This window comes from Triticum urartu, chromosome 6A (genome assembly GCF_056163025.1).
Source record: "Triticum urartu cultivar PI428250 chromosome 6A, HENAU_Tu73, whole genome shotgun sequence".
NCBI classification, from domain to species: Eukaryota; Viridiplantae; Streptophyta; class Magnoliopsida; order Poales; family Poaceae; genus Triticum; species Triticum urartu.
This window is the reverse complement of record NC_141878.1, coordinates 599,944,217-600,016,305: the sequence shown is the minus strand read 5'-3', so window position 1 is coordinate 600,016,305 and position 72,089 is coordinate 599,944,217. Positions and strand designations below refer to the sequence as shown.

The 72,089-nt window shown below is 45.8% G+C and overlaps 3 protein-coding genes and 1 pseudogene across 3 annotated transcripts; 3 read left to right on the top strand and 1 right to left on the bottom strand.

The window, feature by feature from the left end:
* The first annotated feature begins 9,392 nt into the window (after positions 1-9,392).
* LOC147967083 (wall-associated receptor kinase 4-like) lies at positions 9,393-15,096 on the top strand. The gene is made up of 4 exons (XM_087529250.1): positions 9,393-9,847; positions 10,052-10,802; positions 10,880-11,044; positions 13,882-15,096. Exons 1-4 carry the CDS (start codon positions 9,515-9,517, stop codon positions 14,889-14,891), a joined length of 2,259 nt encoding a protein of 752 aa, XP_087385376.1. The 5' UTR covers positions 9,393-9,514; the 3' UTR covers positions 14,892-15,096.
* Positions 15,097-36,921: 21,825 nt separating this feature from the next.
* LOC147967082 (uncharacterized) lies at positions 36,922-37,552 on the top strand. Its single transcript, XM_087531038.1, has 2 exons — positions 36,922-37,374; positions 37,406-37,552. Exons 1-2 carry the CDS (start codon positions 36,922-36,924, stop codon positions 37,550-37,552), a joined length of 600 nt encoding a protein of 199 aa, XP_087387164.1.
* Positions 37,553-48,328: 10,776 nt separating this feature from the next.
* Positions 48,329-58,538, top strand: LOC147967081 (uncharacterized). The gene is made up of 4 exons (XM_087527454.1): positions 48,329-48,821; positions 55,022-55,297; positions 57,138-57,691; positions 57,792-58,538. Exons 1-4 carry the CDS (start codon positions 48,389-48,391, stop codon positions 58,536-58,538), a joined length of 2,010 nt encoding a protein of 669 aa, XP_087383580.1. The 5' UTR covers positions 48,329-48,388.
* Positions 58,539-59,286: 748 nt separating this feature from the next.
* LOC147967080 (uncharacterized) lies at positions 59,287-62,465 on the bottom strand (annotated as a pseudogene).
* Positions 62,466-72,089: the final 9,624 nt, after the last annotated feature.

Below are 72,089 nucleotides of genomic sequence, written 5' to 3'. Positions count from 1 at the left end.
AAGGCCGAACAGGATACGCTCAAGGACAAATGGACTAAAGTCCTAACCGCTGAAGAAGGATATGGCTACAAACGCCAAATAAGAAGTTATCCTAAACGCAAGCTGCTGCCTCAATTCAACGTTGAGGCCCTTGCGTCAATACCGCCAAAATATAACCAGGCCGATCAACCCGACCGACCACCTCGTGGACGGGACAGGACGGCCAATAACGCCAAACACCAGCCACATTTTTTTTGAAAGAAAGTTCGATCTTTATTCATTAGAAATAATCATTACATCGTTTATGAGGATTGGTACAATTGCATTATGTGGTTCCTCAAACCAATCAGAAATGAATGAAAATCTAGCCAACTTGGCAAGTTCATGAGCAACTTTATTTGCTTCTCTATTACAATGCTCGAATCTAGAAATAGGAAAATCGCAAGCTAAGTGAAAACAGTCATCAAAAATTGCAGCCGCTGCCCCGACGATCGTCCTCCTTCGTTCATGGTCTCAATCACCTCCATATTATCCGAGTTAATAATTATGCAATAACAACCCGTCCTTTGCGCAAACAATAGGCCAAATTTTAACGCCAAAGCTTCAGCCATCAATACATCTGCACACCAGTCAACACCAGCCGCACTTGTTTTCACTCGTCTCCTGTTTTCATGCTCGGCTTGGGGTTGGTGGCGTTCTCACCGCCCGCTCGGTTGTCGTTTTTTGTTGGCCGTATGCCTGTTTGGTGAGAACACACGTATATATTGGTGTCTAGTTTTTTTTTCCTTGGCCTTTCCATACGGGAGTCAAAGGCTTTTTGGGTTTGGATTAGAGTGGGTTAAAGCCCAACATGACAGTATTTTTGGTGGACGCTAGTTTTTATTCGATTAGAGATGCCCTTAGTCTAAGGGCCTTAGACTATGCACGTCCGTGAAAAAATGAGATGAATACATAAATGTAAAGGCGAATGATGAATTTCATTGACTGTTGTGCTCTTTACCGTGGGTTTGGGAAAACTATGCATGGTACGGTGGTTTAATGTAAGAGCATCTCCAGCCGTTGTGCCCCAAGGAGGCGTTCTTTCGGCCTCCTGGGGTTGTCCCGATGGAATATTTGCACTGGGGAGGAAAAAAAATCCAGTCGTCCCCCCACCCAGACGGCACCATTGCGACCTGGTTGGCGAGCACGGGCGGCGAGGAGGCATGACGAGGGCGCACGACGAGCGCGGGCAGCCAGGAGGCATGGCAGGCAGCAATGAGACGGCCCGGGTCAAGCCATAGGGCGTCGTGGAGCCCCGTCGTGTCCTCGATGGGCGAGATGGCGTGGTGCGTCCACTCTGACGGTAGCCACCATGCGAGCCCGAAGTCGGAAATCTGCGTGCGTGCGTGCTAGTGCTACGTCTGTCGGCCATCGCTGCCGTCGAACAGAGGAAGCAGGAGCAGTGTGTTGATGGACGGCGACGGCGAGCATGGGTGTACCTGTGGCTGGTAGTCGGCGTAGAGAAGGATGTTGGAGGCCTTGATGTCCGGCGCGCGCAGCCCTTGTGGAGGTAGCGGAGCTGCCACCCCCATGCCCACCGCCACGCCGTGCCGCTGGCTCCATGTCATCACCTTCCTCCTTGGGACGAGCATGTGATGTGGAGGGAGAGGGAGTCGCCGTGGAGGCTGGCGGAGACGGAGGCGCGGGTGGAGAACTCGAAGACGAGGTGGAGGCCGCGGTCGCCACAGCAGCCGAGGAGGGAGGAGAGATTGGGGTCACGAAAACAGTCCTTCTCCTTCTTCTCGTCCTCCGCCGCCAGCCGCCAGCCGCTTCACGGCCAAGGCGCGCCCGTCCGCTCACCGAAGCCGCCCTCGCCAGTCGCCTCCTAGAGCTGCGGGAGCGCCAGCGAGAGCCCCGCGCACTCGCCGAGAATGACGACCAGGTGTCGGACGGCTTCTTCTCCGGCTCCCTCCTGGGCAACATCCTGAAGGCCGTCCTGGTGGCGAGGAGGCGGGGAGGAAGCAGAGCGCGCGCTGCCATCCGGGCGACGAGGAGATGGGGAGGAAGCATGCGCGGCCGGAGCGAGGAAGCAGGGTGCCATGATAACCCACAAGTATAGGGGATCGCAACAGTTTTCGAGGGTAGAGTATTCAACCCAAATTTGTTGATTCGACACAAGGGGAGCCAAAGAATATTCTCAAGTATTAGCAGCTGAGTTGTCAATTCAACCACACCTGGAAACTTAATATCTGCAGCAAAGTGTTTAGTAGCAAAGTAATATGATAGTGGTGGTAACGGTAATAAAAGTAAAGACAGCAAAAGTAATGTATTTGGTATTTTTGTAGTGATTGTAACAGTAGCAACGGAAAAGTAAATAAGCGTAAACTAGTATATGGAAAACTCGTAGGCACCGGATTAGCGATGGATAATTATGCCGGATGTGGTTCATCATGTAACAGTCATAACATAGGATGACACAGAACTAGCTCCAGTTCATCAATATAATGTAGGCATGTATTCCGTATATAGTCATACGTGCTTATGGAAAAGAACTTGCATGACATCTTTTGTCCTACCCTCCCGTGGCAGCGGGGTCCTATTGGAAACTAAGGGATATTAAGGCCACCTTTTAATAGAGAATCGGAACAAAGCATTAGCACATAATGAATACATGAACTCCTCAAACTATGGTCATCACCGGGAGTGGTCCCAATTATTGTCACTTCGGGGTTGCCGGATCATAACACATAGTAGGTGACTATAGACTTGCAAGATAGGATCAAGAACTCACATATATTCATGAAAACATAATAGGTTCAGATCTGAAATCATGGCACTCGGACCTTAGTGACAAGCATTAAGCATAGCAAAGTCATAGCAACATCAATCTCAGAACATAATGGATACTAGGGATCAAACCCTAACAAAACTAACTCGATTACATGATAAATCTCATCCAACCCATCACCGTCCAGCAAGCCTACGATGCAATTACTCACGCACGGCGGTGAGCATCATGAAATTGGTGATGGAGGATGGTTGATGATGACGACGGCGACAAATCCCCCTCTCCGGAGCCCCGAACGGACTCCAGATCAGCCCTCCCGAGAGAGATTAGGGCTTGGCGGCGGCTCCGTATCGTAAAACGCGATGAAACTTTCTCTCTGGTTTTTTCTCCCCGAAAGCCAATATATGGAGTTGGAGTTGGCGTTGGAGGGCCACCAGGGGGCCCACGAGGTAGGGGGCGCGCCCAGGGGGAGGGGCGCGCCCCCCACCCTCATGGACAGGGTGTGGACCCCCTGGTCTTCATCTTTGGCGAGGATTTTTTATTATTTATTCTAAGATATTCCGTGGAGTTTCAGGTCATTCCGAGAACTTTTGTTTTCTGCACATAAAACAACACCATGGCAATTCTGCTGAAAACAGCGTCAGTCCGGGTTAGTTCCATTCAAATCATACAAGTTAGAGTCCAAAACAAGGGCCAAAGTGTTTGGAAAAGTAGATACGACGGAGACGTATCAACTCCCCCAAGCTTAAACCCTTGTTTGTCCTCAAGAAATTCAGTTGACAAATTGAAAGAGAAAAGAAAAACTTTTACAAACTCTGTTTGCCCTTGTTGTTGTAAACATGAAAAGCCAGCATTCAAGTTTCAACAATTATTATGCACTAACCATACTCACAATAACACATAGGTCTCATAATTACTCATATCAATAGCATAATCAGCTAGCGAGCCATAATAATAGAACTCGGATGAGGAATGACAACACTTTCTCAAAATAATCATAACATGATATAACGAAATGGTATCTCTACTGGACGGGGTGAAGATACCCCGAACAAGCCCCTTAGAGAATCACTTTCCATAGTAACAAGTGACAGAAAATTTCAGCACACTATATAAATTTTTCCTTACCAAATTCCACTTACCAAAGGCGCTACACTCCCCGGCAACGGCTCCAGAAAAGAGTCTTGATGACCCACAAGTATAGGGGATCTATCATAGTCCTTTCGATAAGTAAGAGTGTCGAACCCAACGAGGAGCAGAAGGAAATGATAAGTAGTTTTCAGCAAGGTATTCTCTGCAAGTACTGAAATAAGTGGTAACAGATAGTTTTGTGATAAGGTAAATTGTAACGAGCAACAAGTAACAAAAGTAAATAAGGTGCAGCAAGGTGGCCCAATCCTTTTTATTGCAAAGGACAAGCCAGAACAAACTCTTATAATAGGAAAAGCGCTCCCGAGGACACATGGGAATATCGTCAAGCTAGTTTTCATCACGTTCATATGATTCGCGTTTGGTACATTGATAATTTAATATGTGGGTGGACCGGTGCTTGGGTGCTGTTCTTACTTGAACAAGCATCCCACTTATGATTAACATCTATTGCAAGCATCCGCAACTACAACAAAAGTATTAAGGTAAACCTAACCATAGCATGAAACATATGGATCCAAATCAGCCCCTTACGAAGCAACGTATAAACTAGGGTTTAAGCTTCTGTCACTCTAGCAACCCATCATCTACTTATTACTTCCCAATGCCTTCCTCTAGGCCCAAATAATGGTGAAGTGTTATGTAGTCGACGTTCACATAACACCACTAGAGGTTAGACAACATACATCTCATCAAAATATCGAACGAATACCAAATTCACATGACTACTAATAGCAAGACTTCTCCCTTGTCCTCAGGAACAAACGTAACTACTCACAAAGCATATTCATGTTCATAATCAGAGGGGTAATAATATGCATAAAGGATCTGAACATATGATCTTCCACCAAGTAAACCAACTCGCATCAATTACAAGGAGTAATCAACACTACTAGCAACCTACTACCACCAATCCCGGACTTGGAGACAAGAATTGGATACAAGAGATGAACTAGGGTTTGGAGATGAGATGGTGCTGGTGAAGATGTTGATGGAGATTGTCCTCTCTCGATGAGAGGAGCGTTGGTGATGATGATGACGATGATTTCCCCCTCCCAGAGCGAAGTGTCCCCGGCAGAACAGCTCTGCCGGAGCCCTAGATTGGTTCCGCCAAGGTTCCGCCTCGTGGCAGCGGAGTCTCGTCCCGAAAGGTTGCCTATGATTTTTTTTTCTCATCGAAAGAGCTCATATAGGAGAAGATGGGCATCGGAGAGCCACCAGGGGGCCCACGAGGTAGGGGGCGCGCCCAGGGGGGGAGGGCGCGCCCCCCACCCTCATGAGCAGGGTGTGGGCCCCCTGGCCTTCATCTTTGGCGATGATTTTTCTTTATTTATTTAAGGTATTCCGTGGAGTTTCAGGACTTTTGGAGTTGCGCAGAATAGGCCTTCAATATTTGCTCCTTTTCCAGCCCAGAATTCCAGCTGCCGGCATTCTCCCTCTTCATGTAAACCTTGTAAAATAAGAGAGAATAGCCATAAGTATTGTGACATAACGTGAAATAACAGCCCATAATGCGATAAATATCGATATGAAAGCATGATGCAAAATGGGCGTATCAAAGCGCAAGGAGGAACCTGGCCCAGTAGCGATGTACAGTCTCCTGGGGCTCTTGCCTAATGCGGGAGAGACGGTTTAAGTCCAGGTGGGTGTTGTTAGCTGAATCCGGATTCTGATCCGATCTAACACCCAGGGGCATGGGAGGTTCCGAGCCTGACAGCTCGGGATCCGGAGTGCCGCCCAATTTCTTCGGCCCAATACCCGATTCTAAGTCCGGGACCTGGGTCATGTCTTCCTTTGAGCAGGTATTCGGCTCAAGAAGTTCAGTGATCCGAACATAATTCGTCCTCAAAGTTGAGTGGCAATCCGCGTGTGGTTCCTCCACTACCGCTATCTCATGGGTGCCCGACGGGGATCTGATGTCCCTTTGGTCGGGTTTAAGCCCGATCCGGTCATAGTCTGTAGCGACTCCCAGAGCGGCGATGCGATCCAAGAGCTCATTAAGGGAGGAGAGCTCCATCAGATCCATCTGTTCGGCGAGTTCCGAACTGACGCGAAGGTTATGCTTGATGGCCCGAGAGGCCATCGTCGGCGCAACCGCCGATGGGGCAGCCATGGTAAAGCCACCAAGTCGGAGAGTTTGGCCTACAGCCAGAGCTCCCCCCGAGGTAATGTTGTCCTTGACGACGAGATGAGCCATCGAGCCTTGCGGTGACGACACAGAGGAACTCTCAATGAAAGCACCAATGTCGGTGTCAAAACCGGTGGATCTCGGGTAGGGGGTCCCGATCTGTGCGTCTAGGCTGATGGTAACAGGAAGCAAGGGACACAATGTTTACCCAGGTTCAGGCCCTCTCGATGGAGGTAAAACCCACTTCCTGCTTGATTAATATTGAAGATATGAGTAGTACAAGAGTAGATCTACCACAAGATCGTAGAGGCTAAACCCTAAGAGCTAGCCTATGATGGTATGATTGTAATTGTGATCGGCCTTCTAAGGATCAACCTCTCCGGTTTATATAGACACCGGAGAGGGCTAGGGTTTACATGGAGTCGGTTACAAGGAAGGAAACACAATATCCGGATCGCCAAGCTTGTCTTCCACGCAAAGGAGAGTCCCATCCGGACACAGGCCGAAGTCTTGAGTCTTATATCTTCACGCTTCAATAGTTCGGACGATGTATATAGTCCGGCTATCCGGATACCCCCTAATCCAGGACTCCCTCAGCCACATCGAAGCTTCCCTGACGTCTACTCCAAGTCTCCTGGATTGCTTCCGTTCCAAAAATAACCTTCCCAAACGTTTCATTCCGTTTGGACTCCGTTTGATATTCCTTTTCGTCGAAACACTGAAATAGGCAAGAAAACAGCAATTTGGGCTGGGCCTCCGGTTAATAGGTTAGTCCCAAAAATAATCTAAAAGTGCTTAGTAAAGCCCATAAACATCCGAAACAGATAATATAATAGCATGAATACTTCATAAATTATAGATATGTTGGAGACGTATCAAGACCCGATGTGGCAGGTGAAGCTCAACCGCCCGGTTGCATATGAGTGGGCACCGCATATGCTAGAGACCCCTATCCCTAGTGCACATCGGATTCAGCCTGAACTCTATAGGGTTACGAAAACTCTCCCCTCTTCCATACGGCTCCCGTTCCACCTGCAAAATAGTATAGAATGCAAAATTGATTTCGAGTTACGATAGAAGCATGATAATCACTTATGCAATGTCGAGTCACCTGCTCAGCTGTGATCGTGTCCAGCTCGCTCTTGTACAACTTGTACATGACCGAGGGATCATCCGTCGTCTCATTTAACACATCCCACTTGTAAGCCAAGTGGGGAGCCGTAGTGGGTCATCTTTGTCGTCCCAATCCTCGTACTTCACGATCTTCGGTCGTCCAACCGGAAAACGCTCCCAGCTCCATACGGAAAGTGCGAGCATACAACCACCAATACCTCCAGATGGCCTACAACAGGCTTTGTCCAACTGCACATAAAAGAGAACATGGTTGAATTAACAGGAAGATCGCATTGATAGTAGCAATGAAGTGAAAAAGAAACAACTTCATACCTGTCTATACAAGTAAGCCAGTGTCGCCGAACCCCAACTCCATTTGCTATCGAAGACAGTCAACGCATTCAGCCACATCCATGGAGTATTCTTGCCTGTTCCATCAGCAAACATAGTCCTGGATATCACGTACCACATGTAGACACCAGCATATGTCTTGACCTCGTCCTCATTAGCTTCCTCAGGGCAAGTACCAAAGTGCCATGTAATCCACGTGAAAGGAGCACCAGCTGCGACTCTTTCCTTCTTCTTGTCTTCTGCTTCTGGTTCCTGAGGCTCCGGAGGAACCATACCGATAAGGGCATGCATCTTCGCGCGCCACCCATCAGAATCGGTGTTCATACATAGAGGATTCCCATCGATAGGAAGGCCGATGATCATAGCAATATCCTGGAGCGTCACGGTCATCTCCCCGGCCCGAAGATGGAAATTGTGTGTCTCCGGCCTCCAACGATCAATAAGCGCGGTGATTGCTGCAGCAATGTTGGGTGGCGTCGACCGGCTGACCAACTGAATGAAAGGGAGAAGTCATGTCTCCCTTACATACGGTGTGTATCACTCATCATAGCGCATCCCCCCAAGGTTGACCCCGTGAGACCGAAGCTTCAGAGGTGCAAGCTCCTACAAACAAACAAATCATAAAATTACATATGGGGCATTTGTGTTTGAAATAAACATGAAATTCATAACACCGGCCACTTTCATTATTATTTGCTACTCCACCGACATAGCGTACGACCGGTGTTGATGGTCCCAGTGATCATCGAGAAGCCGAACCATCCTAAGAATTTCAAAGAAAGCTTTCTTGTCAACAAGATTATATTTTGAATACAAATAAACTAAAGTATGCCTACTATATGCAAAATGCAAAGCATATGTATCCAAAGCATTCTTGTCAATACGAATATAATTTCAACACAAATAAACTAAACTAGGCCTACTTCATGCAAGATTAAATACACATCTCTTTTCCATATAAAATAACATGTCAACCTATGTATTCAAACCATATCTTTTCAATAAAATCAACTAAACTAGGGTTGCAAAATTAGGTACATGCAAGATTCTAATACATGCAACATTCTAATTTAATCAAATCGAACAAGGGTTCCCCAAAATCTTCAAAATAGCATACATTATATAGATAGAAAGAAGAGGATCGGAGGAGGGTGCCTTCTAGAATGGATTGGTGAAGGAATCCATGGACCAAATCATCAGATCTGAAGGATTCGGGAGAAGGGATTGAGAGGGTGAGAGGAGAGGGCCGCCGCCGCCCTTTCTAATCTGTTTCTGTAACTGGTGGTGGGTGGGGGAGGAGAGGGCCGCCGCAGCTGGATAAGTCACAGTGCAGCGCCCGAGCGCTAGGCGCTGCACGTTACATGTGTGGCGCCTAGCTCTGTGACACTGCATTGCTCGGTGCGGGGCCCAGGTCTGCCACGGTGGACAGAGGTGCAACGCCCCAGAGCTAGGCGCTGCACTGTAGGATGTGGCGCCTGCGTGTCGGGCGCCACACAAAAAGGTCAGCGACGTGAAATAGTTTCATGGACAGTTCATTCTGTGATTTGATTTCGTCCTAAGATCAAAATTGTCAAATTTGACGATACAGACTGTAGTCACGTCACCAAGTAAAGAAAATGTGGCCTTACTTGCGGCCATTGGCGCAGCAGCTCGCACTGCTTCCGATGCCCACGGCTCAGTCAGGTGATGATTAAAGAAAGAGAGAAAGATGGATTGCAGTCCACTATTTCCCTTGTTTACTGCCACGCTCAGTCAAGCGATGATTAAAGAAGTAGAGAAAAGATTGATTGCAGTCCACTGTATCGCTGTTGCTGTCAGGTACGGCTGTCTAGTGATGATTAAAGAAAGAGAGAGAAGATGAAAGATGCTGGAGTAGCAAAGAATGACAGCCAAACGGTGCCCACTAGTCCACTGTATATAGTAGACCGCCGACGCTACCCAATAAGTTTAGCCAACTCAGTAAGCCTGGACGGAGCTTAGCTTTGCATCCACAGCATAGATCGAGTTTGCTTGCAAGAGAGCGCACCATGGCCATGGCCATGGCCATGACCACGACCACGCCCTCGCAATCCCATTCCCAGCCGCTGTCAGTAATCCTACTCCTCTTCCTACTCCTTTCAGCGGCGATTCCTCACTTGATCCTGGAGGCTGCTGCTGCTGAACAAGATGAGCAGCAGCCGATCACACTTGCGGATTGCCCCAACAAGTGCGGCAACATGAGCATCCCCTACCCGTTCGGCATGAAGCCTGGCTGCTTCCGCGAGGGTTTCCAGGTCACCTGCAACTACTCCTTCGATCACCCTCGCGCCTACCTTGCCAACAGCGAGCAGCGGACACAACAGTTCTACGACAGCGTGAAGGTAAGCTGTTTTAGTATACTTAGCTAAAACAGAGGTAGGATCGATGGAGCATGCTAGCTACGAATCCTTATATAAGAGTACCATTGGAGCACTAGTAGGAGTAGTTCTTATGGGTTTACTATGTGGTAATTAAATAGTACAGTTTTTACACGGTGCTGTAATTAATTAATGTTACGTCTGGTATTGGATTGCAAATTAATGCAGGTAGAGTGGTACCGTCAAGATTGGGATAGAAATATAACACTGGATAGCACGGCCTTGGAGCTCATCGATATATCAGTTGAAAAGGGTGAGGCGCGCGTATACAGCGCGGTCTCATCTGTGTGCAATTCAAATTCTACCGACTACATATCCAAGTGTCATCAAGTGTGGTTGGGTGAGGAGATGGGCCCGTTCCTCCTGTCGGCGACGCGCAATGTTCTCATCGGCGTCGGCTGGAGAGTCCATCCTATGATCAATAGCAACCGGTGGTTATTGCCTAACGTGTCAAATGACTTTACTATCTCCTGCCTTTCTGAAGTCAGAGGCTTGCCGGAGTTCCTCAAGTTCGCGACCAACGGATCGTGCTCGGGGCAGGGTTGCTGTCAGGCCACCTTCCCGGAACCGGTTCCGCTCGGCCAGTTTGCAATGTGGTTCAAATTTGAGACGAAAAATACCATGGTTGAGACCAATCCGTGCTCTTACGCCATGGTGGTGGAGAAGTCATGGTACAACTTCTCCACACCGGACATGTACGGCTATGAGGTGCTACTCGAGAGATTCCCGAGGGGCGTCCCCTTGGTGATCGATTTTGCCATCCGGAACGGTTCATGTCCGGCGAAAGGCAAGCAGCCACCTCCGGACTACGCCTGCAGCGGCAACAGCTCCTGTGCCAACGCAACCAGTGGCCATGGCTATGTCTGCAAGTGCTGGGACCATTACGAGGGCAACCCTTACATCACCAATGGATGCCAAGGTACACATTAATTAATTAATTAATTAAAGTTTTCTAATTTTCATATCCAGACTCTCCCTTTTAATTACTATTTTCAGACATCGACGAGTGCAAGCTCCGCGATTCTTATCCTTGCTCCAGTGATGGGGTCTGCAAGAACAAGTTGGGGGGCTATGACTGTCCATGTAAGCCCGGAATGAAAGGCGACGGCAAAACCGGAAACTGCACGGATAAAGTCCCCCTAGCAGAACGGGTGATTTTGGGTAAGCATGCACCACATAGATTAATTACAGCCATGCATCTCCTGTTGTTGTCTGATACTGCACGATCTCGATCTAGCTTTTAATTCATCTGTTTTTAGTTCATACATAATTGTTTTGTTATCTACTTAATATTGCTTAATCAAGATGTGTCCCGTTAGCCATTTTACCTAGTATAACACGCGCTACTACAAGAGACTGCCACTACTATTTTTAATTCAATACGCGCTACTACAAAAAAAAAATACTGGACGTCACAATCACACGCGAGACCATTTTTGTTACTGTTCATGCTCAGAGCCCTATGTTTTTTTTTTAATAAAAGGGATGCCTTCCCCATTTTCATTAACGAAAATAGTATCCAAGCTACAACCAGAACACGCCACCACCGCTCGAGCACCACCCCCCATCCTGGGAGGGTAAGCAGAAAGGAAACGAAGAAAACACGGAACTGGACCTAAAAGAGCCAACTAGCTCAGCTCATAGCGAGCAACACCCACCAAGCAAACACTACAAAGTTTACATCAGCCGAATTTGCTACTCCCTCCGTTCCGAATTACTTGTCGCACATATGGATGTATCTATATGTATTTTAGTTCTACATACGTCCATTTCAGCGACGAGTAATTTGGAACGGAGGGAGTACTTATTACAGACCCAAAACATCCCTAAGCAGAAATCAACTGGCAACTCCAAGACTTCCAGCAAAGCCAAGAAGTAGCAGAACCGCATGTTCATCCCCCTTCTAGCCTTGGAAACCACGACGCCCAGCTTCGCCTAGCTCGAAATATCTTAGTGATGACTCGCTCCATAAGTTTTGCGCAGCGTTGTAGCCCCAGAGTTGCATCCTTCGACCCCTGCAATACACTCCAGTCATTAATCCAGTAGGAAACTTTGAATAAAACTGCACCTGGGTTCAGAAGGCCACTTTTTTTTGAAAGCAAGTGATATTGCGTGCCTTCCAAATGATCCAGATGACAACAGCGACACCCATGGAAAATAGTTTCTTTTTCGTAGGGCCCCATTCTTTTAGCCTAACATTGAAGCAAGTATTGGTGTCATAGAAATCACAACGTATTCCTAAGCTACAACTCACTATATTCCAAATATATCTGGCCAAGGGACACTGGAAAAAGAGATGGTCAATTGATTCATTTTTCCCACAAGAAAGGCATCCGGCTTCACATTTCCCCCCTCAATGAAGGAGCGCATCTCTCGTCGGAATACTCTGTCTGAGAACCAACCAGAGGAACCGTATATGATATGACGAATATCACACATGATTGTTTTCTTTTTTACAGGGAATCACACATGATTCTTGACTCAAAACGAGTTGTGCTTCAGTACACCCCTTTAAAAAAATTATCGACCTTGATGCATATCAAATTATCAATGGTGAGGATTTGAAGTTGCCTCTTAAGTGAAAAAGGGCATTGTCTAACCCCGCAGAAAAAAAGGCATTGTCTAGCTTGAGATCTACTCTCTCCATTCCTGTTTAGATGGCATAAAATTTGCTCCCCTAAAATCTAAATTACGTGGCGCATTTACTAAATACGGGGTGATTTTCCCGTTTTACCCCTCTTGTCATAAACCCCTCTAACCCCTCATACTACAGCGGCATTAACTCCTCAACCACCTCTCCCCAAATCTCGTGTGCACGATACCCCTTCCCTTCCCGTACTCATTCCTCTTGTCCTTTGAGAAAAATATTGTCATCGTACTCGAGAGTTGGCCCCGGGGTGGCACGCGGATGGGCTCTTGTCGTCATACCCCTTGTTGGCCATGAGGTAACAGGTGTGTGCATGCTCGTCACCGTCACAGGTAATATCTGTCCATCACTCCTCCGTCGACTTAGCGTACTCTAATGTCTCGAACTCGTGTTGCGTTTACTGTGAGTAAGAGGAATCACCACGTTGCAAAATATGCATTGATAAAGAGAGGGTGTATCATATAATTTATTGTGTTGATTTGGGCCAAAGCTGAGACTCTCTCAATATATGTGTATGCAATTTGTGATGTCGAATTGATGCCTGGGATAGACTTTGGTAGATTGAAAGGTAGATCAGGAAGTTTAAACTAAAAATTGGGATTTAACCATGCATAATTTCGTGATAACACCAACATGAAAGTTGTAGGTATCGTCGGGTGCTTTCCAACAACACCGATTTTGCTCAATTCGAATTGGCAGTGTAAAATATATTGCCAAAATATGGGGATTTCTTGTGATTTCTAATAGTGCGGCCAAAAATGTCCAAAAATGGCCGAAATAGCTACCGTGGCAGGAATACGATATAATTTTAAATTTTACTTTATATATTCTCGAAACTGCTACTCCCTACTAAGCCTGACCAGCGATTCACATGTGTAAGCTGAGTTGATTCCCTTGCTTTCGAAGCCAACACATGTGTTGCACTGATTGACATGTGTTGACTCCGAAAGCAAGGGAATCAGCTCGCTCACACATGTGCACCTATACATTGATAAATTGTAAAAAAATAGTACCGTTTGAATGGGAATAATCAGATTTATTTTTTTATCAGTAGACAACTCATCTTTATGGTCACCAATAGCTGGACCTCATGTGTCCAATAGTGTCAGTTAATTATTTTGCTAACCGTCACTCCACATGGGGACTCTCTGTAAATCCCTATGTACCTTTGGATGGTGGATATTTGGGGGATAGCTACAAAGGGAAATAGCCTGCTACCCACAGGGATAGTTGTCTGGTGAAAAATTCAAAGTAAATTATCAAAAAAAAATCTTTTTATATTTTCTTTTGCAGACAGATTAATTATTGGAAATTAAGTGATAGTTAATCATTTTATTTCTTGTCCATGTAGGTGGAATAGGTGGTATTTTTTTCATGGCAGTCCTATCATTCCTTATTCTTCTTCGCAAAGAGAAAAGGAAAACAAGAGAGTTTTATGAGAAAAATGGTGGGCGTACATTAGAGGAAGCAAAATTCATAAAACTTTTCAAAAAGGAGAAGCTCAAGCCAATTTTGAAGAGCAGCAATTTTATTGGAAAAGGTGGCTTCGGTGAAGTTTACAAGGGCATTCTTGATAATGAACAAGTCGCTGTGAAGAAGCCGATTAGTGGTAGTGTGCTAGAGAATGAACAATTTGCAAATGAAGTCATCATTCAATCTCAAGTCATCCACAAGAACATCGTTAGGCTCATAGGTTGTTGCCTAGAAGTTGATCTCCCAATTCTAGTCTATGAGTTCCTCTGCAATGGTAGCCTCGATGACATTCTTCACGGAAACAACAAGGTGCCTCTCAACTTGGGTGTACGTTTAAGTATTGCTGCAGAATCAGCAGATGGTCTGGTTTATATGCACTCAAAAACCAATACCAAGATCCTACATGGTGATGTTAAACCAGCAAATATACTCTTGGATGATAAGTTTGTGCCAAAGATCTCAGACTTTGGCATATCAAGGTTGATTGCGAGAGACAAACAGCACACGGGATCTATCATTGGTGACATGAGTTATGTGGATCCAGTATATCTACAAACAGGCCTACTAACCGAAAAAAGTGATGTCTACAGTTTTGGAGTTGTCATCTTAGAACTTATTAGTAGGAAGAAAGCCACACATTCCGACAGCAGTAGCTTAGTAAACAATTTCCTTGAAGCTTACAAAAAAGAGAAGGAAGCAACTCAGTTGTTTGACAAGGAAATTGCAGTAACCGAAGATTTGGAGATTCTTGGTAGTTTGGCAGGGATCGCTGTGGAATGTCTTAACCTTGATGTGGATCAAAGACCATGGATGACAGACGTAGCAGAGCGTCTTCTCAAAATGGATCGATCCCGTAAGTCGCAATTTGCCCTGCATAATCCAGTTTGAACATGTGTATATTATGTCCTGTCGAATAAGATAGGCAACTATGGATGGGGCAACGTCTATCTTACATTGTTGTTCCTTCAAGTAGAAGCAGGCGACGTCTCCCTTGGTTCCAAGAAAATTTGTAACATAACTCCTTGAGTAACAGCGTGTTTTAAGTTACCTAATGTATGCGATTTAATTAAATTCCTCTGTCATATTCCTGAAGAATGGTCATTATTTAGTACATAGTGCATGCACCTACATTATGGCTAGTAAAAAAAATATTAGTTGATGTATTTTACCAACAAGAAACTAGTATTAGTACATTAAACAATTCTCCGTCATGTAAATATATGCATGCATCAAAATAAGCAACTGAATACATCCCGTACATCGACTGCATCCTAACTTCCTGGTGTAGATGGTCTCGAGTGAACCAGCCTGACTGTAAACATCCTGGAACACTTCTCGGGTGCACTTAGCAAGGAGATCAAAAAGGACTCTCTCCCATGCCACTCCCCACAGCGGAACGGGAGAAACCCTAAATCGCAGCCGCCGCCACCCTCCAACCCTAAATCGCAGCCGCCGCCGCCCTCCAACCCTGGAGCGAGGACTGCGCGTCACCCAGCATGCTGTGTGGTAAATAGGAGGTCCCGATGGCATACTCCTGCTTTTGCTTTCCTTCATCTTCTTGCTGTCTTGATGCTATTTAGGGTTCTAAACTGAAGTTTGTGAAAATACTTCGAATATTGATTTGTCTACACTATTTGTAAATAAACGCAATATATTGGCAATAACGGAGCAACACACCAGTACGAATGTCATCGCTCTTTCCCATACTCGGTGCTGTGGTCGCTTGGTAGTTTTCCTGAAGGGATCATTTTTGGTAAGAGACCAGTTCAAGAATCACCAGGTGCCGTGTTGCCGACGATGATTATGCCGTGTAGGAAACAGTACTGGCAGTCGAAGGTCGCCCAACCTGGAGTCCATGACGATCAATGGCAGTGTCATCACAGTAGCTGCCCTTCAAGGGGAAGGGAAACCCTTGAAAGTTGAAATCAGTCCGCCAGTGAGAATCAGGTTGGTTTCTTGGTAATAGAGGAGCAATGCTCTAAATAAACCCATCTAAATTACTAAATGGACAATCCAACTGTTGTTACATTCTCAAAAAAATTAAGCTACAATCCTCTAGCGATCATGCATGATTTATGAAGCTCTTTAACGATTATGTATCGTACTTAAAGAAACACCATCCAACTATTGCTTACAACTACTCCCTCCGTTCCAAAATAGATGACCCAACTTTGTACTAACTTTAGTACAAAGTTAGCATAAAGTTGGGTCATCTATTTTATAACGGAGGGAGTACTTCACAAGTCAATCAGCTTGTTGTCTCTGCTTGATTGCTGTCTTTGGTGTTTCTCTTCCGCTTCCTAACCCTCTTTCTCTTCGCCTCGCCATCGCCCTTCGGGCCCTGAAGGAAACAAGTTCTCATCGGTGCTTGTTGCCATGAGATACAGTGTGCAAGTGATTCACATGCTAAGTACCAATCTATGATTTAAGATTGCAATGGATGGCAGCACAGTGAACATAGACATGGGAGAGGATCCCCGCTCCTGTGAGCTCGGGTAGGGTTCCTCCCCGCTTCCCCCCCCCACCCCCCACCCCCCGCCGCCGGCCGCCCTCCCCTCCCACCGCTGCAGGCCGCCGGCGCGCGCGCCCGTCCCCCCCCCCCCCCCCCCGCGTTCCGGTCTGCTCACTCGGTCCCCCGCGGGCGACGGGCCGACCCCCTGCCGCTCCCTCTCCTCCGGGCCTCCTCCCCGTCCCTCCCCCCCCCCCCCCCCCGCCGGCTTGGTCCGCCAGGCCCTGCCCACGCGGTGCTGGCGGCGGCGGGCCATTTCTTCCCCGCTGGCGGCGGCGGGTCATGAGGGCCTCCCGATGGCAGTGGTATAGCTCGGCCGGCTGTGGTGTCGCTCGGCGGTGGGCTTCGGGACCTTGGTGCGGCGGCGCAGCTGTTGGTCGCGGTGCGGCGTAGCGGTGTTGGTGGCCGGCGGCGCCCGCGCGGCCCAGATCTGGGCCCTTTCAGGCTCCATCTGGGCTAGGGTGGGCCGACGACTCGGTGCGTGGCGACGCCGCTCCCTGGTTGGTGGCGGGGAGGCGGTGGTTTGCTGGCGGTAGTGGCTTCATCGGCCGGCGAGCTGCAGCTTGACAGGAGGGGTTGTCCGGACCCTTTTGGGTCCGGCCGGGCCTCGGCGCCTTGTGAAGGAAATATGCCCTAGAGGTAATAATAAAGTTATTATTTATTTCCTTATTTCATGATAAATGTTTGTTATTCATGCTAGAATTGTATTAACCGGAAACATGATACATGTGTGAATACATAAACAAACATAACGTCACTAGTATGCCTCTACTTGACTAGCTCATTAATCAAAGATGGTTACGTTTCCTAACCATAGACATGTGTTGTCATTTGATTAATGGGATCACATCATTAGGAGAATGATGTGATTGACATGACCCATTCCGTTAGCCTAGCACTTGATCGTTTAGTATATTGCTATTGCTTTCTTCATGACTTATACATGTTCCTGTAACTATGAGATTATGCAACTCCCGTTTAGCGGAGGAACACTTTGGGTGCTACCAAACGTCACAATGTAACTGGGTGATTATAAAGGAGTACTACAGGTGTCTCCAAAGGTACATGTTGGGTTGGCATATTTCGAGATTAGGTTTTGTCACTCTGATTGTCGGAGAGGTATCTCTGGGCCCTCTCGGTAATGCACATCACTATAAGCCTTGCAAGCAATGTGACTAATGAGTTAGTTGCGGGATGATGCATTACATAACGAGTAAAGAGACTTGCCGGTAACAAGATTGAACTAGGTATTGGATACCGACGATCGAATCTCGGGCAAGTAATATACCGATGACAAAGGGAACAACGTATGTTGTTATGCGGTTTGACCGATAAAGATCTTCGTATAATATGTAGGAGCCAATATGGGCATCCAGGCTCCGCTATTGGTTATTGACCGAGAATAGTTCTAAGTCATGTCTACATAGTTCTCGAACCCGTAGGGTCCGCACGCTTAACGTTACGATGACAGTTTTATTATGAGTTTATAAGTTTTGATGTACCGAAGTTTTTTCGGAGTCCCGGATGTGATCACGGACATGACGAGGAGTCTCGAAATGGTCGAGACATAAATATTGATATATTGGAAGCCTATGTTTGGACATCGGAAGTGTTCCGGGTGAAATCGGCATTTTACCGGAGTACCGGGAGGTTACCGGAACCCCCCCGGTGACCTAATGGGCCTTAGTGGGCCTAGTGGAGGAAGAGGAGAAGGGGCCAAGGGGCAGCCGCGCGCCCCTCCCCCCCCCCCAAGTCCGAATAGTACAAGGAGGGGGGGCGGCGCCCCCCCTTTCCTTTCCCCCCTCTCCTCCTTCCCCCCAAGTCCTAGTCCAACTAGGGAAGGGGGGAGTCCTACTCGCGTTGGGAGTAGGACTCCTCCGGCGCGCCTCCTCCTAGGGCCGGCCGCACCGCCCCCCCTTGCTCCTTTATATACGGGGGCAAGGGGGCACCCTAGAAACACACAAGTTGATCTACGGATCGTTCCTTAGCCGTGTGCGGTGCCCCCCTCCACCATATTCCACCTCGGTCATATCGTAGCGGTGCTTAGGCGAAGCCCTGCGTCGGTAGTACATCAAGATCGTCACCACGCCATTGTGCTGACGGAACTCATCCCCGACACTTTGCTGGATCGGAGTCCGGGGATTGTCATCGAGCTGAACGTGTGCTCAACTCGGAGGTGCCGTACGTTCGGTACTTGGATCGGTTGGATCGTGAAGACGTACGACTACATCAACCGCGTTGTCATAACGCTTCCGCTTATGGTCTACGAGGGTACGTGGACATCACTCTCCCCTCTCGTTGCTATGCATCACCATAATCTTGCGTGTGCGTAGGAATTTTTTTGAAATTACTACGTTCCCCAACAGTGGCATCCGAGCCTAGGTTTTATGCGTTGATGTTATATGCATGAGTAGAACACAAGTGAGTTGTGGGCAATACAAGTCATATTGCTTACCAGCATGTCATACTTTGGTTCGGCGGTATTGTTGGATGAAGCGGCCCGGACCGACATTACGCGTACGCTTACGCGAGACTGGTTCTACCGACGTGCTTTGCACACAAGTGGCTGGCGGGTGTCAGTTTCTCCAACTTTAGTTGAACCGAGTGTGGCTACGCCCGGTCCTTGAGAAGGTTAAAACAGCACTAACTTGACGAACTATCGTTGTGGTTTTGATGCGTAGGTAAGAACGGTTCTTGCTCAGCCCGTAGCAGCCACATAAAACTTGCAACAACAAAGTAGAGGACGTCTAACTTGTTTTTGCAGGGCATGTTGTGATGTGATATGGTCAAGACGTGATGAGATATAAGTCGTTGTATGAGATGATCATGTTTTGTTGAAGTTATTGGCAACTGGCAGAAGCCTTATGGTGGTCTCTTTATTGCATAAGATGCAAGCGCCAAATAATTGCTTTACTTTATCGCTATGCGATAGCAATAGTTGCAAGAGCAATAGTTGGTGAGACAACCATGTGACGACACATTGATATAGATCAAGATGATGGAGATCATGGTGTCGTGCTGGTGACGATAGAGATCATACTTTGGAGATGGGGATCAAAGGCGCAAGATGATCATGGCCATATCATGTCACATATTTTGATTGCATATGATGTTTATCTTTTATACATCTTATTTTGCTTTGATTGACGGTAGCATTTTAAGATGATCTCTCACTAATTATCAAGAAGTGTTCTCCCTGAGTATGCACCGTTGCCAAAGTTCTTCGTGCCCAGACACCACGTGATGATCGGGTGTGATAAGCTCTACGTCCATCTACAAGGGGGCAAGCCAGTTTTGCACACGCGGAATACTCAGGTTAAACTTGACGAGCCTAGCATATGCAGATATGGCCTCGGAACACGGAAACCGAAAGGTCGAACGTGAATCATATAGTAGATATGATCAACATAGTGATGTTCACCATTGAAGACTACTCCATCTCACGTGATGATCGGTTTTGGTTTAGTTGATATGGATCACGTAATCACTTACAGGACTAGAGGGATGTCTATCTAAGTGGGAGTTCTTAAGTAATATGATTAATTGAACTTAAATTTATCATGAACTTAGTCCTGGTAGTATTTTGCAAATTATGTTGTAGAACAATAGCTCGCGTTGTTACTTTCATATGTTTATTTTGATCTGTTCCTAGAGAAAATTGTGTTGAAAAATGTTAGTAGCAATGATGCGGATTGGATCCGTGATCTGAGGTTTATCCTCATTGCTGCACAGAAGAATTATGTCCTTAATGCACTGCTAGGTGACAGACCTATTGCAGGAGCAGATGCAGACGTTATGAACGTTTGGCTAGCTCAATATGATGACTACTTGATAGTTTAGTGCACCATGCTTAACGGCTTAGAATCGGGACTTCAAAGACGTTTTGAACGTCATGGACCATATGAGATGTTCCAGGAATTGAAGTTAATATTTTAAGCAAATACCCGAGTTGAGAGATAGGAAATCTCCAACAAGTTCTATAGCTAAAAGATGGAGGAGAATCGCTCAACTAGTGAGCATGTGCTCAGATTGTCTAGGTACTACAATCGCTTGAGTCAAGTGGGAGTTAATCTTGCAGATAAGATAGTGATTGACAGAGTTCTCTAGTCACCATCACCAAGTTAGTAGAACTTTGTGATGAACTATAGTATGCAAGGGATGACGAAAACGATTCCCGAGCTCTTCATGACTTTGAAATCGACGAAGGTAGAAATCAAGAAAGAGCATCAAGTGTTGATGATTGACAAGACCACTAGTTTCAAGAAAAGGGCAAAGGGAGGGAACTTCAAGTAGAATGGCAAGCAAGTTGTCACTCCCGCGAAGAAGCCCAAAGCTGGACCAAAGCCTGAAACTGAGTGCTTACACTGCAAAGGAAATGGTCACTGGAAGCGGAGATGCCCTGAATATTTGGTGGATAAGTAGGATGGCAAAGTGAACAAGGGTATATTTGATATACAGGTTATCGATGTGTGCCTTACTAGTGTTTATAATAGCCCCTGAGTATTTGATGCTTGTTTGGTTGCTAAGATTAGTAACTCGAAACAGGAGTTACAGAATAAACAGAGACTAGTTGAAGGGGAAGTGACGATGAGTGTTGGAAGTAGTTCCAAGATTGATATGATCATCATCGCACACTCTTTATACTTTCGGGATTAGTGTTAAACCTAAATAAATGTTATTTGGCGTTTGCGTTAAGCATGAATATGATTTGATCATGTTTATTGCGATATGGTTATTCATTTAAAGTTAGAGAATAATTGTTATTCTGTTTACATGAATAAGACCTTCGACGGTCATACACCCAATGAAAATAGTTTGTTGGATCTCGATCGTAGTGATACACATATTCATAATATTGATGCCAAAAGATGCAAAGTTAATAATGATAGTGCAACTTATTTATGGCACTGCCCTTTGGATCATATCGGTGTAAAGTGCATGAAGAAACTCCATAAAGATGGATTTTCGGAATCACTTGGTTATGAATCATTTGATGCTTGCGAACCGTGCCTTTGGGCGAGATGACTAAAACTCCGTTCTTCGGAACAATGGAACGAGCAACAAACTTGTTGGAAATAATACATACTGATGTATGCAGACCAATGAGTATTAAGGCTCGCAGCGGGTATCGTTATTTTCTGACCTTCACAGATGATTTGAGCAGATATGGGTATATCTACTTGATGAAACATAAGTCTGAAATAGTTGAAAGGTTCAAAGAATTTTAGAGTGAAGTGGAAAAATCATCGTAACAAGAAAATAAAATTTCTGCGATCTGATCGCGGAGACGAATATTTGAGTTACGAGTTTGGTCTTCAATTAAAACAATGTGGAATAGTTTCACAGCTCACGCCACCTGGAACACCACAACATTATGGTGTGTCCGAACGTCGTAACCGCACTTTATTGGATATGGTGCGATCTATGATGTCTCTTACTGATTTACCATTATCGTTTTGGGGTTATGCATTAGAGACAGCTGCATTCACGTTAAATAGGGCACCATCAAAATCCGTTGAGACGACGCCTCATGAACTGTGGTTTGGCAAGAAACCAAAGTTGTCATTTCTTAAAGTTTGGGTTGTGATGCTTATGTGAAAAAGTTTCAACATGATAAGCTTGAACCCAAATCGGAAAAGTGCGTCTTCATAGGATACCCAAAATGTTGGGTACACCTTCTATCACATATACGAAAGGCAAGACATTCATTGCCAAAAATGGATCCTTTCTAGAGAAGGAGTTTCTCTCGAAAGAAGTGAGTGGGAGGAAAGTAGAGCTTGATAAGGTAATTTGTACCTTCTCCCAAATTGGAAAGTAGTTCATCACCAGAAATCAGTTCCAGTGATTCCTACACCAATTAGTGAGGAAGCTAATGATGATGATCATGAAAACTTCAGATCAAGTTACTACAGAACCTCGTAGGTTTTCCAGAATACGGTCCGCACCAGAGTGGTACGGTAATCCTATTCTGGAGGTCATGTTACTTGACCATGATGAACCTACGAACTATGAGAAAGCGATGATGGGCCCAGATTCCGCGAAATGGTTTGAGGCCATGAAATCTAAGATGTGATCCATGTATGAGAACAAAGTATGGACTTTGATTGACTTGCCCAAATGATCGGCGAGCCATTGAGATTAAATAGATCTTTAAGAGGAAGACGGACGCTTATAGTAGTGTTACTATCTACAAAGCTAGAATTGTCGCAAAAGGTTTTCGACAAGTTCAAGGTGTTGGCTACAGTGAGATTTTCTCAACTGTAGTGATGCTTAAGTCTGTCTGAATCATGTTAGCAATTGCCACATTTTTATGAAATCTGGCAAATGGATGTCAAAACTGCATTCCTTAATGGTTTTCTTAAAGAAGAGTTGTATATGATGCAACCAGAAGGTTTTGTCAATCCTAAAGGTACTAACAAAATGTGCAAGCTCCAGCGATCCATCTATGGACTGGTGCAAGCATCTCAGAGTTGGAATATACGCTTTGATAAGTTGATCAAAGCATATAGTTTTGTACAGACTTACGGTGAAACCTGTATTTACAAGAAAGTGAGTGGGAGCACTACAGCATTTCTAATAATTATATGTGAATGACATATTATTGATCAGAAATAATGTAGAATTATTCTGCAAAGCATAAAGAAGTGTTTGAAAGGAGTTTTTCAAAGAAAGACCTCAGTGAAGCTGCTTACATATTAAGCATCAAGATCTATAAATATAGATCAAGGCGCTTGATAAGTTTTTTCAATGAGTACATACCTTGACAAGATTTTGAAGTAGTTCAAAATGGAACAGTCAAAGAAAGAGTTCTTACCTGTGTTACAAGGTGTGAAATTGAGTAAGACTCAAAGCCCGACCACAGCAGAAGATAGAAAGGAAATGAAAGTCATTCCCTATGCCTCAGCCATAGGTTCTATAAAGTATGCCATGCTGTGTACCAGATCTATTGTATACCCTATACTGATTTTGGCAAGGGAATACAATAATGATCTAGGAGTAGATCACTGGACAGCGGTCAAAATTATCCTTAATGGAATAAGGATATGTTTCTCGATTATGGGCATGACAAAAGGTTCGTCATAAAGGGTTACGTCGATACAAGTTTTGGCACTGATCTAGATGACTCTAAGTCTCAGTCTAGATACATATTGAAAGTGGGAGCAATTAGCTAGAGTAGCTCCTTGTAGAGCATTGTAGACATAGAATATTTGCAAAATACTTACGGATCTGAATGTGACAGACCCGTTGACTAAAATTATCTCACAAGCAAAACATGATCACACCGTAGTACTCTTTGGGTGTTAATCACATAGCGACGTGAACTAGATTATTGACTCTAGTAAACCCTTTGGGTGTTGGTCACATGACGATGTGAACTATGGATGTTAATCATATACAGATATGAGTATTGGTGTTAAATCACATGGCGATGTGAACTAGATTATTGACTCTAGTGCAAGTGGGAGACTGAAGGAAATATGCCCTAGAGGCAATAATAAAGTTATTATTTATTTCCTTATTTCATGATAAATGTTTATTATTCATGCTAGAATTGTATTAACCGGAAACATGATACATGTGTGAATACATAAACAAACATAACGTCACTAGTATGCCTCTACTTGACTAGCTCATTAATCAAAGATGGTTATGTTTCCTAACCATAGACATGTGTTGTCATTAGATTAATGGGATCACATCATTAGGAGAATGATGTGATTGACATGACCCATTCCGTTAGCCTAGCACTTGATCGTTTAGTATATTGCTATTGCTTTCTTCATGACTTATACATGTTCCTGTAACTATGAGATTATGCAACTCCAGTTTACCGGAGGAACACTTTGGGTGCTACCAAACGTCACAACGTAACTGGGTGATTATAAAGGAGTACTACAGGTGTCTCCAAAGGTACATGTTGGGTTGGCATATTTCGAGATTAGGTTTTGTCACTCCGATTGTCGGAGAGGTATCTTTGGGCCCTCTCGGTAATGCACATCACTATAAGCCTTGCAAGCAATGTGACTAATGAGTTAGTTGCGGGATGATGCATTACATAACGAGTAAAGAGACTTGCCGGTAACGAGATTGAACTAGGTATTGGATACCGACGATCGAATCTCGGGCAAGTAACATACCGATGACAAAGGGAACAACGTATGTTGTTATGCGGTTTGACCGATAAAGATCTTCGTAGAATATGTAGGAGCCAATATGGGCATCCAGGTTCCGCTATTGGTTATTGACCGAGAATAGTTCTAGGTCATGTCTACATAGTTCTCGAACCCGTAGGGTCCGCACGCTTAATGTTACGATGACAGTTTTATTATGAGTTTATAAGTTTTGATGTACCGAAGTTTGTTCGGAGTCCCGGATGTGATCACGGACATGACGAAGAGTCTCGAAATGGTCGAGACATAAAGATTGATATATTGAAAGCCTATGTTTGGACATCGGAAGTGTTCCGGGTGAAATCGGCATTTTACCGGAGTACCGGGAGGTTACCGGAACCCCCTGGTGACCTAATGGGCCTTAGTGGGCCTAGTGGAGGAAGAGGAGAAGGGGCCAAGGGGCAGCCGCGCGCCCCTCCCCCCCCCCCCCAAGTCCGAATAGGACAAGGAGGGGGGGGCGGCGCCCCCCTTTCCTTTCCCCCCTCTCCTCCTTCCCCCCAAGTCCTAGTCCAACTAGGGAAGGGGGGTAGTCCTGCTCCCCCGGTGGGAGTAGGACTCCTCCGGCGCGCCTCCTCCTAGGGCCGGCCACACCCCCCCATGCTCCTTTATATACGGGGGCAAGGGGGCACCCTAGAAACACACAAGTTGATCTACGGATCGTTCCTTAGCCGTGTGCGGTGCCCCCCTCCACCGTATTCCATCTCGGTCATATCGTAGCGGTGCTTAGGCGAAGCCCTGCGTCGGTAGTACATCAAGATCGTCACCACGCCGTCGTGCTGACGGAACTCATCCCCAACACTTTGCTAGATCGGAGTCCGGGGATTGTCATCGAGCTGAACGTGTGCTGAACTCGGAGGTGCCGTACGTTCGGTACTTGGATCGGTCGGATCGTGAAGACGTACGACTACATCAACCGCATTGTCATAAGGCTTCCGCTTACGGTCTACGAGGGTATGTGGACATCACTCTCCCCTCTCGTTGCTATGCATCACCATGATCTTGCGTGTGCGTAGAAATTTTTTTGAAATTACTACGTTCCCCAACACCTTGTCCGTTCGTCCAGTCGGCTCCGCGGCGGCGGTGGTGGCTGTCCCCTCACCTCGGCTCTGTTGCGGATGCCCCCAAGCCCACTATCTCTTCTCCATCCTCCAGGTCTCGTGTCGGTGACCTTAGGAAGACGGTGAAGTTGATTCGGTGACCGTGGTGGCACATGTTGGTGGGCGGCGTGATTGGCGGTGCACTGTGGATTGTCTCGGGTGGTGGTGGGGATTTGGGTCGGGAGAACTCTCTAGCGGCTCGTCCGGCCCCGATGCGGCGATGCCTGCGGGTGCCGCCGGACCTTCCTGAAGGGCGTCAGGTACACCCTCCCCCACTGTCCCCCGCGTACCGGGAGAAACCCTAGGACTAGTTCGGGCAACAGCGGCGTCGTCGTTGCCTCCTTGAAGGTGTTGCTTGGTACGCGGCGCTTCGGAGTGCTAGGTGCATGGTGGTACTTCTCCGGATGGTGCAGTAGTTGTCGGCCATCTTCGTTTCGTTGATCTGCCGTTGTTGGCATCTGGTTCTCTTTCTTTTTTTTTCTCTTTTTCCTTTGGGCTTGTTTGTGTTGCGCCCCAGCAATCTGGTTGTATTGGATGTTGCTTATTTATAAAGCGGGGGGAAACCCTTTATCGGATATTGCAATGGATTATTTCTTATTTGCCTTGCTCTTAGTTAGTTAATCAGGCAAGTCCAGACTTACTTTTACAGCATTAATTGCAACATATATTTATAGTGTGCGTGCTCCAAGTATTGCATACAGCTTACGGTTGCAAAGCAATAATGCCCAAAATGTTGATTACACCGCTACATCGTAAGTATGGAGTGCCGTGAAAAACAGTAGTTGTAAATATAACCTTTGCTATGCGAATATTCGCCACTCCAGGTGTGTTTCCGTCGACAGATGTCTGTCCTTCGGATGACACCCTCGGTAGCTTCTTAAATTCTGATTTTCCATTTGTATATGCTTCTCATCCAACTGAGGAAACTTACGTTAATGAACAGAGGGTTGCTCAATAAGAAGGGATTTCTTCAGACCATATATCACGGGAACACAAAGAACTCTAGAACCAAGGAAAACATACATGTGCACATTGCAGCAGCAGAAGTTTTTAAGATGTCATAGTACATTCTGCTATGTCATTTCTATTTAGTAGATACTATATTACAGTACTTGTCAGTTGTATTATTGTCCCTGAGCAGATTCTTTCGCAAACAAAATTCAGAATATAAAATGGTAAAATTAGAATGCTAGGTAAGTGTAGCGAATCTTCATACCTCCCGTAGCTTTGCCCGGAGATCAGAATCCTGGATGACGACAAACTAGTGTTCCGGATTGTTATAACCTACTAGTGACAGAATACAATCAACTGCACTGACCACTTTTATGCTCGCAACTGAAGACACAAACAAGTTCATAAAGCATATAATCATTAGTCCCATGAGCTCAACTGTGTTAATGTCATCGGGTAGACCCATCTAGGGATCAGAGGCCCATTTTCTGCACGTTTTCTGTCGTTATGTTCTGGCCTTTTCTCCATTATTTCTGTTATCAACTCAACTCCGATTCTTCTATAGTTTCAGTTTTTCTCATGTGGTTCTTCCTTTTCCTTTTTTTCTTTCTATTTTTCTGTTTTCTTCCATTTACTTCGATTGTTTTGGCGTCTTTTTCTCTTCGGTTGTTTTCTATACTATTTCATTCGGTTTCATTTTTACATTTTTTGTTTTTTTATTAAAAAGTCTCACAATCTTTAAAATTTGTTAACAGAAATAAGTCCTTGTAATTTTTCAAATTTTTTTAAAAAATTATCCTTTTCCTATATTTTCTTACAATCACACCGACTTTTCAGGAGTATTATAAAATGTTCACAAATTTCACATAGTGAGGATGAACGTATAGCAACAGCTGTGTGCATGATGTCGACAATACAACAAATAGAACATCATATATGGATCCCACTCTCTTGCCTCTTGCTTTCATCTGTCTTCCTCCTCCCGACGCTCAGCAGTAAGGATGGATGTAGCATCTGGGGGTGCTGGTGTGTAGAGTCAAGTTGAGAGGACGTAAATAACAGAAAGTTCCTCATGGAAACTGAAATGGGAACATAACAACATTTTCTAGTGTAACACTAACATAAGCAAACTTTCCATATACGCATGACGACAAGAGGAAATCAGGGATAGAGCTAGGATTTGAGCATAGGGGAGCAGCTAAGAAGACAATAACTAAACATGACAAACCTCCAATGTAACATAAAACACGTATATACCATATGGTGTGCTTTTGGTTTTAGTTTCTTTGAAGTTTTTACCCGTCTCACGCGATGGGATATCCTTTGCCGACCAAAAGACTAGGGGGGTCTCAGTATTGAGAACTAAGAAATTAAGAATAAATGCCTTATGAGCAAATAGCTCTACAGGTTAGAGACAGAGTCGGAGGGCATGTGGGCACAAATTTTGCGCAGTAAGTATTTACAGTCGAAAACGCTCGCCCAGGTTACCATGAGGCCAACTGACTCGCCATTCTGGAAGGGGCTTATGAGAACAAAGGACTTGTTCGTTCATAGGGTCAAATTCTTGGCTGGCAATGGGATGTCAACAAGATTTTGGGAGGATACATGGTTAGGAGAGACTCCCCTGGCCGTACAATATCCCACCCTTTATAACATTGTGCAACGTAAGGAGGATTATGTTGGCACAGTTTTCCAAACGGTTTTCTTGAATATTCATTTCAGACGCTCTTTAGTTCGTGAGCGATTGGCTGCCTGGATGCACTTGGTTCGGAGATTGATAAATGTTCAACTCTCCGACCAGCCGGATTCGACGCAATGGAAATTAGCTAAAACTGGGGTTTACGGTGAAATATTTCTATATGGATTTGATTACTTCTAGCCCAATCTCAAGATCATTGCATATTTGGAGGGTTAAGGTTCCCTTGCGTATTAAAATTTTTATGTGGTTCGTTCACAAGCAAGTAATACTCACTAAGGACAACTTAATCAAGAGGCGATGGGTAGGTAGTTTACGTTGTTGTTTTTGTGATCATGATGAAACAATACAACATTTATTCCTTGAATGCCCACTCGCCAAATTGCCTTGGAGAACGATACATATAGCCTTCAACATTAATCCTCCAGTTGACATTGAGTCGTTGTTTGGAACGTGGTTAGCTGGGGTTGAGCATACTACTGCGGCTCGCATTCGGATTGGAATATGTGCGCTTCTGTGGGTTATATGGAACTGTAGGAATGATTTGATTTTTAACAGACAATACATTTTAACTTTCTTGCAGGTCATCTTCAGAGCTGCCGCATGGATCCGTACGTGGTCCTTACTCACTTCTATGGACTCCAGGGAGCCTTTGGTTACTGGGTGCAACCAGTGGGAGATGGTAGCACGGGCTATATTCAACCGGTTCGGATGGCGGTCGCATAATAGGATAGGACTCTAGGGAGCTTATCCTTCATATTGCCGTACCAGTTGTGATTGTCAGCATGTACTTTTCTTTTTCCTATTGTTTCGCTCCGCTTGCGTGCTGTAATATCTTTATGACTTTGTGCTACTTCGTGGATTTTTTAATAAGATGCCTGCATGCATCATTATGATGCAGAGGCCGGGGGTACGCCTCCATTTCCAAAAAAAATGATCTGGAGCATGTCAGCTGAAATCAAATGGTCTCCTTTTTTATATTTCCTTTTTCAAAGGTTGAGGGGTACTTAATTATTTCTTCTTCATTCTTGATGCATGATGAACTTCAGAAAAATAACAAGACTTCCAATTAATATTTGAGCTTTTACCTTGTCCTATTCTATGTTAGTATATGGGGACTATACAAAAAGCTCCTAACAAATAGTTTGGATCTATATATCAGCAATACTAACGAGCATCTAATCTATAATTGATCTAACAAAAGTATATTAGTCGGTAATTGTAGAAATAATGATAATACTCCTCAGTGTACTACTTATGACTCTCTCCTTGGTGCCAGGAGACGTATCGGATGCACTTGTCGTCTTCCTTTTCTTTTTAGTTTGTTCTCCCTTTTTGGTCGTTGGATTTTTTGTTATGTTTGGTTCTTACATCACATAAATGTATGCTGGCCAATAATGTGGAATGTTAGGAGCCTAGTGTTGTAACACCTTTGAGCAATATTTTGAGCTGGGTAACAAATATGCCTTGTGTGAGACGTTAGTCACGCCAACGGGTTTCAAAGTATGAGGACTAAGGGCATCTCCAGCCGTTCGGCCCCCCAGGGCGCCTAAATAGAGCGGCCTCGGGGCGTGCCGGCGCTAGTTCGGCCCCTGGGGGCGAGCTAGCTCCCAGTCACGCCCCCACGCGCCGGCCCCAGGATGCGGGAAATTCAAACTTGGTAGTTCCCGCTCTCAAAAGACGCCGCAAATCCGGTGATCGGACGTAGTCTGGCGTTACAAAAAACAGAGCGCCGCCGCCTCGGCGGGGTCGATTCACTCGGCGGGGTTGGTTCCAGGCGTTGGCGGAGTCGGCGTGCGTGAGCTCGGCGGTGTCGGAGCTGCTTCGGTGCTGGGCTGCGTCGGCGCGGCTTCGACACTGCTGGGCGGCGATGCAGAGGCGTCGTTCGGGCTTGGCGTCCGTGTGGTCGTGGGCGTCGTCGGCGTTGCCGTCGGCAGCTCGTTCAGGATGAGGCCGCGCTGCACCAGGTACCACGCCTTGAGCTTCTCGTCGTTGCTCTGGAGCATGTCCGCCCCGCCCATCAGAAAAGCCATGTCGGTGTTCCTCTTCTTCGCGGCGACGTTCGTCCGGAGCAGGTCGAGCTTGATGGCGTTGTTCTTCATTAGCGACGCCCACCGCGCCTCGATCTTCTCTTCGCGTAGGACGGCCCGGGCCTGGGCGTCGGCGAGGCAATGCTCGATGGACTCCTGCACTCGCGCGGTTGCCGCGTCGGCGTTTTTCCCCTTCTTTGCCAATTTGTGGCCGTCCGGCCGCCCCTCTGACGCGCCCGGAGTTGTCGCGTCTGGCTTGTATGTCTCCTTGGCCTTGTCGAGGGCACGTCGGACTTCCACCCACATCTCGCACTTGTTAATGCGCTTGTAGACGTGGAGGTGCTTGAAGTCGACGTCTTGGTTGTCGCCCCGATACATGGCGAACATACGCAGCAGCTGCGCGGAGGGACGAACAGTTGGCGGGCAGCGGGCGTAGGGGACGAAGATATGCGGGCGAACGACGCCAGTCGCGGTTGCCGCCGCGCGCGGCATCGCGTACTTCTTTGGCGGCATGGCGGCGACTGGAAGGCGAGCGGGAGGGGGTTTGGCGGGAGAAAGGGAGAGAATGGCGGGAGGAAGGCGAGCGAGCGGAGAGAAGCGAGAAAAGCGTCAAGAAACGGCGGGAAAAGGCCCTCGGGTCACCTCCAGTGCGGGCCCACGCGCCTTTTTCGCTTCCGCCGGCTTCCCAAGCGCCCCCAGGGCGCCGGGTTCGGCCTGAGTCCGCCGGCACCAGTTTTGGCCCGAGCCGGCGAAAAACGGGCTTCTGGGGACGCGACTGGAGCCTTTTTTTGGCGCCGGCGCGGCAAAATCGCCTGGGAAGGGCTTGTTGGGGACGCGGCTGGAGATGCCCTAAGGTGCCATGGATAGTGACCACAATGTCACAATCATATTATTGTGGTGACCAATGCTCGATGGTGTAGCCACAGCTCCTATAGGCAGTAGGTGCCCACACTTAGGTCGACCATGTCAATCAAGTCAAAATGAAACACGATAAAGCAATTGATTGAGAAATCATATTTTATGACTTAAGTGTAGGATAGGATCGCGAATCGTATCAGGTGGCGGTGGGGCAAATGGATCAGCTGATTTGCGGGTGCTAGTGGTACGTTTTTTTGTTTCTCCCTGTTTCATGCTAGTTTTTTTTGTTTCTTTTGATTTTGGTTTCTCCTTCTAGTTTTCTGCTCATTTTGATCCATTTCGGTTTTTTTTTCATATTCCATGCATGAACATTTAAAACCCCAAAAATAATCCAGCTAAGTGGAAAAAATTATCTTTTCTGGTATCTTGCTTTTTTATATTTAACAATTTTTTTAACAAAATATTTTCCTGATTAAATAGACAAAATATAAATATAGTGAGGCAGGGTTGTCTAAAAAACCTTATAGTTTGGCTGTGGGGCGCCCCTGTTTCTCGCGTTATGGGAGACGAGAGGTTCCCATAAAAAATGTTAGACAGTCATTTGAAGAAATGTTGATCATGTATATACAAATGTTAAACAAGTATCTGAAAAATGTTGAACAAGTATTTGAAAAAATGTTGATGATGTAGTAAAGAAGTATAATGAGAACGAAAAGAAACAAATAAAAAAAACCAAAAAACCAAAAAAATGAAAACATCGGAGAAGAAAAAAATAAAAGAAAACGAAAAAACTAAGAAAAACGGAGAAACCCGGCTTCGAGCGCCTCTAGTAAGTCGCGATCCTATCACTAACCAGTACTAGTAAATTCTACGTGCTTTCCATGTCATTTAAATATATAAAAGCATGGAAAAAATACACTTCCTACAATCATATTGGACAAGATCCAACTTGGTTCTTGCCTCTCTAGAATCCAGATTATTCTAGTCTGTTTTTATTAGAGTATCAGATAAGCATGTGGAATGATGATTCTAGAAAGCATGAGATGGTAGAGTTAGGGGTTCGATTAGAAGGCCGCGTGGCAGAATCCTATGAGTTGAAAACTTTATCCAATGAATGATAATGTTCGGATTTGCCATCTCTCGACTGTTGGATGGAGCATATCCAACGGCTAACATTTGAATGTATTGGCACACTGTTTAGTGTTATAGAAGTTCAAGTAGGCGCAGTGGTTAACTGCGCTGGAGTTTGCCCTCGTGGCCAGGGTTCAATTCCTGGACATCGCTCCATTTCTGCCCACTCGCTTAAGGCAAGAAATAGTCACGTACATAGGTGTTTGCACTAATTTTTGCTTGTTTTCCCAAAATCTTATATGTTGTATAAAAATGTTTGCGAAATTGAAAAAATATGATATATTTTAAAAAATATTCACCCATTCCAGAAAAGATATTCGTGACATTCTAAAGAAATATTTATACAATGTAGAAAAATTTCACGCAGTTAAAAAACTTTGCCTATATTTGTAAAATGTTTAACATATATTTGAAAAAAAATTCAAAACATGGATCTGAAGAAAGTACATCATGTAATTGCAAAATTGTTCAAGATGCATGATTTTTTTTTACATGTGTACTGGCAAAAGCAGACATCGGTTGAAAAAGAAAAAAATATTGAAAAAAAGTAAGAAAACCAAAGAAAAACCCCAAGAAAACCACTACTGAAAACACAGGAAACTGAAGAAAGAACGCAATAAAAAGTGATAAAAACGAAGACAAGGAACACACAGAAAAAATCTATGCCCAAAAAACCAATCCCCCCTAGAACCCGAATTGGGCCAGCCCATAACACACTCATCTATTGCGAGATAAAGTACCGTCTCGCAATAGTTGGCACATGATCTTTTCATTAAGCTATCAGTTACCCTTTGGGCAATATGGGCAGCACGGCGAAAGGCTATTCATGAGGGAGTTTTTCAAAGCCCACATAGCACCCGTGGGTTCATCAACTGGTATATCGAGGAACTCGAAATGATTAAGAGACCATCCTCGGTTCAGGTACAGGGGCAGGGTGCTCAAACTAATGTCATTACGCAGAGACCTAAAGCCCCGCCAATGGGGCACACAAATATTCGTGTCCACGCTGCATGTCGTCAAGGTCGGGGTGGCTCCGTCACGGCTGTGTGCAGAGACTCAAATGAAGTTTTTTCTGGGTAGTTCTAGGATAATCCCGCTATCTTAGAGACAATTGCTTACAGAGAGGCCCTTGCATCAGGCCCGTTGAGAAGGGTGTGCGAACGGTGCAATTGCAGAGGGCCCCCAAAATCAGGGGTCCCCCGATCAGGCCTCGTTTGGTTCCGCGGGATCCCGTTATTTCCCTGGATGGGAGAACCATGGGCTGAGTTGGCCTGGGGGAGTGGATGGCGCCATTTGGTGACACACGGAGGGGAAAGACCCCTGGCCTTTCCGCGGCCCATTCCGGGGATAGATCGCCCGGTGTCGATAGGTCAGGGAGAAAACCCTCGACTCGGCTCGCTCTCTCGCGACCGACAAGCGCCGTCGACCAAGATCCTCCTCCGCATCCGAGCTTTTCCGCCGGCGACCGAAGTGACGTCCCTCGACCTCCTCCGCCCGGTGCTCAGCATCCACGCTCCGCTCCTCCAGTGTCGGCGGCGGCGATGGGCCGCGGCCGTCATCCTCCTCCTTCCCCGTATCACCCTCCGCCTCGAAGCTCCTGACCCATCTGGCAACGGCGACGGCGGCGGCGGCGGCAGCGGCAGACACCTACTTCGACCAAGGTTACCCCCTCCTCTTCCACATCATATTTTGTTCTCCAATCCATGCACTCACTGTCCATGAACTGATGCTTGAACTTGTTGGTTCCAGATCCAAGAACATGAGCACCGGCCATCTTAATGCCCACCATCAACAATCTCGAGTGAGCACAAACCGCCTACTTTTAATTGGTAGTAGATCTGTATACTACTTCTGCTTCAGAATCAGGCTTTATCTCTTTTTTTCTAGCTGCTATTTATTTAGTTTAAGCCATGCATTGTTTCTGATGGATTAGTGAAAAATCCTCCTCCCTTGTTTGTGCTCTGAGGCTTGGTCCTACTGCGAGTATTCTAGCATTTGGATATGGGGCGTAATTTAACTTGGACTACAACTGATTGATGTAGATTGGTGCATTGTAGGGGATCAGTTTGTAGTAATGGGTATCATCAATGTTTCCTTGTGCCAATTGGTTTCTGAAATTAAATCTGAAGTATGGGCATCAGTATACGGACGACGGGTTCTTGGCCTGAGTCAAGTTTGTACAAAAAAACAGGATGCGTGTGCAGCAGCTCCATCCAAGACACATATGTGCCATCCAGGGGAAATACCTTCATACCATGTTCGGTTTAAATCCCTGTCAATTGATATTTGATAGTACACTAGAAATTCCTCATCCAATTCCCATGCTATTCTAATGTTACTTTATGTTAAGACCAGATGTGAATAATCTGTTAAGTGATTCTTGTTTTGGTATATGCAGGTGGACGGTGTTTGGTTTGTTCTTTCAACTCTTGATTCCTAAGCTACTACTGGATCTTGCATCTGTGTTTAGCTAGTAGAGTATAAAATGCAAATGCTTATGACCCGAACTATGAATGATTGTTTTAATGTTGCTCATCTATTGCAATGATTGTCTAAGCTCAAAATAGTAATCATTACTGTCTCTTGCTTTAGTATATACATATGGAATTTGTTGCACTGACATTATAGTTTCAACTCAAACTATACATGATATACATAATTTAATTTCTGTTGGCAAATATGGAATGACTGTCCAGATTAAAATGCTCGATAATGGTTTGTGGTTTGTCTGAAATCTGATAAGTGACAATATGTCATTCTTCATGTTGCGAGATAGTATTATCTTTGCAAAGAAACAAACTGCTTCTAGACTATGTTATCCTGTTTGGTGGAGTGAAGGGTTTTTCCTTAACTACAGTTAGCACAAGTGAACCTTCATGATTTAATCTTCCAAGGCTCGTTTTCTAGCCCATGTGTTTTTTAAGGTTGTTGCAGCCAATGTTATTGCTGCACGTATTACACATACTATTTTTCTTTGTCTTTATTTTTGTACAATATATACCTTTTACTTCTGCAATGAAGAAAAACTACCTTGCCTATAGTCTGAAAATGTCTGCCCAATAATGCTTTATTTGTTAACTTACATCAATCTATTCGCAGTTCTTTTCTGAAAAGGACAAGCGAGCTAGTAGGTGGATCAGTGATAGGATAAACCAATTGCATTTTTCTATGCTCGATAAACAGTTGTATGTGTGCCTTTCTTTCCATCCAGTAGAGAAGGGGTCAGATAGCATAAACCATGGTCATGTACTGTTCTCAAATGAAACATAGAATCAACGTATTGATCGAGTACTACTCAGAATGGTGAGCCTTTTCACTAGTCTTGCCATTTCTTGCTGATCTATTTATGCTTGAAAACAGTAATGATACTGAGTTGTAGTATTGAATGATTTACTAAACTGTTGTATTCTGAAACAGTTGCTGACTTCCAAAAAAATACTTATAATTCAGTCGGCGTCGAGCTGCGGTTCTCAGCTGACGTGGAGTAGAGGAAGACGAGATATCCTGAACATTCCCTTACAACTTGCATCTTCAGAAGTGTGGTTGTCCTGAACATGGATTTTGATAATTTAGCACTGTTGGTACTGGGGTAAAGGTCCAGGAGAAGCCCGCAACTATCGTGTTTCTAGTAGCTGAAATCTATTTGTTCTTATTGGTGTTGGCCTCATTGTTCTAAAACTCGGAACCTGTGGAATAATGATGTTCTTATTTGTAATGACAACATGAGAGGAGGAAGATCAGGTTTCTGGTTCTGTATTAACTTCCTAAGCAATGCACCTCTAGATAATTTTCTCAAAAGTGTGTCGAGATGATATTCTCAATATATTATTATTTAATCAGTTTGCAAGTTCATTGATTTCCTCTGATTATATTCAAATCCTAGAATTATTTGTAATGTCCTGGACATTCCTATGCATTTTGCAGAATTATTTTGTGGTTTTTGTTTAGACTTTTTTGGGAATTACATGTGGAATTGGCATGTTTTCTAATGTTTATTAGTATTAAAAATATATCTGCTATGTGATTCAGACGCTAGAACGATTCGTTTTTCCCCATTCACCTGTTACCAAATGGCAAAGGAAATCCCCCTGTTGGGGTTTTGCTGCCCTGGGAATGCTGACGCTGCAACCAAACGAGGCCTCAGGGTAATCCAGCACACCATCCTGTAAAAAAATCAGTTGGAACCAGCCCGGTTCATAAGCCTGATCTATGCTGCGAGTCGTCTTAGAGCATCTCCAACAGCCGCACCAAAAGACCCGCGCGCGAGGTAAACTGGCATTTTAGCGCGCGCGGGACGTTTTCACGCGCTCCAGTGGAGGCGGGAAACTAGCGCGCGAGGAAAAGCGGTAGCTCGCGCGGTAGATTTGGCGCACCGCATCCGGCGCGCCTATAAAATTACGACGCCCTCTGCCGCTTCTCATCACTCCTTCCGTAGCTTTCTTTCCTTTCTGCCGACACGCCACCACCGCGCCACCATGCCGCCGCGCCGCCGGGGAGCTTCGGACTACCGCGGCGTCCGCGTGCGTCCGTCCGGCGCCTACTCCGCAGAGATTCGGTCGGGCGACGTGCGCATCGGCCTTGGAACCTTCGACTCCGCCCAGGATGGCGCCCGCGCGTACGATGCTGTGGTGTGGCGCCTCCGGCGGTCCCGTTGGGACATGAACTTCGAGAATGTGGCGACGCAGGAGCGGGCGCAAGAGTTGGCGCCTCCCTCGCGGCTTCTCACCGACGAGGATCGTCGTGAGAATCGGAGGCGGGAGCACCGTCTCAGCCTGTCCAAGATGGACGAGGAAGCCATGGCGCTGTGGCGCCAACGCTTCCCGCAATACATCATCAACGAGGAACAGTTCTTCACGGAGAGGAGGGCGGAGAGGGAGAAAAGGAGGCAGGAGCAAGCCGTCTATCGCGAGGGCAAGCGAACGCGGAAGGCGGTCGCCAAATTGAACATTGCGCTAGGAGATGCGTCGTCCTGGGACTCCAGCGACAAGCGGTTCCTTGACGCCTACACTCATACGTCGGAGGAGGACATCACCGAGGCAGAGTCCGAGTCGGAGAATGACGAGTAGTAGTAGTTTTTCTATCTATGTGCACTATTTTGTATTGTAGAAGCAGTCTATGTGTGCACATTTATACCGTTGGAGCTAAATGTGTGTCGAATCGCAGTTAAAAAAATGCAATATAACGTGCCTGCTGGAGCGACTCGGGCGCGCTTTATTTTGCGGTGACCGCTGAAGCCAGTGCACCGTGGCGCGCAAAAGCTGACGATTCCAACGCTGCAAACTGATTTTCAGCGTGCCGGACGTTGGGCGCATATTGGAGATGCTCTTAGGTCCCACTCCCCGAGAAATCGATAACCTGATTCTGTGCGGCGCCTTCGCTCCTCAAGTCTTGATCGTGCGCCGCCTCCTCTCCTCTCCCGAAAGTACCTCACGTACGATACTCCTGCCCACGGGCCACGGTAATGGCGGATGGCAGCGGACCAACGTCCAACAGTGAAGGCGGATTGATTCTGGCCATAGCAGCATGGCTTTGTTATTCCTTCTCCAACAGCGAAGGCGGGTTGAGGCAATTCTTACACCAATGGCAACAGCGACAGTAGCCGTGTTGGCGTGTTCATCCTCAATATATTTTTCAATTGCGCGTCATCCTGATCTTTTAGTATCTAGTCCGTCCTCCTTTTATTCCCCATTCTCTGTTCAGATAAAAATGTCGCAGTAGTTTTGCTGCTGGGGACAGGATGTCATGGCGTGGTGTGTGAGTTTTGATTTCTCTCTCCAGGCTGCGGGCTCGGAGGCACAATGGAGGACGTACACCGCAGCATCGCCGGACTGGTGCAGCTCGTCATGGTGGCATGGTGAGGTGAGTGGGTTTTGTACTTTTTGAAGTGCTTAGTCAAAGACTCTGTGCGTAGAGCATCTTTAGCCGCGCCGTCACCACGGTCCCTCAGGAGATTTTTTTTGCATCGGCGTCGAAAAACGGTTCAGTCGCGTCCTCAGGAATTCATTTTTTCGCCGAATTGGGTTGAAATTAGCGCCGGCGGATCCAGGCCGAACCCGGCGCGCTGGGGGACGTCCGGGGGCGCCGGGGCGAGCGGTTTTGACGCGATAGAGCCACGGGCCCGCCGAGTCAGCGAACGCGCACCTCGTCGTCCTCGGAACACCTCGGTTTCCCGCGTGGAATCAATGGCAAGGTTGGCGGCGCATCACGCGCGTCGCGGCGACGCCTCCCCTCCCGCCACACGTACACACTGCACGGGGCTTTAAAAGCCAGTGCCTCCCCTCGCCTCTGGCCCAACCAGCCCACAGCCGCACGCCGACCGCCGCCGAGCTCTGCCTCTCTCCCCGTGCGCAGCCTCCCAACGACGTTTCTTCCCTCCCCTCTCCGATGGCAGCACGATTGCCCGGCGACGCGGCGGAGGCCAACGGCTTCGGCCGCCGCTCGCTCCACGAGTGGGAGGCCTGGCTGCTCTACGAGGCGAACATCCCAGCGCCCCCAGTCATGCGCGCCGGGCCGACGGGGTGGAGGCTCAGCAACGGGGGCGTCCCCATTCCCCCGTTGCCCAACGTCGAGGCGCGCCCCGCCATCTTCGCCGCCGAGGTCGACCGCGTGCGAGCGTCCCTGATGGAGGAGCAGCGCACCCTCCCCCAGTACGCCGCCGACAACCACGCGTCGTGGGCGGCGTACTTCCAGCACCGCCAGGCGCAAAGGCCGGCGTCCATCAACGGGGCGCCGGTGGTGTGGGTGTCAAGAACAGCGAGGGGCGCCGCATATGGTGGGGCGCCCCCAGCCGCACGCTCCACAATGTGCTGGAGTACCTCGAGGGCGGCAATGACCCGCCGCTGGCATACCCTACCGCGGCGGCCACCCCGGTTCCCCGCCGGAGCGCCGGGCAATGGATGCCCAGGAGGTTCGGCTCCTCGACTTTCTCCTCTCACTCCTCCTCCCGCTCCTCTTCCCATTCTTCTGGCTCGTCGGCGGCGTTCGGCGTCAAGGCCGAGCCCACAGCGGAGACGCCGCTCGGCCGGCACTCCCGCAACGGCCGGCATCGTCATCAATGAGGGCGGCCGGCGCGCCTTCTCCTCGGCTCCTCCGCGCTACGTCAAACCGAAGATGGAGCGGGGCTCGCCCCGTGAAAATGGAGCCGAGCTCGACGACGCGGCGGCCTTGAAATGGGCGCGCGAGGACTGGGTGCACATCGAGATAGAGCGCCAGTGCCGCGCCCTAGAGCACTTCGAAGCTCGGCGCCGGGGCCGCGACGAGGGAGACGTCGTCGTCCTCGACGACAATGACGATGACGCGCCGCCGCTGCCACCGGTCCGCCAAGGCGACACCGGGCAGGGGTCCGGCAGGGGCAGCTGCGTGAAGGAGGAGAAGGCCGACGACGACGTCGGCGAGGATGGCGGCGGCGACGACGTCGGCGACTTCGCCGCGCTCAGCGACTTATTCTTCGGCCCTTAAGTTGTAGTTGCGACCTTTTTTATAATAAGTTTGCTATGTAATAGGTCGAACATGTCGAGTATATGCCCAGTTTGCCGAATTTTAGCCGAATAATTTGTCCAATTTGCCGAATACCATTTTTTCAAAAACATAAACGGCGTCTGGGGAGGGGGGGGGGGCTGGGGTCAACGGCTGGGAACCCACTCGCTCCCATGCCGATTTTTAGCGCCGGCTCATCCCCAAGCGGTGATTTTACGTGCCCTCTGGGGCCAACGTCTGGAGATGCTCTTAGTTTCATGAAATACTACCGCAGGGTACCAAATTTATATATGTTTTCTTTTGTGATTAGTTGATTGCGCTTAAAACTCACACCTCAAGCAAACTGGATTTTGCGACCCCATACCTTTAATCTTTTAGCACTGATATTGTATATGTTCATTATACGAAATAATAGAGTACGCTTTAGTTGTGTCATAGTTCGTTAGCATAAGAAATTTTCAAAATTTAGGTGTCTCATTTTGCGTTTTGCACCAGGCCCCAATTTTGTGGAGACGGCCCTGCCTTGCATTAGCACAATATCTCAACCTCCACAACCTTGTGATTGCTTCGGATGCGAAGGAAGTGGTGGCAGCTATCAACTCCAAAGTCAAGCAGACAACAGGGCCATTATCAGCGAGATAAATAGTTTAGCTAGCTCTTTCAACTGTATTTTTAATTTTGACAGTCGTGTCGTCAATGCTAAGGCACATAGTTTAGCCAAGTTCACACTCCAGCTGGGTCTGGGACGTCATGTTTGGTTTGACTAATCCCATACCAGACTTGTATCCCACGTCCAATAAACTTTGATGAATAAAACTTTGTTTCATCGTCCAAAAAAAAATCCCACGCCTGTGCTACGCTTCTGGCATAGAATAGCAGCAGTCCAATCGATCATAACCTTCCACTAATTCTTATCATGGCATGCCATAGTGTGGGTTGTACTCTTGCGCTTGGCCAATTACCCATTCAGCCAGCTTAGTACTATGCAGTACCGCTAATCCTAGTTGGAATTCTGAGTTATAATGAACTTTCGCTCCATATCTGTGTCCAGCTTGTGTTCGCTGTGTATTCATTTTCGATGGCATCCATCTGCTTCTGCTTCCACATTCGTTTTCAGAATTTCCATATTAGTGGCCAGGCTGCCGAGCTGATGGACTTAGGAGTAAGTAGTTGGATGAGACAGGGTCCTTTTTTACAAAACAAACAGTACTTGAAGGGGGGAGTGTTATATTAGTCCTTGGAGTTCATTTTAGAAATTTAAAATTTGCGGTAAGTAATGCATTTACACGTGATACATCCCCGCTAGAGGATAAATAAATGTCTTATGGGCGTAGACAGAGTGTAGTTGGACTTACCTAGGGGACGAACGTATGTATAGTGTTAAGATATGTTAAAGTTGCTCCGAAAAGGTTAGATAAAGCAAAATATGATGCGTTGGAATCTTTTAAGAGGGATATAATAAAGTAACCTACGATATAAGAGGATACATCAGGTTGAGGTAAACCCTTCTAGCCCACCATTCCCCCCCCCCCCCCCCCCCCCCCCCCCGCTAACCCTACCCCTCTAGTGCGCCGCCACCCGCGAGCCGACCGAGGAGGGCTTCAAGACCACTGCCGCAGGCCTCCCCTCCCTCGCCGCCGTCAGGGGCGCGGCCGAGCGAAGCCTGACCGGCGCCAGCGGCGGTGGGGCGGCGCAGGCTTTCCCGTCGCGTACGGGCGCGGTGCGGGCGCGGGGCATCGCGACGTGGTGGCGCGCAACCTCCCGGCTGGCGTGGCGACGCGTGGACGGCCGCGGGCGGTGGTGCACGCCTCGACGTGGCGCTGATTCGGGCCGACAGGCAACGCGGGCTGCGGCGGCGTTGGCCGGCGGCTCTGCGCCCCTTCCGATGGCAGTGGACGCGGGCGGTGGTGGTGCGCTGCCTCGTGTGCGTGCTCGTCCTGGGCGGCACCTGGGCAGGGTGGCGGAGCGCGCTTGGGGAGGTTGTGGTGGCGCGAACGCCAGGTTTCTGCAGGCGGCGCGGGGCGGCGATGTCGGCCTCTTCTCCTGGATCTGGTCAGACGGTGCGTTGGAATGCACGGGTGCCAGTGGTGCCGACCGCACGCGTTTCGCTAGGGTTTAGGCTCGGGTGGGTCAGAGCGGGGCTGGTGCGGATCGGAGCACTTGCTTCGGGTAGGAGAGGTTGGGAGAGGCCCGGGGTGTGCTCGGGCATCCGCCCGAGCTCCCTTCGTGGGTACGTTGCTCGATGGTGGTGGTTGTGTTACCGGTGTATCGGGGCATGGATCGGCGCCAGTGACCTCGGATATGGCGCGGGGCTGGCTTGCCGGCGGCCGTCGGCAGTCTCAGAGTCGTGTCGCCCCACCAATCCACTGGGTATTGGCGAGGGACGCCCCTGTGGGTGCCTCCTACGGTGGAGGCGCCTATCCAGACTCAGGAACTGATGTCAGGCTAGGAGTTGACGGATTGACGTCGCTCTTCTTACCGTGGTTGTCTGCGGCATGAGGTGCGCGACCGACGGTATCTCACGACAGGGATGCCAGGGCGGCGGCCCCGGTTGGCGGTTCACATGCTTGCTCTTCGGCGGGCAGCATTGCATTGATGGTGGCACCCTTCCCGGGTTGCGGAGACAACGGGAAGTGGTGCGGCGGGTAGCCCGGGCGTGCTCTCTCTCCCGGAGGGCGACGTCCTGATCTGGATATGGGGAGCTGACAACGTCGTGCTCCTCCTGGCGGCCTCATAGTGACACGGTGGAGTTGCCAAATGAAAGCTCCGTGCTTTGGCGCCAACGATGTTGACACCCATGGGTGCCGTGTTCTTCCCGAAGACATTGTTGTGGTTCTTCTCTTCGTGCCAGGGCTCCGGGTGAAGACCTTTCTCCGGTGGACTCGACGGCGGCGGCGCTCAAAGTCGTTTTCCCTCTTGAGGGCATTGTTGTGGAACCCTGGTGTGCCAAGTTGTAGCATGGGGATGTTTAGCCCGCCCGTTGCGTGTTGTCGGTAGCGTTGTCACGTGTGTTCTATGTGTGCTGGGTATCTCAGGATCGACTTTGTAAGAGGATCATCATTGTGTATCGTTCAACGTGTACTCTCTTCAGTTGTTGCTTTATTTATAAAGTAGGGCGAAAGCCTGTTTCGAAAGGATACATGATGTTGACACGATACTTTTGGATAATCATGAATGTGTTGGTTTATCGAGGACGAGCGTCATGTGCTGCATGGAATTTTCGTCTGATGAGCATCACATGCATGCAAATATTTTATTAGCCATACAATCCTGTTGAGATTCACATAGGCCCTGTTTGGATACTCTAACTTAGTTAGAGGTTAGAGTTAAATTCTAACTCTGAACTAACCTTAAACTAACTCTAACTAAAGAGGTGTTTGGATGACATGGTTAGATTGACAATAAATGCTCTTTCTCAATCATTTGGCCGAGAGCTGCGATGTTCGAGGCCAGTGGCGGAGCTTGACGAAGTTCGTTGGGGGGCTAAGTAGAATATATGAGCTAATGGGGGGGCCAAACACATAAATATCCATCATCTAATGTCTTCTTGAAAAATTTATGCCTGCATGTGCAAATTCTTGGGGGGCCACAGCCCCCCAGCCATGCACTAAGCTCCGCCGTTGTTCGAGGTAGACGGGGACGCACCCGACAAGGAGCCGCGCTGGCCTCTCGCGCAGCCCGCCGGCCGAATCCGTCATCCCTGTGCAAGGAGCCGCGCTGGCCGATGCCGACGGGGATGGGCCGCGCAAGGAGCCGCGACTGCTCACCGGCGGGCGGACGGGCCACGGGGAGACGATGGTGTTGGAACGGGAGGATAGGGTGGGGCTGTTGCGGGGAGAGCGAGAGAAAAGTGTGTTTTTTAATGGTCTCGAGGAGAACTAACCCAAATAAGCATATTTTGGATAGGTTAGTTTTTTTAAATGGGTTAGATGCATCTAACCTAAACTAGCCCTTTCTATTTGAATATTTTTGAATTAGTTGAGTCTAAACTAACCCAAATTAGCTCTAACCTATGGATTCAAACAAGGCAATAGAGGGGCCTTTTTCCACCGAAGAATCTCTTTACGAATCTGCATGTACTACTAGATACCGAGGTAGAACATGCCAAAAAGGTTAATAAACGTTGAAGTAGGAACTTGCATCGAATGTCGCTCTCGAGGAGCTCTAGTACAGCCTAGAGAAAATAAAGAGAACTTTAAAAGTAGGAACTTGCACCGAATGTAAAGATTTTTTTAAGTTAACGTAGGAACTTGCCTGGAATATCACTGAAGGAGCTATAGTACTGAGCATGCCTAGAAAAATAATTAAAATTTCAAATACAAAACGTGTATCGAATGTCATCAAAAGAAGCCGCGGTACTGCACAGTCCCATGAAAAAAGAGAGTTAAAAGTAGGAAGTAGCATCGAATGTCACCTAAGGAGCTTTATAGTGCCTCGAAATAAAATGTTAATGTTGGAGCTTCCATGGAAATGTCACCCAATGAGCTATGTCTTCAATTTCAAAATATGGTGCATGTTAGCTTGTCCTAAGTCAAACTTCACAAACTTCTATCAACTTGATAAAGAAATATTTACAACACGAAATAGTATCATTGGGTCTATCATAAATATAAATTGATATTGTTGATTTTAGATAAATAGTCAATGAAAGTTAAATTTTGGGAAAGATCCATGTCCTTATCAAGAATGGAGGAAGGCAGATGTATATACCAGTTAAGTCCAAGTACAGCCAGATGTTGAAACCCCCAAGATTCCTTATCAGTTGTAAATCTATATTTGTAACTAAAACCTGGGCATATGCCCTTATTTTATCCCAAAAATTTATTTGAACGGTTTCAAATGGAGGAGGGAGAAGGACTATATTATAAGAGACAACTAAGCGGTTAGTTGCAAGTCTAAAGTATGCAACGGTGCTATGAAAGGTTTAGGCCAACTCCATCGCACGATCCCAAACGTTTTGTTCGGATTTTGTCCGTTTGGGTAGGGCAATGGGGTCGTGTCCGAGCCATTTCTCGGATGCGATGGCCGTGCGCCCAACGCGCGGACGCATCCCGGCCGCATCATGTCCCCGTACATTTTCTTTGCAAGCCTATAAACTTTTTTCATCATTGATTTTTGATACATGGGAATACATCACCAAATTTTGACTAGACAAGTAAGATCAAAGAAAACAAGAACCACAAGAATACATTTTAGAAGATATCCAACTTCCATAACTGCTCCTGTAAGTTGGACTAGTGCCTTCTCGATGCACTCATTGTTGATCTGCGGAGGCTCGTTCTTGTGTGCTTCTTTCTTCGAGTGTAAAGAAGTCGATGTTGCTTCCTCACACCTAGTCTCGTGTCTAGCCTCTATTCTAGAAACAAGTGCACTAGTCTCATCTCTAGCTTCTATGGTAGCTAAAAGTACACGAACATCTACTAAATTGCGTGCTATCAATATATCGATGTACTCTTCTTCCCAATACCAAAACTTACATCCACTCTACACAATAAAATGCTAGGTTAGCACAAGTAGTCAAATCCGAGAGCACAACTGAAGCTAAAGTAGCACATACCCCATCGTTTAAGCACTTGATGAACACCCATCCGAGATATTCTGACGTTATAGACACGCGGCGCACGACCTTCTTTAGGCAGTCGTCGCACTTAATGAGTGGCAACGGTGCGCTGGCGAGCTTTTGGGCTAGCACCGAGCCCGGCCGACCGCTATTCATGTATCTACAGGCGGATCACCGACGGTGTAGATCCGAGCGGCTAGAGGAGGAGCCACTGCCTGCATGTGGCCTTGCCGTGGCCTTCCGGCCCAGTGCCCGGCCAGTCCATGGCGTGGCGCGGCCTCCCACAGTCGGGCGAGCTCAAGACCGACCGGATCCGCTTCAAATCCGGCCGCAGGGAGCGCTAACAGGTGGCCGTGGTTGGGTAGCTTAGGGGCGTCTAGGGAAGGGGGCTGAGCGAGCGCGCGTCCGAGCTGTACAGCTGCAATGGCAGCGGCGGCGGCGGCGGCAGCGGAGGGCTGACTGGAGAAGAGCGGACGGGGTGCGGCTGGAGGGGGGAGGGGGACGGACAGAAAAGTTGTCCCCGTGCCACTGACGGGTGGACCAGGGAAGGACACACGCCCGTCCGCGCGTTGTCTGTTTCATCCCAAAAGCGGTGCAAACTTGGGCTGGGATGGATCGAAAGCGGACAGAAAACAAACAAAAGTCCGTTTGCGTCCGCACGTTAGGCCGTTTGCTTTGTCCGTTTTACCCCAAACGGACGGGACCGGACAGGATGGGATCGCGCGCTAGAATTGGCCGTATGTAAAGTAGATTGGAGAGAGTGATGCGGTCCTTGCCGTGTCCGTGCGAGTCACCTACGCATCTTCCGACGCCATATGTGCCGGTTCCTGGCCTAAGAGTATTGAGACATCATGCCCCACCTGTATTGCGTGCCAGAGTCCAGCGGTGCTAGCGCCGAGCAGGTGTGCCTGACACTGGAGCCGCTCACCGCAATGTGTTGGTTTCGTGCATTCTGCAATTTTCGCCTACAATGTTGCGTTTTACTGCAAGTTCCGCCTACCATGTGACTGTTTTCTGCTTTTTTACTCGGAACAAGCTAACAATAAAATTATGAAACTGCGCCCCTACTGATCATCTATCATTCGATAAAGGAGGAAACAAACCCAACAAATCCCAGTGTTCTCATTCGGAGCCATCGCAACTTCAGGTTATGGAGGGAGTGGGATGTCAGCCGTTGGAACATAATCTAACAAGTCAGGTTAAAATTTCCAGATTTTCAGAAAGTAAGGCATTTGCACGCGATGCCTACTGTTCTCCCAGAGGATAAATGAATGCGTGTAGTCAGGCTGGAGTTGGACTTACCGAGTGGAGGAACGTACATAGTACTTTCTTAATATATGCGAAAGTGGGAGTCTTGCATGTGGGATACAAAAAAGTAACCTACACAATAACGCGGATACATCATGGTTGGCATGATACTTTTGGATAAACATGAATGTGCATCTCTATCGACAAGCGTCATGTGCCGTATGGAATTTTTGTCCGTTGAGCATCACACACATGCAAATATTTTACCTGCCATACTGAACATGGACCCAGTTGAGATTTTCATACCATTAGAGAAGCCTTTTTTCCACTTAACAGTCTCTTTTTGAACCTGCATTAACTAGTTGTCACCCATGTACTGAACATGTCATTTTTTTTTTGTTAATTCAGGAACTTGCATCGAATGTGAAGGAGCTATAGTACTAGACAGGCCCAGAAAAATAATAAAAATGTTAAATTAGCAACTTGAATTGAATGTCATCCAAAGGTGCTACTGGATAAAACCAAGAAAAACAAGTTAAAGTATGAACTTGCTCCGAATGTCACTGAAGGGGTTATAGTACTGGAATTTATCCATAGCAAGCGTCATGTGCTGCATGACTTTTTTGTCCGTTGAGATTCACATGCACGGCAGTTTTTTTATCCAATATTTTACTAGCCATACTGAACATGGACCCTGTTGAGATTCACACTATTAGAGAGGCATTTTTACATCGAACAGAAAAAATCTGTAACCGATACACAGCTTACATCGAACAGAAAAAATAAATAAAAGAGAGATGTCAAAGTAGGAATGCGCGTCGGAGTATAGTACTAGACATGCATAGAACGTCACCGAAGGAGCTTTAGTACTCCCTCATATAGGTGTAATGATATCTTATATTATGAGACGGAGGGAGTAGTAGACTTGCCCCGAATAATATAAAAATGAAAATGTTAAAGTAGCAGCTTGCATCTAATGTCACCCACTGAGCTACCTCTTCAATTTCAAAGTATGGTGCATACTCACTTCTCCTAAGTTAAACTTTATAAACTTCTGTCATGTTTACAAGAGAAATATTTACAACATGAATTAATATCCTTGGATCAATCATAAAATGTAAAATGGTACTGCAGATATTAGTAAATGGAGGTAGGCAGTCGTACATACAGCTCCAATTCCAAGCACCGGAAAGCATTCGAATTCCCAAGATTCCTCGTCAGCTGTAAATATAAATCTATAACTAAAAGCTGAGCGTATGGCATTTTTAATCTAAAAAGTTGTGTGTACGGGGTTTAGAGGGGGGCGCAGGATTATCTTAATAGAGACTGTCAGTTGTAACATGTAAGTAAAGTGTACGACGGTGTGAAAGATTTATGCAAAGTAGGAGAGAGAAGGCCTATTTTACTGGAGAAGACACGGTTCTTGGCAAGTCACCGCGGTCGTCTCCTGCTCAGCGCTCACCCACCACTCCGACGCGCCCGCCCCAGTCTCTTGCTTGCTTTGCTCTCGTCCGTTTTACATATACCCATGGACAGGCACAGCTCCTGGGCTCATCCATCTCAGTTTCACCATACTTTGCGCTACTACATTGCTGTGACTAGCACTAGAGTTCATCCTCTCCCATTTCCACTCCCCACCCCGATTGTGTCGGTGGCCAATGTCGTCCACCACTGGGCAGGCAGCTCTTAGTCCTAGCTCACCTGCTGTGGCAAATGCTGCTCCTCCGGCAGCGACCACCTTGGAGCCCAAGATGGACACCGCACTGCTGGCATTAGCATGTTCTGGCTCTTTCCGCGATCTGGAATCATTCCTCAACGGGACACCAGCCGCCATCGGAAGCTCGGCGATGCAGCCACCTGCTATGTACGCGGTTACCGTTGGAGGTGACACTCTTCTCCATGTGGTCGCCGCCAGCCATGGCGATTCTGAGGACTTATTGAACAAAGCAAGTCTCGTCTACAGCAAGGCACACAGCCTCCTCTTCGTGCAAAACAACCAGGGAGATACACCCTTGCACCGTGCTGCACGGGCGGGGAACATCCGAATGGTGTCTCATCTAACTGATCTTGCCAATGGCCAGGGTATTAACAACTAGATCGGGATCGCGCCATGGCGCGAGGGTGCCGGTCCCGACATTTTGGTTAGGCATGTCGTGCTAAGTTAGTAGGAACGCACGTTTAGCATATGAATTCAAACATGATAAAAAAATAAAGTAAAGAAGAAATATTCATTTGTGATAGAAGGCACGAGATTATAAGGCAAAATAAAGTTCAGCATGTTTGTAAGACCACAAAAGACGCGCATCAAGCACAGCATAAAAGAAAAGACCAAAAGCAACATTTAATAGATCAGGATTACAACAAGTCATTTACATAGAAAGTTATGCATTCTGCAGATCAAAAACCATTAATAACAATTAGAGCTTGTCATTTATATTGAAAGAGACCAGCAGCGCATAGGGCAGCGAGATAGTACAAAATACTGAAAGTGAAGTATTTATACAGAAGGCTAGTGACACTTAGATAGCAGTCCACATAAGTTTTAAGGATTATAGAAGTCCACGCTAACTAATACATCTACCAGTCTTCGATTTTCCTTCGCCAAGAATGGTTGAAGTTCCTCATTGCTCCGAGAGAAGTTGTGTAATGCTGGCCCAGGAAGAGAAGAAAAAAAATGATATTCTTCGAGAAGATATCTCAACTCATTAAAGATTCATTAAATGATTCATATGACATCTAAATCTAACATGCATTTTTACAACAATAGATATTTGCAATGACCAAAAAAGGAACTATCAGGAAGGTGAGTTTAGTGAACTGACATCAAGAAATTCATGCATATTTCCTTTAAACAAGTTTGGGGAGTGTGTATACAATAGCACTACACAACTATGAATTATAAAAAACAGAGATGACCACCATCATGAGCAATTCTTGGCAAAGGGAAGACCCGTGTCTCAGGACTCAGTGAAATATAATTCATTTTTCAGCCTAAAGATATACACATAAAAAAATGACTGGATCCTTCTATCAAAGGTCACAAAAAATAGGAATCGAGCTCAATATGTTATTTAGAAAAAAAATTGGTAGACCATGTACTCAACATTCATGAAGCCCTCCAGTTTCATAGGAAATCCAGAGGAGAAGAAAAGAAACTAAAACACACATGTGTTTTAGTTCATTTAGAATCCATCAAAAGATGAATGTAGAGAACTCATGATCTGCAATTATTAACAACAATTCAAGTTCTGATCTAGAGCTGGCAATTAACATTAAGCACAATGGAATAATCTTCTACTGGTCTCAATCTCAAATCAACAGTTAAATTACTATTTATCACCATCAAGCCAGCAGATGCGGTTCATATATAAACTAAATCAAGCTAGCATACACAGTTCATCTCCAAATAGGATTCATCGCCTACGGTTTGGTTACCCAAATCCAACCAAAGATCCTCACAGAAGAGGAGGGGGAGGGGGCAGAGGAGGAAGAGGAGCTTACTTGTGAGTAGAAGCCAGAGCGCAGGGGTAGGGAGTATATGGGCCAATAACAATAAGTGGCCAGTAAGATGCACACCAAGTCATTCATCTGGCTCAAGGTACGCTCCAGCTCCTTCTGCAAAATCAAGTGGGATCACAAGCATTGTCGGATCACAAGCATTATCTCACCCTGAGCTCCTTGGCCAACTTGCTCTCTTTCTCCTTGGCAGCCCTAGGGAGCCTCACCCTCGGCGGAACGGTCTTGACGCGGTCACCATGGACCTGGCTCGGCGCCCTGGCATCCCTCTTCCTGGGCACGCCCCTGGGCCGGTCAGGGCCCGCCACCCCTGTGATCTGGCAGTCGCTGTCCTCGGCCGCCGCTGATGAGGAGGGGCGCTGGGGAAGCGGATGCGGCGGAGGCATTTGACGCGGTGGGGGCGCAGGGGAAGATTTACATGGAGATCGGGATCGTGCCTTGGCGCGAGGATGCCGGTCCCAACGATGTGATCAAGCAAGTAATGTTCATATTAGTAGAAATCCTCGTTTAGCATATGTATTCAATAAAATAAAATAAATAATAAACATTCATTTGTAATAGAAACAACACTTCTCCATGTAAATCTTCTCAGGGAGCTCATGCAAGTCTTTCTGCTCTACTGAACTGTTTAAAGTGTTGAACATTTAAGCCACAACCAAAATTGAAGTGCATATTGCATGAAAGAATGGCATATCTAGCTGTATCCTAAGCTATTTCTTTTCTTTATATCCATGTATTATGGGGTATTTCTCCATGCATGAATATTACACAGGGCTAGAATAGGAACCTGCTCTTATACATCTTAGGTGTACAAACAAAACCTACTATAGAATCAATCAACCCATTGCACCCGAGTGCTCTGCTCTCCAAGCTCTACGTAGGTGTTTTTACATTAAAATCCCCGAATGGAGTAACAAATTCACTAAAATAACAAAGTAATACAGACAACATAGCACATGAGTTCGTTTCCAGGACTTCATGATAAAGAGGAAACAGACAAAAAATTTGTATAAAGGGCCAACACATGCTACAGAAACTGATGAATCCAACTTCTAAAAATATCACCTTAAGAAGGCACTGACTTCCAAAAAGATAAATATTAGAAGGCACTAACCTTATCTTGCAAGAAATGATATTCTTGGCACTTGAAGCATGAGTCTTTTTGTTAGCCCTCTACAAATATTAGAATATCTGTATATCCTTAGAAATCATCGACCGTATGTGCACCAGAATAGACTCATAATCAAATTGTTGAGTTGTCCAATGCATAATTAGATGCAACTAACGGATTGAGCAACACCTGCAGCAAGATGGCAAAGTCACACGTCAAACATAGGTGAGGTACACGGCCCGGGTAAACACGAAAGGGACCATCAAGGAAAATTGAAAATGGTGAACTGTTATACAATACATACATACGGAGCCAAAGAGAACGCTGAAATGCCATCGGCACAACAATACAAACTTTAGCTTAACTATTTAACCAGATTCTGCACTGCAATACTAATCAACAGAATTTGGAGATATACTATTTTGCTAATGCAACTTCCAACAGTAAAATAAGATTGAATCACCAGGAAATGCATGTTACAGACTAATTTGCACATTAATAGCACCACAACACCATCTGCCCTGTGATAGTTGGTATAGTTTCTAAAAACAAAGCATCGCCAACACATCACCTTGTTCTCTACCAGATTATAAAATAGACTAAAATAAGTAGCTTCTTGGTAAGTCTACATGTCATGTACAGTCATGATAACCTTAATTCATTAAAAGGCATTAAACCAGGATAGTGGATTTCCTGAACTATTCATTGGCCACTCGTCGCGAATATGTTGTTCAAAGTACAGACATAGAAGGGAACTAAGCTTTTCTTTATGTCTATTAATGCCAAAATAGATGCAGGTAAGTTAAAAAGAAATTAGATGCAACTAAATATTTCCTCATTATGCAGCTGGTCACAAACCAAACAAAGATCTCTTTTGCCAAAAATTTGGTGGATGTTATTGGCTACAATCCAAACAAAAACAACTTGCCAAGGGACAGTAGTGTAGAACAGAGTACAAATTAGCTTTGTGTTCATAACCATAATTTTAAAATCAAGCCATGCATCTTTAATATAGGGGCCAAGTTAGTTTGAGTACAATCTGGAAATACACAACACCGATACATCTATCAACTAAATGCCCGATTCATGATGCGTCGATCAGAAAACTCGATAAGTTTCTTGAGGGAAGCTGCTTACATTGTTGTAGAAAGGTGTCCTTGAGAAGAGTTGGTCAGCTCTGGTCCTCCTCTTCTACCAATCCTATAGAAGCCCACCGGAGATCTTAAAATCTGAACCCTACAAACAAACAAATACATGTTTGTCTCATGAAAAAAAATATACGACTGTGGCATCTTTTAAACAACATTATACCTAAGGAGTTAGCAATATGTTTGTATCAAACCAGCTATTTCTATTATCAAATCAGATTTTTCCATTATCAAATCAGCTATTTATATTACCATATAACCTATTCACAATGGGAAGATTAAAGAGAGGGGCATATTTGAATGAAATATGTAATACATAAACAGAGTGTAGCTTATCTTGTTGCTGCAGGTTGGCATTGCTTGGGGAGGCAGTAGCTGTAGGCTTTGAGAAAGATTTTGGGTATACGATTCTCCCGTTGCAGTAGCTTGTGGGAGACGCAAGGTGCAGACCAGGATCTCCTCGCTCTCTCCCTCTCTGCTTCCTCCTCCTGCCTGCTCTGTTTACCAAAGAAAAAGAATGCACCTTACCAAATTCAGAAACGACACGGAGAATAGATGCGGAGATAAGTACAGGGAACTGAATAATTCCAAAAGAAAAAGAATGCACCTTACCAATGGCTAGTGCGGCCAGTTCGAATAATGCGTTGAAGTCTATTGGTCTTCACCCATATAATTTCCTGAACGCGCTTGTATCCCTAGATCTCCAAACTGAAGAAGAATGAGGTAAAATGGATCAGCGAAAACTACTATTTTCCAAAAACAAATGTGTTGGCATAGTCAAAATAATAATAATTAAGCATATTCGACATATTGTCACATCCTACACTCGTGTAACCAACATGTATATCTACAGATGTTTTCCATTTGTCACATCCTATTATGGTAAATGTCCTAAAGCTGAACATATTTGAAGCCTATACATCCATTTGCCTGATCAATTTAATTACTATAATTGTCATTTTCCCAAAAAAACAGCTGAAAATATCCTATATGCCACTGGGTGTCGTGTCATGTAAAATAAAATTCAAACAAAAATATATAACACTAACTTAGGCAAAAAGCACTTTGTCCTCCCTTTCTTTCTGTGCCTGTCAACCAATCAAATGATGGCAAAAAGTGAAACCAAACAGAAGGGAAGGAGAGGGGTCACTCTGTTCCCAGCGAATTTGTCCATATGCACAAACATAAATCATGCCCACTAATTTGTCCATATGCGCACATATAAAACAAACTGAGGAGTTATGAGCAGGGAGTTAACAAAAGACTACCAATCACTCTAGCAGATGGAGCCATCCCACTGTATCCTCTCAGAACGTGACACCTCTCGGAGCTAGTCGAAGACAAATCTCCAGAGCATGTATATATGGCAAATCTCACAATGAACCAAGAGTGGCCAGTGACGTTTTTTTGTACCTAGCAAATGTTGACCGGATATTATGCAATATTCAGGTTCCTCTTCTACACAGACAAAGCTCATATCCTAACAAATCAAGAACAAATCAGACAGTAAGAAAGAGAGAAAGGCACCTGCATGACGGGGAGGAAGAGGAGGCCGACAGGGAGGAGGCGCTGGAGAAGATGTGCATCACCGATAATGGAGGCGAAGCTCGCATCAGGGCCGTGGGGCAGAGGTGCCGGATGGCATCGACGCACCGCAACAACTATCCTTGCAACCAACCGCGAGCAGCAACCTAAATAACAATAGATCAAGCCGCAAGTCAGCCTTGGAGAGATAGAGAGAGAGAGCGTGTGTGTGTGAGGGAGGGAGAGAAAAGGAGAGGAACCCGCGGGGCCGTCGCCACCGACGCGCCGACGGGGGACGTGCCGCTCCCGGCCGGCCCTCCAGACCGACGTCTCGGAGGAATCGACCCCCCAAGGGGCAAATCCACTGGCCACGGGAGATTAGGTGAGGTGATTGGGAGAGGGTGGGGGCCGCCAGGGATGGGGAGAGGGCGGGGGCGCGGTGGAGGGTGGTGGTGGACGACGACGATGCCGGCGGCCGGCTCGGAGGAATCGACCCCCCAAGGGGCTCCCCACTGGCCACGGGAGAGAAGGTCAGGGCCGGCGGGGATGGGGAGGGGGTGGGGGCGCGGTGACGGTGGTGGTGGATGACGGCGACGACGACGGGGAAGTGGACGGCGGGTGTCCGGCGGGCGAAGGAGATGGCGGCGGCGTGGGGGGCTGCTAGGGTTAGGGTTCGGGGGAGGAGACGCAGAGGAGGAGGGGGAGGGACGAGCGAGTGCGGGAGGAGGCGACGGCTAGGTCTACGTCACAGGAGCGGCCGGCCCTTTTATACCCCCACCACGCGAAATGACCAAAATGCCCTGGTGGGGGCATGGTATTTACATTCTGTTGTCATTACTATTCATTCCAGCAGTGTTTCTTCCAGATCCAACGGCTAAGATTTTCCCAGATGTCGATCCAACGGACGAAAACGCATCAAGGGAACAGATCCAACGGCCCAGAATCGCTGATCTCTGAGAAGGCTTGTAGGAGCTTCCTTCTCTTATTTCTCGATGCTAAGGGGCTGTTGGAAACGCAAAACAAGCTCAAAGAGACAGCCTTGCACGAGGCTGTACATATTGGGAACAATGATATGGTCAACTGGCTCATGACGCAGCATCGAGAATTGGCGAGTTTTCCTCAAGAAGGTACTTCGCCGTTATACCTGGCCATCTTAAAGGAAAATAAAATCATCGCCGAAACACTTTATGAGTTGAGCGGCTGGATTCTTTCATACGCTGGACCAAATGGACGAAATGCATTGCATGTTGCTGTTCAGCGGAGCCAAGGTACCGACTTTTTAATCTCAATTTCGTCGTACCATGCATTTTTAGATATGTAGTACTCCTTCCGTCCCAAAAAGTTTGTCTTAGATTTCGTATCTAGAAAAATTTAAGACAATCTTTTTGGAACAGAGGTAATACTATTTAGCATACATTTGCCGCATTACTATTTTAGCATTTGTATCCGGGCTGTTAGTGTCTTGTTAGGTTCAAATGAAATTATACCAGTGAGACTTGTAAGAGGATATTTTGTTAGTCCTGAAGATCGGGCATTTTGTCTTCCTTTGGACCATAACCCTTATAATTTGATTTAGATAATGAAATAGGGCTGAACTCCTGCGCTACTAGATTCACCTACTTTACCATGCATGTTTATACGGAACTTGACAGAGCGCATAATCAACCTGTGCCCATGGTGGCGCTCTCCACGGGTGTCGTTGAATCCATGGCGCTGCGGCGGCGGTGCGGTGGAGGAGGAGACGCGCCGCCTCATTGGCGGCGGTGCGGCGGAGGAGAGGAGGCAACACTACAAAGGAGCAAACGAGATGGGGCGGGGCTTTTTCTAAGACCGCGACACGACCACATTTAATATTTTTAGAGGAGACGAAGGGTCTGCCCTTCTGCCGAGTTTTGAATCTCGGCATAGGAAGCACAAACGTCGAATGGCCTTTGCCACACCTTCCATGGGCCCACCTCTCAGTTGTTTCCGAGTTTTTTTCATGGGAGCTTGGCATACACGTGACCCCTGGAAATCCGTAAAAAAATACAAAAAGATTGCTGAGTTTCTGTCCGTTGAAACCCAGCAAACGTGGACGGCCATCAGGTCTCCATCGCCTAGTCATCGGTGTGGTCCACCTATCAGGCACTACCAAGTTTATTTTCGACGGAACTCGACAAATATGCAACACTGCTGAGCTTCTTTCTTTCACCGAGTTCCTTTTCCTTGGCACTAGGAAAACGATGTAGTTTGCCGAGTTGTGTGTCATTGCCGAGCCCAATTATCAGAAAATTCGGCAGAGAAATTACTCTGCTGAGCTCCCGATTAACTGAACTCGGCAAAGCCCCAGAACTAGGCAAATTTCCAGATGATTCCAGTAGTGCTATCTGCCAAAGAAAGAAGCAAATAGTCCAAATGAAGTGAATATGTAAATTTTAGATATTCTAAAATATTATCTGAAATTGTAAGAAGTGAAGATGTACTCATGGTATTGCCAACTAGTTTGCATTAGGAACAACATTGATTTAATTATTTCAATCCTACCATACTCTCAACATTTTAGGACAAGTGCAATTGCCCCATAATTTGATCTCCTAATGTCTTTCTGGTGTGAAAATAAAATAAAAAATCTAGGGAAATGCTAAACTACATAAAAATGCTGATAGAAGTTAACAAGCAAGCCATCAAAATAACCCAGAAACTTCATTGTATGCAATAGAGAAACTACTTAATTTCACCCATCGAAAATAGTTTGCTACCGCGGGGGATAGCTGCCCCTCTCTAGCCACCCTACAATCGCAGGACCTCGGGACTAGAACCCAACATTAGGAGAACAGAAGTAGAAGGCACGTACAGGGAATCTACTACTCCCTCCGATCCATATTAACTGATACACACTTAAAGTTTGTATGAAGAGACTATGTTTAATTTCATCCATCTTGCATCTCTTTGATTAATACTAATCATGGTTTGTAAGAACCATAACTTCCGTTAACCCCTGGTGTGTACCATCTATGCACATCACCTTGACTTCTTATACTGATGCATGTACACATTGGTTTAGCATCCTTTGCATAGTTCTTTTTATTTCTCATATTGATTGTTTTAACAAAGTGGCACCACTCGCAGATCTTACGAAGATGTTGTTAGAATGGAACAATGACCTTACGCGACAAGGGGATGAAAACGGAAGTACACCTCTTCATTTTGCAGCTGTAGCTACTCTATGTCAAATAAAAAGAGATAGCCAACATATATGTTCACAATTATGGAAAGCTAATCCAGATGCACTATATCAACCTGACCACAATGGATCATTTCCCACACACGTGGCTGCATCGGCCGATGTAACATGGGTCATCGATGTTTTTCTTATGAAGTCACCCAGTTGTGCTGATTTGCTTGATGCTGGGGGAAGGACATTTCTTCATGTCGCAGTTGATAGGATGAATACACGGATAGTCGATTATGCTTGTCGGAACATATCGCTATCATGGATTTTGAATATGCAAGACAATGATGGGAACACTGCACTGCACCTAGCTGTAAGGAAAGGAAGTATGAGAATGTTTTGTTCTCTATTCGGGAATAGACAAGTAAACCTGGATTTATTGAATCAGAAAGGGCAGACTCCGCTAGATATAGCACATCACAGTTTTCCTGGAGGACTATATATGAACGGGGTAATATATAGGATCATTTTAATTTTAATGTGCGCCTTGGAGGTGAACAAGAACAACTGAGATTTGCATGGTTTGATTTTTATTTATTGTGAGTTTGTAGGAGATGAAAACAAGAATATTCAACGCACTCGAATATGTCGATGCTAAAAGGGGGTTTCGGCACGAGTGCTACTTGCAAGAATATGATATTGACCAAGCAAGACAGAATGAAATGCATATATTGAATCAAGTGAAAGAAGGGGCGCAAAGTCAATGTATTGGCGCCGTCCTTATTGCGACCGTGACGTTCGGTGCAACTTTCACCATGCCTGGAGGTTACAGAGCTGATGACCACATTTATGCAGGGTCACCAACACTTGCTGGAACGTATGTTTTTGATGGATTCATCATGGCCAACACACTTGCCTTCGCTTTATCAGCCATTAGTATAATTTTGTTGGTGTTTACTGGAGATCCCACGCTATCCAACCAGAGGCGGGTAGTGCAATTTGGAAGGGCCAGATCTGCCGTATTTTATTCCTCGGGATGCTTGTTGTGTGCGTTTGCATTTGCTACCGATATGATGCTAGCTCCAGTTGCTCCTATGATTGCCTATGCAATAACTACCATCAGTATGCTCGTAATGGTCTACCCAGCTTTGGAATGGGCAATCATGTCTTTGTTTCTGTTCACAGCACTCTGTAAGAGAAAGGGGGTATGTTACGGGATAATCTGGGCAAAGTCATCTGCAGCACTCTTACTCGTGCCCATTATTCTATCGTTAGTATTGGCCATTGTGTTATCTTTGCCAGATCTCACCAGTGGCGAAGTGGAACCACCGGCACAACCACCGATGCCATCTGCTTGAAGAGGGCCAAAACGCATATTACATATATGGATCATTACCATCTTTTGTAAGTGTGGCTTTTGTCACATTACCAATTGGAGATTTAGAATCTACAATCACCAGAATTAGGTTTCTTCAGAACGTTAATTAATCATGTAAGTGTGCTGCTGTGATTAGACTTTTCTTTCTTCAAGAGTTAACGTGCTTGTACCAGTGTTAGCAAATGCTTTACTGTATTTGCCTATAATCGCACATTGTATTGTCCAGCCGATACTTATGACTCGTCTAACCTAATTGAAGGAGCTATGTTATTCTGTTGTGAATTGATCTTTCTTACAGTATTTTGAGTATATATTCCTCTAAACTTTTTGCAAAAAATTGACAGCAAGATCATGCTACTTGTAAAATTTGGCACGCGGCCTATAAGGCAAGGGAGAGACCTGAATGTTCAAACCGATCTGCCAGTGTGCATGACTCGGTGGTTGGTTTCTTCAGAATACAATGGCAAAGCTTTGAATAAACTCAGATAGATACCAACCAGGACAGATTCTATAAATACAAACCATCTCGAACGAACTATTAGTGTTAGACTGTCAAAATTTTCCAGCTACAATCCACTTGCGGCAATGCACAATCTATCAAGTTGACTGACGATTATGTATGACGTTCGAAGAAACACCATCGCCATATCGTCTCAGCATGGGGTACAGCGGATTGGGGCCAGAGCAGCAAAATGGCACCGTTGTTTTGCAGCTTTTGCATATGTCCGTCAGCTCGCTGTCTCTCCTTGACTGCCGTCTTTGTTGCTTCTCTTCCTCTTCCTAACCCTCTTTCGTTTTGCCTCACCATCAACCTTTGGGCTCCCCTCCCCTCCCCTCCCCTGCGCCGCCCCTAGCGGGCGTCTCGGGGGGGCGATTTCCCTCCCGCCGGCGTTACCCCCCTCTCTCTCCACTCCCCCTCGCCGCCACACGAGGCTGGCGCCGGGCCAGGTCTGGGGCGCGGCCGGGGACTGCGGCGGCGGGGCCTGCTCTGCTCCGATCTGCATCGGAGGGGCTCGGATTTGGGCGGCGGCCCCTGGCGAGGCCCCCTGTCTCCTGCGGCAGGCAGTGGGGTTGGCATGGTGCCGATGATCTGGCCGGGTGGCCGACGGATCTCCGGTGGGCTGGGGCCTCGCGCGGCTGCCCTGGCGGCTGGCGGCGCCAGATCTGGCTGCTGGCCATCTTCCCTGCTCGGTGCGCTTCTCCTGCGAGGGTCCCTGGGCGTGCGGGCTGGCCTGCCGCTGGGATGCGGGCGATTTTGGTGGTCGGGATCCAGATCGGGGGAAACCCGGGTCGGCTCCGGCCGGCCGCGACGATGACGACGCCCGTGGGCGCCGATTTCTTCATGAGACGTCTGTCAAGGTCTGCCCTTCCACTCCCCACCACCTAGCTTCTCGGGTGGAAACCTAACTCCGGTGGGCGGCAGCGGCGTCTTTGGCGCCGCGACCTTCTTGAAGGCGTCGCCTTGAGGGCTGGGTGGTGGCGGGCGCTGTTTGGGGTCGGTGACAGCAGCCGATGGCGTGCCCTTTTTCGCCCAAGCCTCCGCTTTTCCTCCGACGGGTCCTGGCCTTGGGAGGTGTAGCTTGCTCTCTTTGGATGAGCCTCGAGCCTCGTCGGCTCAGGTGGATGCTCTGATCCGCTCTTGGGGTTTGCCGATGGCATCCATTCTTGTTCAGGGGAACTCTCCGCTCTTTGACGGCGAGGAGGTTGGGGCCTTCTTCGAAGAGCGGAGTTTGGATGGATGCGGTGTGTCGGGGCCCTTAGTGTCTGGTGACGGCATGCCATTTTGATGCATCTTCACTCATCTCCATAGCCGGCATTGCTTCCGCTCAGGTTTAGGCGTGCTGGAGGACCTCAACCTCTTCGGCTGTGTGATTCATTGTATATCCTTCCTGCGTGAAGTGTTTGAGGCTCAGTAAGCTGCTTTCCAGCGCCTCTGTATCTTGCTGCTTTCTACTGTTCTTGTTCTTCGTTGTATTCTGCAATTGTATCCTGGCCGGTTGATGGCTTTGTTAATTCAAAGTCGGACTAGGCTAGCGTCCTACTCGGGCTCGGCTGCGTCTTTTCTCTAAAAAATCAGTGTTTCTTTTCTCAAGATATCCGTGTAACAGACATCCACATCCAAATGATAATCAGATCAGGAATCTGCAAATATGAGAATTAATGGTCACATTATCTCTTATCAATCTTAGTTCTACACCTCAAAGATAAGCCAGGTAACTCCAGGCATGATTTTAAAACATTGCAAGAAATACTTACAGTGAGTATTACAAACACCTTACAGGTGACAGCTGGAAATCTTGTGTAGTGATGATTACCTGATTTTGAGCCGTTGATGGTTGGGGCTTTGGCTTCTTTTTCTTGCAGGAGAGTGGGTTTGGGCCCTGCAGAAGGACACACATTAACGTTTTGTAAAAGAGGTGAGATGCAGCCACGATCTCATATTGTTGATTACGCCCACTGTATAAGAGCCTATCTAACAATGAAATATCCTGAAAAACAGTAGCTGAAAATATGACCTTTGCTCTGTTTCTTTTGAATTTGCTTTTCTCCGCAACTACTCCGGGAGCGATTCCATCGACAGACGTCTTTCCTTCCAATGACCCTTTCAGTAGCTACTTAAATTCTGATTTTTCCATATGTATACGCTTCTCCTCATCCAACTGAGCAAACTTACGTTGCTGCATGGAGGATTGCTCAATAAACAGGGAGTTGTTCAGACCATATATCGCAGGAACACAAGGAACCTACCACCAAGGAAACACATGCATCAACACATTGTTGCACAAAAAGTTTATAAGATAAGATGGCAAAATAATATTTGTTCTTCTGTTGTTTCTGTTAAATAGATGATATGATACTTGTCGGTTATATTGATGTCCCTGAGCAACTTCTTGCACAAATAAAATCCAGGTGATGAAATGGTAAAAGTAGAATGCTACAAAAGCATAGCAGATCTTCATACCTCCCGTAGCTTTGCTCGGAGACCAGAATCCTGGGATGGCGACAAAGTAGTACTCTGGATTCTTATCACCGACCAGGGACAGGATACAGTCCACTGCACTGACCACTTTGTCATGCTCGCAACTGAAGACACAAATAAAATTCCAGAGAACAAACAATCAGGGCCTCCGCAAGTCACGATGCCACAAAACTATCCTCACTGAATGTAGTAGTAGTAGTATGAACACACTCAACACATCAACAGGTCCGTTGAACAATCCATGTTTCAAACTACTGTAAAACTATCCTTCCTGAAGGACTAAATGTAGTAGTAGGACTTCATACAATAACACTGATAAATCAAAACCAATATGATACAATTCCGGTACACATTTTTCAGTTCGGCGATGAAGTTTCGTAGTTGGAAAATGGAACCAAGCTAACCAATGTGATCTGATTCCAATACATTATTTGCAGTTGATAATATCGGAGGCAAATAAAACAGTGCCAGTTTACAGGATAAGCACAAGGAGGGACGTTCCAATTAACCAACAATTCAAATTGCATCTAGGTTTTCTGACAGCCCAAACCTAAATTGGCTCTAATTCTACCAGGTAACTAATATGACTGAACAAAGTGATTCATATTCGAAATCGCATCAACGACCAATGCAATTTCATACTAGAATTTCAAGACTGTAAGTAAAACAAATAAAAAGAGGAGGATAGAAGGGGACCTGGCGGTGGCGAGGAGCTAGGCCGAGGCGGCGAAGCTAGGTCAAGAGCGGGGGTGCCCGGGCGGCGGAGAGGAGCTCGCGGAGTGCGTCGTCGGTGGGGAGCAGTTGGTGGACGAGGAGGTGGTGCGCGAAGGTGCCGTCGACGAGCACCTTGTAGGGCTCGAGGAAGCCAAAGCAGGTGGATTAGAACTTTACCACCTTGCGGTGCCGCGACCGCCTCTTCACCCTCATCGCCGGCCGGCGGGCAGGCGGCTGCGCGTCGAGTGGGTTCGGGCGACGGGTTTCATGTTCACCGCGTGCGTTCTGGGCCGAAGGAAATCTGTTGTGGGCTCTGGGTTGGGCCCTATATTGCAACCCGGTGTTCGTCAGCAGAAGTCTTTGCAGATGTTGTTCTCTCCACGCCATCATCGCACTCCGGAGCTCCCGGAGATCATGCTTAGAGTGCCGTATAGCACTATGCATTTTCGAGCTTTTGGTTAACTTGTTGCCAAAGGGGGAGAAAGTGCATAGATCATAGGCTTTGAGAGAAAGAGAGAGTTTTCCATCTTATTTGTCTCTCTTGCTACTTATTTGCTCGCTTTGCTTTTGTTTGCTACAATATTTGTGCTTATGTGTGAGATATATTTATGATCATGTGGTTGATCATACTATGCTTTATTATGCTATACTTGAATGACGCTATCTTATATCTTGTGTATGATCTATCGTACTTGTCTTGGTGATGAGTGCATGTTATATATGTTCTATCACTTTGTGCGCTCCATCAAGATGTATGTGACATGGAAGAGTAACCCATGAGCCTAATGGATTGTGCATTTGCATTCAAAATCAAATCATAAATATCACTCTTATTATCATTTGTCGGAGTTTTGATCTATATGTTGTCATCAATTACCAAAAAGGGGAGATTGAAAGTGCAACTAATCCCTGGGTGGTTTTGATATTTCATAACAACATATAGCTCATTGAACTAACATCCTTTCAAGATGATTATTTCAGAAAGTTCAATGATTGGCATGGCATGGACTAGAGATGTGGACCCCTCAAAATGCTAAGGAAAAATATTGGCAAAAGCTCAAGACTCTTCTTTTCTATTTTAGTGATCCAAGATCACATTGAGTCCATAGGAAAGTTAATACTATTAAAAAGGGATGAGGTGTTGCTTATTGGTCTACTTGCTCAAAATGCTTAGTGATATGCTCCAAAACCCTCAACCACTTCCACATATCCTGAGATGTCCTAAAAAAAGAATATATAATAGCCTCTTCGTGTTCAAACTGTGTGCGGTGTACTTAGCCTGGTATCATTTTGTTTTGAGAAAAATCCATTTTGTATCATGTATACGCGAAAAAATTTGGGACCTCCTATAGGATGCATTTTGCGTTAAACAGGAGCTGGACGCACACAGGCGATGCACGACTGGGCCGGCCCACGGACTTGTGTTTCCTGTGGATCACGTGACCTAAAAACACGAAAAAAGCACACAACGCTAGGATTCAATCCCACTATCTCACCCACACAAAACTGCAAACCGTGACGAGCTACCCACCGCACCACTCGGCTGTTAGCGAAAGGTTAAGGTGCCCAACAATATAACAACACACATCCGGATTGAGATTTTTGAAAAGAAAACATTTCTTGAAATTTTCAAACAATTTGAAATGCCGGAAATATTTTTTGATACTCCAAGCTTTTTTCTGAAAAAATGTGAACAACTTTTGAATTCCATAGTTAGAAAAAACACGAAGAGTTTTTGCAAAACCTAACAGTTTTCTAAAACGTGAACAATTTTTCAAAACCTTGAACATTTTCTCACATTGTGAATTTTTTTTAAAACAAGAAACATTTTCTAAAATTCGTGAACATTTATTGAAAAACGAAGTTTTTCTGAAATTGTGAACAGATTATGAAATGCCTGTACATTTTCTGAAACATGAACATTTTATGAATGATATTCTGAACGTAGTTTGAAAAAAGAAATTTTATTTTTTGAAATTCATGTACATTTTCTGAAAAACATGAAAATTTATGAATGACATTCTCAACATTTTTTGAAATTTCGAACCCAAAACATTTGTTTCAAAAAGAGGAAATGTTTTATGAAAAGCCAACACATTTTAAAATTGTGAACAAAATTTAAAAACTGAGACATTTTCAAAAAGGAACATTTTTGAAAATTCTGAACAGTTTTTTGAAACTATCAGAATCAAGAATACGTGAACATTTTTCAAAACGGCAACATTTTTTGAAATTCCTATTTTTTTGGAAACATGAACATTTTATGAAACTCTAGAACAAAATTCTAAAACACAACAATTTTTCAAAACAGGAACATTTTTCTGAAATTCCAAAATTAAATTTGGAAAGCGAACACTTTTTGAAAACCAAACAATTTTTTTGAAACTTCGCAACAAAATTTGAAAACATGAACATTTTTTTAAAAATGCACATAATTATTGAAATGGAACAGAACATGTTTTTAAACTCCCAAGCACAATTTAAGATATGAACAATTTTTGGACGATTTTTAGAAATGAGTACATTTTTTTATTCTTCTGAACAAATTTTGAAATTGTGAACATATTTAAAACATGAGAACATTTCTGAAATTGCTAAATTTCTTGAAACGCGAACATTTTCTCAAATTTTGAACAAAACCGTGTGAACGAGAACATTTTTTGAAAATCTTGAACATTTTTCGTAACTCAAAGTTTTTTCCAAAATGCTGACGAAATTTTGAAATGGCAATATTTTTTGCAATATTCAAAAATTTCATAATATGGCCTAATTTAAAAAAATGGAAGCAAGTTCCGAAACATGCGCAAGTTTTTGAAAATATGAACAATTTTCTAAAATTTATAATATTTATTTATAAATAAATCTAAAATTCGAAATTCTGAACATTTTTCAGAACAATGAGAAATTTTGAAAACAAGAACAAAGTTTTAAGTCCCGTACTAATTAAACTTGAAAAAAAAGGAAATGAAATAAGATGGAAAGAAAAAGAAACAAAACAAGAAAAAAGAGAGAAAAGAAAAAATATAGGGAAAAAGAAATAGAAGAAAAAAAAGAAAAAAACGGTTTGGCCCAAAACCGGAAAAAACCGACTGGGAACCACCTAGAAGATTTTTAAAACTAGAGTTGCTCAAAGGGTTAACGTTCTGGCCCATAGAAACGCTCATCAATCTCCACCTGTGCGTAGGCTCGACAACTTGCCGCAACAAGCGGCAAATAGGAATTTCCCAAAAAATCTTCGATCTCGAGCACTCGATCGGCCTGGGCCTCGAGGCAGGCCTGGCAGTATTAATCACCTGCCAATAAATAGTAGAGGCTTGATCGCAACCTTCGCCCCATCCCCTCCCTGTCACCGCCGCCGCCGCTGTCCATCAACATGGCCGCACCTCACCCGTCCTTCGAGAACGTGGATCTTTCCACGACCTCGCCTTACCTGGACTTCGACAATCTGGATCTTTCAACGACCATCTTTCACCCAGCCCCCGTTCTCCCATGCGGTCGTCTATTCCGAGGCCACGGAGGTGTGGGTGGCCCTCGAGCATATAGTAAATTGATTGATCACAAGCTCTTTCTTCACTGAATGGCGAGTGTCTCTGAGATAGCATAACTAACAACTTCTTTATTGAAGAGTAGTTAAAGGATCAATAGAGATTTAAGGGAAAATTACATCAAGAAAAGATAAAGAGGACATTCACCATCACAAGGATTGTCTAGGAACAATGTTACCTCACGGGCAACTCTAGGGAGGTATCAAGCCTCCGGAACATGCGTTGCTCATTGATCTCCTCCTTGGTAAGTTCCCTCGTGACATTGGCATTTTCGCCCTGCCAATACAACCACTGCTGGCCTAGCGGACGAATAACCTACATTTGAGTGCCATTAGTTCATGTCAAACATGTAATGGTGTTAGAATAAAACCTAAAATAAATGGTACATAATTTCATCATGCCCATGCGAGTGGTTTATTTAGAACATAACAGATACAAAAATCACCCAAGTATGTGGCTTTTCGGTCTAAACCTCACCCATGCACTGTGTTGTTAAAATCGAGGGGGCGTGAGAGGTCAAAAGCGAGCGGCACTCGAACCCTCGTGCACGTTATTTACTATTAGGCGTATTTATTTACCCCCCTTCCCGCCTCGCACCCAGAGAACACGAATGTTGGTTTGGGTGAAGCCTGTTATTTTATTATTTGTTTTTGGGTCGAATTTATAGAGTTTTATTTTTTTGCTTAAATCCTCACAGTACAAATACTGCAAGGAGTAATTTCGTACATTCAGACCAAAATATATATACCATTTTGACCATTTATACTAATTTTTTTATTTCATCCTGAAACTTCAAGCCACCAAACAGTGAAGAAAAATACATCATTGTGGTGATTTGTGTGCATGTGTGTTACAAAGAAAAAACGACACAATTGTGTGTGTGCACGCGTGCGCGTACGCATGTGCCATATAACTCCAATACTCATGGTTAAAAAAAATATTTCTGCCACTAAACCAAATCAATGTATTTTTGAAATTTATTAAACAATTTTAGTCTACTTTGGCTGTTTAACAATTTTTTTTTGAGAATTAACTTAAAAATTATCACAGTGGATTTTCTAAATTAATAATACAAAATATATAACATATACAACATTTTCCCACAAATTTGTTTATTAACCTTAGTACATATTATATGTTCTATTTGTATGGGTCTTTCAAATATTATCTGTATTTATCTAAAGAAATAGCTTCGGTGCTTTAGATTGTATACATTACATTTAGGTGTAACTTAATACATTTTTCTAGAGTGTATGAGATGTCAACTAGTAGTTTATCCATTAGGATGAGAGTAGTTTATCCTACAGTAAAAGAAACAAGTAGCTTTTTTTATAGAAAAACAGGGATCCCTCCCCGGTTCCATTATGTAAATGAAACCCCAAACCGCATACAAGTCTGTTCGACGAGCAACTAACTCGTTCACGCTTCTTACTCCACAGGGGAGGGGAAGCCAAATGTATATGCAAAGAGAAAGAAATAACCAAGTTCATACAGGAACACAGGATAACAGCATTTCCATGCAGGGAAAGCAAAACAAGGCTTTTTTTAAGCAGCCACTGCGATCTCTTGCAGCGATTTTCTTGCCTTCATGGGGGGCGCCGTTTTTGGCCGGGGCGCCCAATTTGCCGTCATCTCTGGTTCCCCCTTCCCGTGTCCCGCAGGTTCAGCTACCTTCCTCAGTATCTTCTCTCCGCTCAGCCCATGGTCAGACAGAGCGGCTTCGCCAGATGCTTAACGAGGTAAGAGGCGAATGCTTCCGGCTAGGATTTTTCCTGGTCCCCACAAAGGATCATCCAGCTTCGGATCATAGTTTGCAGCTTCCCTATCACCTGCTTAATGTTGGACCAGACTACATCGTTAAAGATCATATAATTTCTAAATTTCCACAGACACCACAGCGTGGCCGAACTAACAACATTGAGAGCCGCATTCCTTTTATGAACAATTGTTTAAAATTTATAATATTTATTTACAAATAAATTGAAAATTTGAAATTCTGAACATTTTTCAGAACAATGAGAAATTTTGAAAACAAGAACAAAGTTTTAAGTCCCGTACAAAATTTGAAAATTTAATTAAACTAGAAAAAAAAAGAAATGAAATAAGATGGAAAGAAAAAGAAACAAAACAAGAAAAAAAAGAGAAAAGAAAAAATAGGGAAAAAGAAATAGAAGAATAAAAAGAAAAAACGGTTTGGCCCAAAATCGAAAAAAACCGACTGGGAACCACCTAGAAGATTTTTAAAATCGGAGTTGCTCAAAGGGTTAATGGTTTGGCCCATAGAAACGCTCATCGATCTCCACCTGTGCATAGGCTCGACAACTTGCCGCAACGAGCGGCAAATAGGAATTTCCCAAAAATTCTTCGATCTCCACCACTCGATCGGCCTGGGCCTCGAGGCAGGCCTGGCAGTATTTTCGCCCCGTCTGTCAACATGGCCGCACCTCACCCATCCTTCGAGAACGTGGATCTTTCCACGACCTCTCCTTACCTGGACTTCGACTATCTGGATCTTTCCACGACCATCTTTCACCCAACCCCCGTTCTCCCTGTGGCCGTCTATTCCGAAGCGACGGAGGTGTGGGCGACCCTCGGTCATCAGGTTCTTCAAAGAGAAGGAGAAGGAGATGATGGCAATGGATTGCTCCGAAGCCATTGACTACGAGGAGGAAGACAACAGAGCAATGTGTGAGCCGCTGCAAGGCTGCGCCGCCCATGTCACCGCTTCTCTTTGTCTACATGTCACCGCTGCAAGGTTGAGCCGCTGCAAGGCTGCGCCGCCCATATTTGTGTGTCTACATGTTGGACTCTCTCGATCTAGGCTTCTGTTTGTCAATGGTGGTTGTTGTTCAGGTGTGTTGGTCTTGTAGGGTCTTAGCACAACGACTTCCCGTATATCTATTACAACAAGTTTTGCCCGACTCTGGTGGCGGAGGGGCGATGAGGGAATGAACCTTCGGCTCGCTCCAGTGCATGTAGACTACAGATTTGAATGTATTTTTTTTCTTACTTTTCAGATGTTCTTTGTGCCACCTTTGCAGTGGATGAATAGATCAGAGGTTTTTCCCGAAAAAACTTTGAAGTTGAAAAAAAGAGGTTGTAGAAATATAGCAGTGCTAGGTCTTGTTTTAAGGTTCCATCAGAGGAAAAGCCAACAACGGAGATGGACCGTAAATTAGATTCATGGTTTGCGAGTGAAGATATCTTTTAGTTTAAACCACAAAAAAATAGCGCACTATAGCGCCGCTAATAGCACACTATTGTGTGTATATAATTGTCTCGCTATATAAATCAATTTATAATGTCTCACTAATAGCATGCTATAACACGTTATAACACGCTAATAGTGTAATTTAAGGGGCAACCCTATTTTATATAGGGCGCTATTTTTTTCCCAAAGTTTAAACTTGTAAGATCTTCATGATGTCATCATCGCTCTTGTTTTGCGAGTGCATGCACGCATATGTGGCCTAGCTACGATGGACGACACGTATACACCACAAACTCAAACTGTGTGCGGTGTACTCAACCTGGTATCATTTTGTTTTGAGCAAAATCCATTTTGTATCATGTTGTTATTTATAAAGGATGGATTTTATTGACTCAAGATGAAGCATCAAGAGGATACAAACACAATGAGCACACACCCGGCCTCTGCATAGCTAAGATGCACACAGCCAACACTAACACACACACACAAAAACTCGCCGGCAAATAGCAAAGTCATGTAAGACCAAAGCTATGCATGGGCAAAGAAAAAACGAAAAAGAACCCCCAAAGTGATACATACCGTGATCGGCAAACTACGACAAAGACCATATCCGCACCGACCATCTCATGACACCACACAGACGATGAAATTCTTCAACAGCAACGCCTTCAAGAAGGGAGTGGCGCTCAATCGCCGCCGTCACCGGATCCAACCATCGATGGCCAGAATCTAGGTTTTCACCCTGAAGAACCAGTCTGAGCATATCCGAGCAATTCCTTCAAAAAGATAACGACGTAGAAACCTCGCCATTGCTAGGTATAGGCTTTCATCCCGGAGCTCGAGACTGGGTGCTCGAATAGCACCGTCATCAACGTTACTTACGTGTTGTCGCCACCTCTTTTGCACAACCCAGCAGCAAGCAACATACGACGTGGCAATGTCACTGCACAACCATCCTTTGCGTCAAGTCGTCGCCTGTAATTTGCAACTCCGTGCCAAAGACAACCACCGGATCTAGGAAGAGGACCCTCACAAAGACCTTTCAATGGACGCCGCAATCCGCAGAAGGTCCACCATCGCAAATCAGAGTCACGTAGATCTATCATTGCGGACACGGCGACTACGGCCCATTCAGCGCCAGCTCCGATGGGACGTGCAGATCAAGCAGTGCGCAGGATCAACATCCCCATACGCAGCTCCGGCGCGGCCTCCATCATGCCGCCTGCCTCCTCTTCCTCTAGCAGGGCCAGCCCACGCTAGCACATGCAAGACCTGCCGTACACGCACAAAAATTCCTTGATCTCCACACGATCGGCCTGAGCCTCGAGGCAGGCCTGGCAGTATTTATCACCGGCCTGTAAATAGTAGAGGCTCGATCGCAACCTTCACCCTATCCCCTCTCCGTCGTCGCCACGGCCGCCGCCCGTCGACATGGCCACACCTCACCCATCCTTTGAGAACGTGGATCTTTCCACGACCTCTCCATACCTGTACTTCGACGGTCTGGACCTTTCCACGGCCATTTTTAAACCAGCCCCCATTCTCCCTGCATCCATCTATTCCGAAGCCACGGAGGTGTGGGCGGCCGCCGCGGCCCTCGCCGACCGGCCGTCGGAGGAGAGGGACGAGGCGGTCATCAGGTTCTTCCAAGAGAAGGAGGGGATGATGGCAATGGACTGCTCCGAAGCCATTTCCGAGGAGGAGGAGGGCGACGGAGGAATGTGTAAGCCGCTGCAAGGCTGCGCCGCCCATATGTCACTGCAGAGTACCTGGCGGAGGTAGCCCGGAGAATCCAGCAGGAGGTGGAGGAAGGGCGTGGCAAGGACAAAGGAAACCGGTTGTATCTTCCCGTTGAAGGGGAGATCGAAATCAGGGAAATGAAGAAGGAGCTGCGGGCGATGAGAAGTTTAAGCATGCTCGTGACAGAGGAGGACGACAGGTCTCAGTGGAAGAAGCTGAGCAGCCGGAACGCAAGAAGGCGAGAATGGCGGGAAGCTCATGGTAATCGTTGTGCTTGAACAGAAAACTTAGCTTTTTTTTTAGTAGAAATAAGTAGCAGAAACTCTCAATCTGCTGGAAGGGTCTGTGAAAACTTGGAGATTGTTCATCGTTCTTTATAATAGAAAATCGGCAAGCCTGAATCATATTTCACGCTTATGTTTCTTATACAATTCAAGTTTCGTACTGGTGGCAGTTTTATTAAGATTTCTGCCGTGTTTTGGTGTCAAATAATAGAAGAAAAGAAAGATTGTGTGGACAGCAACGGTAGGTCAGTGGCTGTTGGATCTCCTCCACTAGCTCATACTACGAATCTAAGCTTGTCCCACCACAAAACTCCACAGCCATTAGTTGCTTTGCACTAGCTCTAGCGGCCATGTACAAGAACTGTACGACTAAGTTTTTTTACCGGAACCGGTAGGTATCGGTCAAAGATCCACCGCATGTAGGCAACGTTGATATTGGTGCTGGTTTTAGAGTATAAACTAGCTAATCATTTTTGCACTAGAATACACAAAGGAATACAACATGGTGTGTGGCCCCCTCTGCATGCACTCCAGATTTTGTCAGAATATGAAAGCATGGGTATGCTCAGTACGTTAACTCTCTCTCCACTAAAAAGCGCCTATAAATTTCCATAGCAAATCTTTTGAACATTGATATCTTTTGAATCAAAATTCCGTTTTCAATTATTTTTATATATTTGAATTCATGGCGATAAGATCTTTAAAATAAGACCGATCTCGGATATATTCTGAATAGTTTAAATTTTATAGTTTCATATTTCATTTCGAAATTGATTTCACTCGGTGAAAAAGACAGCTTTCACTCATTTTGAAACTGTTTTCAATTATTAAAAAAACAATTTCACTCAATTCTATAAACTATCAATTAAAAAACAATTTCACTCATTTTGCTGATATATGTACCTGTGTGTGGTTGATCTGTGCAAGATCTATGAAATTTATGTTTCAATTTGTTGGTGCAAGTTGTGAAACTCATTTCTGTGTAATATATGAAATTATTCTCTGAAATATATGTAATTACTTCTCTATAATATATTTGATTGTGGTGTTGCAAGTT

Coding starts and splice junctions, on each gene's coding strand:
- LOC147967081 (XM_087527454.1), top strand. CDS start 48,389: ATGTCGTCCACCACTGGGCAGGCAGCTCTTAGTCCTAGCTCACCTGCT. Junction 48,822..55,021: donor CAATGGCCAGGGTATTAACA/ACTAGATCGGGA, acceptor TCTTATTTCTCG/ATGCTAAGGGGCTGTTGGAA. Junction 57,692..57,791: donor GAGGACTATATATGAACGGG/GTAATATATAGG, acceptor GTGAGTTTGTAG/GAGATGAAAACAAGAATATT.
- LOC147967083 (XM_087529250.1), top strand. CDS start 9,515: ATGGCCATGGCCATGGCCATGACCACGACCACGCCCTCGCAATCCCAT. Junction 9,848..10,051: donor AGTTCTACGACAGCGTGAAG/GTAAGCTGTTTT, acceptor AAATTAATGCAG/GTAGAGTGGTACCGTCAAGA. Junction 10,803..10,879: donor CATCACCAATGGATGCCAAG/GTACACATTAAT, acceptor TACTATTTTCAG/ACATCGACGAGTGCAAGCTC.
- LOC147967082 (XM_087531038.1), top strand. CDS start 36,922: ATGCCGCCGCGCCGCCGGGGAGCTTCGGACTACCGCGGCGTCCGCGTG. Junction 37,375..37,405: donor AGGGCAAGCGAACGCGGAAG/GCGGTCGCCAAA, acceptor TTGCGCTAGGAG/ATGCGTCGTCCTGGGACTCC.